The 72,089-nt window shown below is 33.0% G+C and overlaps 1 protein-coding gene across 1 annotated transcript; it reads left to right on the top strand.

Annotated features, from left to right (window-relative positions):
• Positions 1 to 22,279: 22,279 nt before the first annotated feature.
• On the top strand, positions 22,280 to 32,814 carry LOC149564367 (transcription factor WER-like). The gene is made up of 4 exons (XM_089824139.1): positions 22,280 to 22,288; positions 31,162 to 31,297; positions 31,768 to 31,897; positions 32,403 to 32,814. Exons 1-4 carry the CDS (start codon positions 22,280 to 22,282, stop codon positions 32,812 to 32,814), a joined length of 687 nt encoding a protein of 228 aa, XP_089680265.1.
• Positions 32,815 to 72,089: the final 39,275 nt, after the last annotated feature.

The raw sequence follows: 72,089 nt of genomic DNA on the forward strand, positions 1-72,089 counted from the left end.
GGATTTTTTAATCTAACTTTAATTAACTGTAAAATGATGTCTTAAGGGGATACTGGATTGAAACCATTCAAAGAATTCAATCATCAAAGAATGCATAAGAACAAATAGAAAAATATTATATCAAAGCATAAATAACATCTTGAAGCATAAATCTAACACCAAACCATCTAATTCTTACACAAAACATACAATCATAAATCATAGACCATGTATCAAATCACATAAGGTGTGTCTTAAGGGGAGGTCCTAAGAGAATGTCTTGAGGGAATTTTTTATAAGGAGGCCTTAAGGAGATCTCTTAAGGGGATATCTAACTTATATGTAGATTAAGAGGATGTCTTAAGAGGATTGTGTAAGGGGATTTCTTAAGGGTATGTCTTAAAGGGAGGTCCTAAGGGGATTTCTTAAGGGGATGTCTTAAGGGGATATCCTAAGTGGATGTCTTAAGGGGATGTCTTAGAGGGATATCATTTAAACCATTCAATCATTAAACAATACATAAGAACATACATACAAATATAGATCAAAGCATAAATAACATCTTGAAGCGTAAACTTAACATCAAACCATTGAATTGTCAAAATATAAATAATGACATACATAATTTAGCATATCCAAGATCCAAGATCCAAAATCTAATGTATACATTTATAAAACATATATCCAAAATCTAATGTACATTAAGTAAGTGTTAAAATTATGGAGTTCAAACATGAAAGTATGAGAACTACATGAGAACAAGTTTAGCTTAGAGCTCCACAAAAGATGTATTGTTAAGTTCCCCTTTATTTTTTATTCTCTAAAATATTTTCATGTTTGTCAATAGAAAATCTCCACTTTTGATTTTTACGTCGTCTTTTTGGTAGTCTCAAATTGCAACTTTGTCGCTATTAAATGGTTATTGTAATGTAATTTTTTTTGTCCATGCATGTATTCACTAAATTAAATATCATTTTTGTCTACCTTTATTTGTTAATAATATGTGTCTTCAACCATAACTAAACCAATTGGATATGATTGTCCATCAACATCTATAGTTTCTTCTAGCAACTTGTATTTTACTTTTGTGCATCTTAGTAGACAACATTCTACATTTATGTATTATTTGCTAAGACTTGGACAAAAAACAAATCTCCTACATATATAAAAATAGAATTAAATTTTAAATTAAAAAATTAAATATATAAATTGATTTGATCATCACTTGTCACATGTAAATTAAAATTAATCCTGAAAGAACATACATACACATATGCACAAACCTTTAATAACTAAATTAGAAAAGCCCTCATAATCAACTTAATATATAGGATTGCAAATATCAGTGTCAATGTCAACATCTTTGGAAGGACGCTTTCTCATTATCTCCTTCAAATCTCATTGCAAAACATATCAATTTGTAATAATTCCTCATTTAGTCATTGGAATGTCCTTAATGCAGTCATCAATAAAACATGATTTCTCTCTTACTTTGATTATTGGAGGTTTGTGGTGTCCTATAGTCATCACTTAATGTAAACTTTTAATACTGACAATCATTTGACAACTCTAAGGATTATATCGATCTATATATAACATTTCAATGTTAGAATTTACCTTCTTCACTTTTAATTATTATAGCTCATGTTTAATTCATTGCATTTTCCTTTTTTCATCTTCCACGTTAACATGCATACCTTTGAAATTTTATTTTCTTTGTTCTCTCTCTTATTTTTTAAATTTTGCATAACATTAATATTTCTATAATGGTAGATGTATAGGAGGTTTAATGAAAAAATTCTCAATACACACAAGCTTGGTCGGGATGAGTAAAATGGTTGGTAATACAAAGGATTAGAAAAGGTGAAATAATAAGATATATGAAGGATGGAGTGAGACATATGAAGTAGGAAATAATGGGTTTAAGATGGAATGAAAAAGGATAAAGGATAATGGGTGAAAATATATAATAAGCATGGTGTGCCTCCCCACAACTTAAATGGCCAACTATCCTTGAGAAACAAGGAAACGCTAGAGTGTTGCATAATAATCAAAATATATAATAAGCAATATTAATAAAGTTAAGAGATAAAAAAATGAAAAATAAAATTTGATTATTTTACCAACATGCATATCTAGAGAGGCCAGTGCTGGAATCCAAAAAATCTCAACAAATGTTAAGTGTGAACAAAGAAGGAACAAAAAATGTTACCTATAATTGTCATTGCATAAGAGATCACCATCTAAGGGAAGCAATATAGAGCACACTAAAGGAAGCTAGATCCATTTTCTATAGCATGACCTCGATTAAATTTCTAGCATGTATTGTGGGTGATCAAAGTCATGGTGATCATTAGAAACTGAAGCACAACCACACTATGAAGTAACATGACATGTAAGGAACACTAAGAGAGAAAGAGCCATAGAAGAAGACGAGTGTCTCTGAAAAATGGTTAGCTCAACCCAAATATTGCATTTTTTTTTTTTTTTTCTATTTTCATTTTTTCATTTCATTTTTTTTAAAATTATGACAAGTGACCATTGGCAAGCCAGTTTTCAATCACTTACTCCTTAATGGTACTTTAAAAATAGTTTTCACAACTAAGAACTTAATATGTAGTTAATATCCATGAGAAAATAGTTTTCAAATACTAACTAGCCAACAATGCTCGAAGTTTTCCATTATTGGATCTTTTATTTATTTTTATTTATTTTTCGAGTAACGACATAGAATGGGCAGAGAAAAATAAACCCTTAGATGGATGATGAAGAATGATACCATCCAAACCTTGATTTTCATCCATGTTCCCATAAAAGGCACTATTGAAACTAGACTCCATAATGAACTTGAAATGATGACCAAGAATAACCTAAGCATAATACCACTTGCCCAAACAAACAATCTTGACCCATGTATCTCATGTGACTAAATCTAGAAGTTTCTTATAGAAATTTGGAATACATACTACCATACTTGGCTAAAAGAATTACTCATCATGGCAAAAATCCTCACAAGATATATTGCACTATGATGATAAAACATGACCACCTAGCAAGAAGTTGTGCTATCCAATCCTTTTGAAGAATAAGATATATTTGTTACATGGAATAAATACATTCATTATCAAGGACAAGGTGGTGGAGTGAAATACCAACTATAGTCTACAATGTGTCCATAAAACTTCAGAGAGCAAGAGACACATATCAAGGATTGAGTGTGATAACTAGAAATATGCTTAAGATCCTTCTAGCACCAAAGGAGAGGACTCTTGTATGTGACTGGTGAACATCTGAATTTTTGTCAAGAAAGAAATCTCCATGTGTCTAGAATGGTGAAACACAATAGAAATTGATACGTGCCAGATAGCTAACAATCCCACACAATGTTAACAAAGCCAACATATTGTGTTATGCAAGAGGGAAGCACAATGTAAATGGAAATGATCCAAATAGCTAGGAAAGCCATTATGAAATATTCATGTAGAGAAGAAACACCAAATGGTAATGGTGCAACAAGAGACCTACAATGGTATTTTCAAGATTGAGCATATCAAGTACGTAGTAAAGAAATATCATCCATTAAATAACTCTACCATTAAGAGGCAATTAATTTTTACAAATGATAGGTAAAATTGTTAATATGAATAGATACTTGATGATAATAAAATGGATAAATACAAATAAATATTTGTGTACATATAATATCAAGGAAAATCAATAAAGAACACATACCTTGAATTGATTGAGATCTCAAATATTGAGGTTTATAGAAGGACCAATGAAATTTTTAATGAAGCTTTAATTGAAATCATCCAAGAATCACAAAACTGGAGGGATTTCCCCCAACTTAACTTCATGCTACAGGGTCACAGTCTAACATTAAGATAATCCAAAGAATGAAATAAAGAGAGTAACACACTCTTAGAATTTTGTGAGCCTTATTGAATGATGGATATATCAAATAATTCAATAATTCAATGGATGTACTCCCAAATTAACTTCACATGATAAAAGATTGGGGCATTTGAATCATCTATGGAATCATGAAATTGATTTAGCACTTGTTATCAACAAATGATCATCTTGAGATACGATAACCAAGAATGAGAATACCTTGAACCTTGTTAAATAAATAAATCAGTTTATTTTGTCTTTAGGAAAATGCAAAGAATCAACAATGAGGAATACTAATCATTCATTCACAACAAATTTTATTTGGTCATTAATGTATTCAAACCCTTCAAGTTCATTATAATTAAATGGACAATCAATCAATGTGTGAGGAATACATATTTTTGTCATATGTCTCCCAAGATCTAGATGTCTAAATATTAAAACATTTTTAAAGACTAGATCTTGTAAGATATCATGTGGTATCACATAAATACTTGAATGATTAAGGCATGCAATAGATCACCTCTTAGTGCATGATTAATTCCAATACAAATATATATCTTTTCAGTGATGAAATCACAATGGTTTGTTTCCTTAGGAGTGTGGAATATCTCAAAAAAATTTGATTTAAGAAGTAGATAAAAAGAACTAAATTGATGGTTGTTGAATTAATCAATATATTCCTCTACTTCTTTTAAACAAAAATCTGGTGCAGGAGCACATTAGGTTTAGCTTCTAGGTCTAGTTTTCATTTTTTTTCCATTTTGGTTTGGATTTCTGGGCTTGTATTGACTCTAGCCAAGTCAAGGGTGTGAACAAGTTGGGAGTTATTAGGTGAATGCTCTTGGTGTGTTTCTAAGTTTTGATGTTTTGATTTATGCTAAGAAACATAGGTCTAGGACCTTGAGAAGTGTGAAGAAGGTGTTTCTTTAATCTACCTTGTCATCTATGGGGTGATTTCAATCATTTGTGTGGCTAATGAATCCTAGCATGTCATGTACGAATTAAGAAGTGAATAGATGGAAAATATGTCAAGCTGTGCAACAATTGGCAAAAGTTGTCAAATAGGCAAAAATAGCCTAAAATATTGCATATAGATGTTCTAAAGGCATAAATATTTTTAGAAATAATTTTTGGCACAATCTAAATAAGTGAGGAGGTTCCAAAATAAAGGAGAACGAAGTTGCTCATAGAAACCAAAAAGTTGTCAAGTTTGTGCAACGCTTTGAAAAGTTGCAAAGCACAAGAATGAACTTGGTGGTTATTCCAACCACATGAAACCTCCTTTGAAACATATTTAATCATCATTGAACCACATCCCAAGGGTTGGGAATTGTAATAATAAAGTTTGATCAATTAGATGCATGTTTTTCTAGTTAAAACTTATGTAGTTTGTAGCATTTGATTCATCTGTACAGACAAATGGATTGAACAGTCCAATCTGGTGGTGAATTTGTGTTTCTTATGTTTTTAAAATAATTTTCTCTTCAAATTATTTTTTTGTAAGTTTCCATCTACTTAGGGTTTGAAAATCTTCTCAAATTAGACAGTGTGTTGTTTTAGTTTTGGGTTTTTGAGCAATAATGGTTCTCCCATGAACTCCTACCATGAATTCTTCATGGTTTCAAGGGACATAGTAGTAAAGCCTATTTAAATAATTTATACTATATTTGGGGCCTTGGAAAGCATGGAAATAAATTTTAAAGTGATGCCCTAGGCAAGTTTGTTGTACTTGGTTAGGCAAATCATAGACTGGAATGATAAGTTTGAGGGTTTGAATGTGTTTGATACTTCAAACCAAGTTATGTAGAATGAAGAGAGTTGAGTAAGGTAAAATTATAACAAGGGGAAAAAATCCATGACCATTTTTGTAGGAGGAAAGACCACACCCTAACCAGACCAGTCAACATTATTTTGAAGCCCTTAAAAGTAGGCTAAAAAGTTTATTTTGGGTGTACAGATGCTTTAGGGACTTGAGACCCACAAATTATTTAATATTTTCCAAAAGGGTATTCGAATATCTATTTTTTTTTCCACCTCCTTCTGAGCATTTTAGAATTAAAGTCCAAAAACCTAGTTTGGAGGGTTAATCCTATTAGCCTTGTTTTGAGCAATTTTGACTTAGGAGTAAAGAACATGGGTTTAAATTAAAAGATTGGTTTCTAGAAGTTCAAGGAGAGTCCAAGAATATGAATGATAGTCATCACTCTACATGGATGAAGGATTTGGTTAGAGAACCATAGGAACAATGTCAACAACAAGTTGTGAAGAAGTATTTGTGTTAGAAATGGAAAAAGAAATCTATAAATAAGCAATACCAGGAAAGAATCTAAGTGAGTAAATGCATGAAAAGATATTAACATAAAATAGGAGAGAGAAAGCTTCAAGCTCCAACACCATGAGACAAGATATTTGGAAAGGGGAAAGCAAAGAAAACCCCTTGTGACATTATGAATGAGGCATGAAAAGCCTAAGAAGAGAGAGAGAGAGAGAGAAAGAGAGCAATTGCTCATACAATAATTGAGAAGAGGAAGAAACCTCGTTGTTAAATGAGAGAGGAGGGTCATCTCTTAAATAGAGATGAGAGAGAGGAGTTGGAATGTAACTCCCATGTTTATGAATGCCACCATTCATAAGTGTGTGAGGCCAAGTGTGAGATTCCTCTTAAGGAGGAATAATCTAAAATTAGAAATTACAATATATATTTGTCCTCACATATTCCACTAGATGACAAAATAAGATGTAGTGGAAAAAGGACAAAAAAGAAATATATTAGGATACCTTGGCTTATATCCTAATATATTACAACAATAAAGAAAGGAGTTCTAACCTTGGTTTATAAATACACCAAGGAAAGATTACAACTTCTAACAATTTGTGTAAGGAAAGAACCCTAACTTTTGGTGTAACTAGGTTGGAGAGGGATCAAAGGATATGATGAAGGTCCTCTAGGGATTAGGGCATCAAGGAACCCTAATAGTCTAGTATTAAGCCTGAGTGAATCCTCAAAAATTAAAGAATTTGGAAGTAACTCGACCTAATGTTACATCAAAATCACATTCTTTATCCATATCAACAATTTCATGCATATTAAGGGAACTTAAAAGGATTAGTGAAATCTCATCATTATATGTAGTTTGATCTACCTTATTCTATAATGTTTCATGAGGAATTTTAATTCCCATTGGTGGATATGTTGGAGTGGATGGTAGGTAAAATGAATGGAATAAATATAATGGAAAAGGTTGTATTAGACATAGAGTAGGTGAGTAGGATAGGAATAGTGGAGATGGTAGAATATAAGATGGATATACAGGTTGTTGTGATCACGCATGATTACATTCATTGTGCAAACTAGTTGGAAAATTATGTTTTGAAGAAATATGTTATCTTTGCAATACAAAAGAGTGATGATCTTACCTTGAACTTTTTTATTTGTTCTTTGAATTTTTTTAATTTTTTTTTATCGGTAAGAATTTGTTCTTGGAAATTGTTCACTAACTTTATAAACAATATGTTTTTATTTACATCCTTAGCATGGTGAGGTTCACAAAGATCTTGTACTTAATTGTTTATGTATATGCATTTATCACCTTGCCTGTAACACATAGAACACCAAATTGTTAAATTTTTATTTAGAAAATTACATTGTTCTAAAATTTCATCAATTATATGCTCTTGTTCATACATAAATAGTATTTGGACACACCTATTTAAGTTGCATTTATTAGGTAGAGAGTGTATAAAAAATCACCTTTGGTCAACATGATTTCTCCACCAATTTCTTCCTTTGTTTTTTATTTGAAAGCAAGGGTCTGGAGGTTGTAGCCATTTTGATTCTTATGTTCCCTACAAATTTTACATTTTTGAAACATTTTTCACCCAAAATTGGTGTGTTTGAACTACCTTGAAAATACATCATTTTTAGCATTTTCTTCCTTAAAATTTCGCCATTTACTAGTTACTCACAAAAACTAGTGATAACATAAAAAGTTACTCCAACTTCTAAGACCTACTTGCAAACTCTAAAATAATGCATCTATATGATTTAAACAACACAAATTAGGATTAATTACTTAGGCAAGGCTAACAATTGTGAAAGCTTCCATCCAAATGCATTGTTACTAACTTGGCTTACTATGGATTCAGGCCTTTAATACCTTTCCCCATAAATGGTGCAAAAAATGTAGGAAAAAACGGTTGCTTCAATATTGATAATAACTGATAATATTTATGAGCCAATTCATCTTGCATCTAAATTTCAATCCGAGGTCATAGACTTGTGAAAGGCATAGCGGGTGTCTCTCCAGGAATGAAGATAACACACAGAGTGGCAATGAGTGCAAATAGAAAACATAGAAAGAAACCTACCATAAATCAAAACAGAATTGGTGATAGGAAATGTCACTTCTTGGTGACAAGAGCTAAACTCAAAACTCTTTAAGAGATAAATTATTATAGAAAGCATACAAATTTTAATCTAGAATTTAACATTGTAGCAAACAAACCAAACAAATCTGAAATCACACTTAAATGTGAAGCTAATTAATTATCTACAACTATATAAAATAAAAATATAAAAACCAATCTCATAATTCTATGTATGAAATTGAAATAACAACACACAAAAAATAAAAATACACATCTAAAATAAATCACCAATATAATCACATAAATTTAATTATATAAACTATACACTAATTTTATGTGTGTAATCAAATGAAAATAATAATACACAAAAAAAAATGCACAAAACAAGCTAAACTAAATCACCAATCATTCCAAGAAGTGGATCATGCTTTCTTAGTATGCCCGATGATGAGACATGAACAATTGCCTATTCTTTTGCGATCATACTATTGATATTTTACTGAATACATAAATAATATAGCATTCACATAGAGTTCTACTACATGAAGATCTATGTACAAAAGTCTCTTTTTCTAAAATAAAATCTGAAATAAATATGCTCTTTTTTGTTCACACACACACACACACACACACACACACACACACACACACACACACATCTTTTTTCTCTAGCTATGTAGCCACCTATAGACCAACTATTCTCCTCCATATTTTGACTGGTTGCTAATCAAAAATCTATAGAAATCTTATGATCTATACATGGCCTTAAATCATGACCATATAATAATAATAATATTTATGTTACAATAGTGGATGCAAATACCATATTTCAGCTTATGTTGCATGGTAACATATTATAATAGATCCAAACAAAATGATGATAATGATGTGGCAACCCAAAGGAGAATATTTCATGGTTATAGAAAAATCCCTTTCATTGCTTGTTTGTTTTGGAAAAACCAATTCATTATAAATACATGATATAGGTTGGGATCTTTTTTATTCCTTTTAGCAACATCGATAACTTGGAATATGTTGATAGAAAAAATCTTTGTTGGTCACAAATAATAGACAACAATTTTCGACTAGAAAGCAACAAGAACTTCCCATAAAATAGTGATAGGAAATCAACATGCTATAAGATAGTTTTGTGAAGATTTTAAATACCAACAATCAATAAATAATTTTCATAATTTAATCTCAGAACTAAATGAAATTTTACTTATTAATATTAATCACATGCAACGTGAAAGAGTAAAATAACATTAAATGGGGTAGAAACAGAATATGGAAGTGAATACATGACATGGTATAAAATGGGTCATAAATGACTCTCATCAATTGGAGGTCTAGTTGGAAAGAAATCGAAGAGGAAAGGAAATCAAGTGACAACATAATGATTGTGAAAAAATTTGAGTGTATTCAACATTCATATAAAGAGTTAAAGTCAATAGATCAAATATGTATTACCTAAATATCAAATTCAACAGAAATAATTTACCAAATTTCTAATCAAGCTGATAAATCTCTAACCATTTCAATGTACATGCATGCTCTGAAGATCTCTTATGTATCACATTAAGCCATGCATGTATGCATGTCATACATGTCAAGTAAATCATTTTAAGTAATGTCATGAGGAATGCATATGAAGAACATTCATGTTTTGTTATTGAGGAAAAAAAACACAGATAGGTTCAACAAAAATACTAAATATCCTTTCTTTGGCACAAAACTTACTCGTAAGTAAATTGAACGGTGTAGATCGTATAGGCCAATTTCTCAAGTAGATAAGAAAATTCGTTAAAGGAATTATTGTTATTGATAAAGTGTCAAATTAAATATTTTTTTAAGCATTCACTTTTTGAAGTGAAGACATTTGCAAAATATTAACCTTGACTACTAGAACAAAAAACAAAGATGTTTGTTTCATATACTTCTGAAAACCATGATTTATTGTTGAAGTGTAGTGCCTACCCCTAGTTTGCATTTTATTATTATTGCCGAACTCTTTTAGGCCAGTTTATGCTTGTTGACTAGCACTATCTTTCAGATTATCAGATATTGTTTCATTTCAGTTAATTTTATGATGATTATTAAAATGATTTCAGTTATTGATGATGATTAGTTAGATGGATTATCATATGTGTTTTCTTATGGACACTTACCCCATACTACATGTCTATGGTGTGCGTGTATATTTTCTTTATGTATGACATTTCTGATGTGGTTAAGGGAGTCATAGTCACCTGCTAGTCGGGATCTATACGATGCACCACTTCCCATCATTGCCAGTTTAGTTTAGCATATATGTGTTTGTACATGCATGAATTTTATGCAGATTACAGGTATTAGGTATCGACTTCCCTGAATTGCTAGGATGAGTGTACCCTATTGCATTATCTCAATGGTAAGAGAGGGGAGATAAATTCTTAAGTCCAAATCCTAACCTTTAAACCCATTTGTCCTAGAAAAATAGGACAAGTATCTGAGTTAATTTATCCATCTAAATTCATCAAGTGACGTGAATTCGTGATTTTAACCCTAGAGTTTGATTATGTTCTTTACCTTTACTTGAGTTGTCATTTTTGATTTTGTGACTATCTAGTAATTTTCTGTTATAATTAAATCAAATTAAAAGATAATTTAATAGAAATTTTATAAAGAAATTCAATACTTAATTATATTTAATTAATTAAGAAATTAATAAAATAAAATAATTAGATTTAAAAGATTATATTAAAGTTCTATTTTAACATATTTATATTTATTTAATTTAGTAATAATTATTTAGGAGTTTTATTTTAATAATAAAGTCTAAATAATATTATTAGTTGAATTAATAAATATTTTATTAAAACATCTCATAATTAACTCGAGAGAGAAAATATAAAATTTATAAAGTTTATTTTTATTAAATTGCATAAAGTGTATGCAAGAAATTTAAAGATAAAGTTATAATTATAATTGTAGCATAGTTATATTTATTTAATTTAATGATAATTATTTAAGATTTTTATTTTAATAATAAACTCTAAATAATGTTATTAATTAAGTTAATAAATATATTATTAAACAAACATCTCGTGAACTAATTGAATAAAAGAATTCAACTTAAAGATAAAGTTTTAGTTCTAATTTAGGCATAATTATATTTATTTAAATTAATAATAATTATTTAAGAGTTTTATTTTGAATAATAAACTCTAAATAATATTATTAGTTGAATTAATAAATATATTATTAAAACATCTTGTAATTAACTAGAGATAGAAAACATAAATTCAATAAAGTTATTTTCATTAAATTGCATAAGCGTATGCATGAAATTAAGATATAATAAATTGATAAGAGAGAGTAAGCAATTATTTAATAAAGTTATTTTAATTAAATTGCATAAAGCATATGCATGAAATTAAAATATAATAAATTAATAAGAGAGAGTAAGCAATTATTTAATAAAGTTTATTTTAATTAAATTGCATAAAACTTATGCATGAAATTAAAATATAATAAATTAATAAGAGAGAGTAAGCAATTATTAATAAAGCTTATTTTAATTAAATTGCATAAAGCTTATGCATGAAATTAAAATATAATAAATTAATTAAACGAGAAAGCAAATTAATTTAATAAAGATATTTAAATTTAAATTGCTTAAAGTTGTTGCATGAAAATTGTATATAGAAAATTCAATATTTAGCAAAAAGAGGAGTAAAAATTTATTAAGACAGAAAGGAATATAACAAGGAGAGCTCAACAAGGAGCTCGATCCTGAGCAACAAGATCATCAAATTCTTGCACCATCTCAAAGGACAATTGCCTCCTATCCCTAATATTCCAACCCGGATCATGACTAGAAGCCCATTTGGCTAAACAATCAGCAGTTCTATTCCATTCACGAGGAATATACGTGAACCTAATGAACTAAAAAGAGGAAGAGAAGAAAAGAATCTGCTTAACAACAGTGGCCAGCTGCCAACTAACATCCTCAAGCTCTTGCAAAGAAAGCATGTTCACCACCACCTGGGAATCAGACTCACAAATAATCTTACTCCATCCCCGCAAGCAACACTGTTCCACAGCATATAAAATAGCCTGAGCTTCCATGAGATTGTTAGTATAATCACCCTTATGAACTTAGAAGAAAAATTTAACATCCCCAGAACTACAATGAGCCACTCCGCCAATACCAGCCGGACCAGGATTCCCACGGGAAGAACCATCAGTGTTAGTTTTTTGAACTCCACAGGGAGGAGGAGTCCAGTGCCCATCCCGATTAACCCGACCCTTCCTCTGATGGTGAAGCTGCTTGGACATAGAAGGAAACCTATGAGCTGCAACCCCATCCTGAAGATGAAAATTGAGGCGATTACAGATAGCAAGATCAACCGGATCCATACCCCCATCAAGCTCACACTTCACAAGAATAGTTTCCTGAAGAGAATGTGATATTTTCCACCAAAGATGCAAAACACCAAGCCGAACATCTTGGAATATGCGACGATTCCTCTCCAACTAGATATGCCAAAGCATGAAAGATGGGCCAGCAATCCAAGCAGCATGGAGAGAAGAAGACTTGGAGGGAGCACTACCCAAGCGGGCCCAGAACTCAGGCAAAGAGGAAGCATGCCGACAAGAGCAACCCCAAGCGCTCCACCAAAGGTGCCATATCTGAGTAGAATAGGAGCAATGGAAGAATAGATGGGAGACAGACTCCTCTCCATTACCACACAAAACACAATAAGAGGGGCCCTGAAATCCACGTTTACAAAGATTATCCCAGGTAAGACAATGGTTGTGAGCCACTAGCCACATGAAAAAATTGTGCTTGGACCAAGAAACTTTATTCCAAACTTGCTTCCACCAAGGGACCTCAGCATCCCCAAATAATTGTCTAGTTATCTCCTGATACCCAACAGAGACATGATATTTACCAGACAAGGTACCACCCCAAGCCAAAACATCTGAACCAAGCAAAGAAGAACACTCTGTAGAGACCAAAATTTGAGAAAGCTCCTGACGATCCATGTCTGTACCTCCAGGAGGCCAATCAGAAGAATGCTTCCATCTGTAACCAACAACAGGTCCCAATTGATAAGGAGTCTTGTAATGAGCCACTTTATCCCATCTAGCGGCAAGAAAAGAGTCACAAAGAGGCTGAAGATGAGGGTATATGGATAAAATGGAAGGGAATCCATCCCAAGCATCAGACCAAAACAAAGCCTGAGAACCTCCTTTACATATCCAGAATAGACCCCTCTTCACCAACATTGCACCTATCTTCAAAGTATGCCAAACCATTGAGCCACGACTTTCAAGAGGAAGTGCAGAAACAGAGCAAGGATCAGCACCATGAAAATATTTATGAGTGATAATACGAGCCCAAAGTTGATGTTGTCCAGAGCACCATCGCCAATAAAGTTTAGCAGCCAAAGCTTGACTACTCAATAGAGCAGATCGAAGACCAAGACCACCCTCCTTTTTAGGCCTACAAACAGTTGCCCAATTAACCAAACTCCATTTAGTACTACACAAATTACCACTCCAAAGGAATTGTCAAGAAAGAGCATCAAACTCCTTGAGAAAGTAAATAGGTGCAGTGTGAACCATGCTTCTATAAGTAGGAAGAGCTTGGATAACAGTTTGAAGAAGAGTAACCCGGGCAGCAGTAGAAAGCCATCTATGAGTCCAATGGTTTACCTTATTGTGAAGCTTGGTAATCAAATTTTGCCAGAAGAGATGTGGCTGCCTGGAAACAGAAATAGGAATGCCAAGATAAGTCAAAGGAAGTGATCCTATATGAAATCGTAGGATACCAACAATCCTGTGCTGAATAGAATCAGGAGTGTTAAAAAAGTAAATGGAAGATTTGTGCTCATTAACTTTCTGGCCTGAAGCTGCCAAATAAACATCCAAAGCATGTCAAAAGGCTTCAGCTTCCTTGATCCTAGCAAGACCGACAAGAGCAGAATCATCAACAAATTGAAGATGGGAAAGAGAAGGTAAGCCATTACCCCACCGCCAGCCTTGAATAGAATTATGGGACACCTGATGCTTAATGAATCTGCCCAAGCCTTCAGCCATGATGATGAATAGATATGGGGAGAGAGGGTCATCCTGGCAGAGCCCTCTAGAAGCACCAAATAGTTGAGAAGGTTGACCATTAATAAGAACAGAAAAAGAGGCAGAAGTAACACAACTCATAATCCAACTCACCCAGTTAGAGCTAAATCCAAAAGAAAGAAGAATACTCCTTAGGAAGCTCCATTTAACTCTATCATAGGCCTTAGCCATATCCATCTTAACAAACATGGCTCTCTCCCTTGAATTAGCCATAGAGTGAATAGACTCAGTAGCAATAACCACCCCATCCAAAATTTGTCTGCCAGCAACAAAACCACCTTGTTCTTTTGAGATAATAATGGGAAGCCACCTTTTCAGTCTCTCAGCAATCAACTTAGTAATAACTTTGTAAACCACATTACATAAGGCAATTGGTCTAAAAAACTCTAATTGATTAGCACCCTCTCTCTTAGGAATAAGAGTCAAGAATTTAGAGTTCAAAGCTCGAAGCATCTGCTTGCTAGCATAGGATTCTTTAACCACCTCCAACAAATCATGATTAATGATGTCCCAAAATTCCTAAAAGAATTCAACTGGAAAGCCATAAGGACCAGGAGCCTTCCCCTTAGGCATGCCAAAGACCACCTCCTCCAGATCTTCCAAAGAGATAGGACGCATGAGATAATCATTCATTTCCTGAGTGATAAGGGAAGGAATACATGACAAAATAATATTTTCTTCATTATCAGCAGGAGGAGAGTCCTCAGAGAAGAGGGTAGAGAAGTACCAAATAGCCTCTTGGAACAAAGCTGGCAAGGAATTCAGTTGGATACCTTGAGAATTAACCAAAGAAGAGATAGTGCTCTGATTCTGACGAGATTGCACTGTTTTATGGAAAAAGGCAGTGTTTCGATCACCTTCTAGAGCCAGTCAACTCTAGCCTTTTGCTTTCAAAAAATTTCCTCTCGAAGTTCCCATTCTTCTAGAGCTCTAGAAGCAAGGGATTCAACCTTGCCAAGATCCTTTGAGAAACCTCGATCTCTAATCTCCCTTGTGATGACATCAAGATCTTCTTGAGCAAGCCTCTTCATAAAGTGAAGGTTCCCAAAGCATTCCCTATTCCATATCTTGAGCTACCTTTTAACATATTGAAGCCTTTTAGAAAATGAGAACATTGTAGTACCATATGCAGGAGCACCATCTTTCCACCAACAAAAAACAAAATCATGAAGAGAGGAGTCATGAAGCCACATCAACTGGAACTTAAAAGGAGGATTCTTTGGAACATAAGCCCCTATAGTGGAAAATTTGATTGGCCAATGATCTGAACCCCTCCAATCAAGGATTTCTAAAGAGATAATAAGGGTGCCACTAACCCAGAAGCAAGAAACAAGAAATCTATCCAGACATTCTGATATAGCAGCAACACCAGTCCTGCGATTATTCCAAGTATAGAGACCATTAGAAGGCTTAACATCAGAGAGATGCAAAAGAGATATGTGTTGCTGAAGAAGAGCAGAAGAAGGCCCCAATCTAGCCAAACCACCATGCTTCTCCTCCAGACTTAAAACTGAACTGAAGTCCCCTGCTAACACCCAAGGATGATAAGGATGACAATTTCTAACATATTGAATATGTTCCCAAAGTTCCTCCTTTCCCACAAGATCAACAGGTGCATACACATTAGTAACCATGATTACCTCTCCTGAGTCTAGAGCAGAAGCTACCATAGAGAGAGCTGAGCGAGAAGACATCTAGCCAAGAGGAGAAATTTTTTGAGGATCCCAAAATATAGCTAAACCCCCACCACTGCCTATTGCCCCAACACACTGGCATTGGCCACGAGACCAAATACTAGAGGCATGTTGGACCATAGACTCCACAGAGAGCTTAGTCTCTTGGATACAAAAAACATCAGGACTATGATCAACCACCAAGTTATGAATAGCCTTTTGTCTAGGGATGCTATTCAACCCCCTTACATTCCAAGAGAGAATAATCATCATTGGGTAGAATTGGGAAAATGAGAATCCAAAGGTCTCATTGAACCAGACTCAATCAATATATCTCCTATGAGTTTAATCTTCTCTTGGTTTGTTTTGCGCCCACTCCTTAGAGGGGGAGTAGAAGAAGCCCACTTAAAGGGTCGAGGCAACAACCCCAAGGGGAGAGGAGATCCCTTGCCCTTACCTGATGGTAGCACATCCTTAACCAAGTCAGCCAAAACAACATCATTATCCTCCAACACTGCAGGAGTCACCAGAGCCTCTATCACAGGAGCTACAGGGACCTCACAGTTCTGATATACTACAACTTGGGATGCCCCACAAGCATCATTAGGAATAGATCTCTCATCTGGGCAAACTGGATTAGAAGAGATAGGAGGAGGAATACCCTCCTCTAGAACCATACTATCTAGCACCTCAAAGCGGTTAAAACCTGAATCAGATAATCTTTCTTTTAAAGGCCTCTTTTGACCACGTCCCTTAGCTCGAGGGTGAATAGAGGTAAATCCATCCTTATCCTGCATTTGAGCCTTACCCTTACCTGTAGCATCTTGCGGATTCACCCCCTTGGTAGTATTAGCCATTTGAGATTGTCCTTTCCCTGTAGTATCTGCCAAACCACCAACATTGCCAGCTGTAGAACCATCCACTCCTTTGAAACTTGAGTTACGGGGGCACTGACGATTGAAATGACCATACTCATGAAAAATCTGGCAACGAAAAGGGAGGGATTCATAATCTAACTGCTGCACCCAAGAAGAATCCCCCAGACAAATTTCCAAAGAATCTGGTAATGAGTTACTCAAATTAATTTCAACACAAATTCTAGCATAAGAAATAACCTTTTTATCGAGGGATTGATGTGCGATCGCAGTCGGCTTCCCCAACAAAGCAACAATTTGTCGAAGGATGTCTTCACACCAAAATTCCAAGGGAAGACAAGGCAAGCGAACCCAAACTGGCACTGTTGAAGGGAGATCCTCAATAGAATTAAAACCTGAATGCCAAGGTTTGACAAATAACCCCACATGGTTGTAGAAATAAGGGCCTCCTTCAAAAACACGATCACGATCAGACATGCAAGAGAATACAACAAAAAAATAACTATTCCCTGCCAACATAATCTCCATATCGCCTTCCACTTGCCATGAGCGGCGGATCCATGCCTCAAGAGTGGATAGGGAAATCTAGATTCCAAGAAATTTGCATATCAAAGCATGCTTGGTCCAATAATCAATGTCCTCCATTACAGCCGTTGGAGGAATAACCAGAACAGGGCGATCATGGCTACGTGAAAAACAACCATTAACTTTTTTCAGCTTGGAGCTCTCCCCTGAATAAAATGATTCAGATCGCATTGCATGCATAGTTGGAGAAGAACCATCTGTTCTCACCAATGGAGAAGAAATCCCAGGCCCTACCATGCAAACAATAAAACCCCAATCCAAAATTGACTGCAGAAGATTTCCAAAAACACTGACGCAAATTATGTCCAATAGCTAGCAATCCCAACATAACAGAAAAAATAGTAAAGATCAAACACCAAAAATAGGCTAGGGGAAAAACCCTAGCCCAGTCGGCAGCCAACGCTTGTTAAAATTGGATGCCCAATTTGTAAAAACATAAAACCTGTGTTTTTGGGCATTTTTTTGTCATTATTGCTGTTGATAGTGACTCAATTCAATATATAATTAATTAAAAAATAATTAAATAAAAAAATTAAATTAAAGTTCTAATTTTAGAATATTTATATTTATTTAATTTAATAATAACTAGCTTTTATATATATATATATATATATATATATATATATATATATATATATATATATATATATATATATATATATATAATAAGCCGAGAGATATCCTTCTCAAGGCGCCTATTGCACTGAGTGAGATTATGAAAATAGGTGCCTCGAGAAGGATATCTCTCGGCTTATTATATATATATATATATATATATATATATATATAAGCTAGTAACACTCACGATGCAAAATGAAAGACATTATTTTTTAAATTATAATTCATTATAGTTAAATATGTTATTAAATTTTTGTATTAATAGATATTTAATATTATTATGATTTTAGTATATTTTTTATATATTAATTTTAAAAATTTGCATAGAGAAAAAATAATAATAGTAATTTAAAAAGATATTTTAAAATCATATAGATATTTATTTAATGTTATAAAAAGCGAAGAAATGTTATACATTGTATTGCTAAACAATTGAAGGACATTGAAGCAATATAGAAATTTTTGTACAAATATGTGTAATAAAAAAATACTTAATAATCATTGAAAGAAATGATGACATAGTCCATCAAAAAACTTAATAATTAAATAGTTGAAGCATATTGAACCAATATAGAAATTTTTCTACAAACATGTGTAATAAAAAAATACTTAATAATCATTGAAAGAGATGATGACATAGTCCATCAGAAAACTTAATAATGTAATATTTAATAGCTATTATAAAATTGGGTATAATAAAAAATAGTATTGTTCAAAATGTTGACAATAAGTTGAGAAATAATATGTAGAATATTTTTACTTTCTCAACCATGGATGGACTGGCAATAACTCTACATTTCCATGAAGAATTTTTTGTACTCTAATTGATAGAGTAGACTTTACGTGAAATAATGTAGGTATGCCATAATTTGCATGCAACAACCTGAAAGATGGAATGACTTGATGTATTGTGAACGTGATTGTGTAACCAAAATTAAGAGTAGCTATCAACCATTCTTCGAGTGGACCCTTGTGATAGCTAATTTTAGATTCTCCTTTAAGAAATTTGATAAACTTTATACTGAGCTCATCAGAGAGAGTGTGCTTCTTGAATTTTACTATTGGGGCAATGATAATTTGATAAATACATCCTGCAAGATAAAGATCACGGATCTCACAATACAAAGCTTCTGGCCATCTGCAAAAGTCTACAACCTCGATCTGTAGGTGATGAAATTTGACATCTAAGTTCATCTTCACTTTTGTGGCATAGTGGAAGTTGAAGTACAGAGCATAGTTATAAAATTTTAATTGATTGTTCCTTGGTCCATTGTTTATAATTCGACTGGTCATTCTATCCCTTATCCAATACCGAACACTCAACTCCTCTATATGAAGAATGACATTTTGTGAAAGTCTATGATGAAAGTCTCGTAACCACCAGTAAGCCCATTCCAAACGTAAGTTGTCTGACATCTTCGTAAGCTGCATGGAAATTATGAAAAAAAATTATATCATTAAAACATGATAAAGAATATGGTTTTTTTTTTCAAAAAGGAAAGAAATGTTGAATCAAGGATAGTAACCATAAAATTTAAACTAAGGTATTTTACATGAAATAAACATAAAATATATTTGATCAAATTCATATTTTGACACACATTTTTTAAATGTTAGTATTTTTTGTCTTGAAAAAAATTATTTGACATAGTGTGATACAAACTTATAAAGGCATAAGAAAATAAGTGATCAATTTCTTTAATGTAAGGATACTAAAAAAAAATTACAAGGGTATATTAAAAGTGTATTTATATATTTATGGATGTGAAAACATGTATTTGAAACATTTGAAATGTGATTTGTAGTAGTATAAAAGTAAATGAAAACTTTATTTAAATACTACAATCATACAATAGTATAGTAAATATAATAAAAATTACAAAATATTAAAGTGGCAAATCAAAATTGTAATTGCATTGGACAAAGTATTAAAAATAAAAATATTACATCAATTCTCTTCCAACAACTTAAGTCTATTTTCTTCATCCATGCACTTGGCAACTTGTCTACCTTTTTTCATTTTCTCATAGCGATCATACGTGAATGGAGGCATTATTCTTAGACACTGTAAAGATTTAACACGAGAAATTGCCACAAATGTCAATCCTATTCTTTCTCTTGGTCCTATATCAATTGTCATTTTTGGAAGAGTTAAACCCTGAGATTTATGTATAGTCAATGCCCATGCCAATCTTAAAGGCAATTGAAGTGTTGTACCCTTCTGTATTGGTGTGATTGGAATTGTTTTTGGATGATGGTCTTCAAATGGTAGTCCAGAATAGTTGTCAAACTCAACCATCACATATGTTGGAGGTTCAGGTGGAGTGCTTCCTTGTTTGTAGACTATATTTCAAACATACCCCAAAGATCCATTTACAAGACCTGCTTGTACCCATAGATTAGAAGTTAGCATGACCCTTGCATCCTTACAAAGTAGCAATTCCAGATCAAGGTCATCATTTGAATAATCTTCCAATGCATTACCATGTCGTGCTTTTGTCACAACACTACGTGCAACAAGATACTTCAATGAATGCAACATTTTTTTATTATGACTATGAACATTTTCATTTGTTGAGAATAGATGGACATAATTTTCAAACTGTAAATTTGTTGGAAGATCTATGTTGATAGGGGTTCTTGTCATTGGCAACCTCCAATCATCAATCTGTGGGTTTGCATCTCTTACATTCATCAAAAGTTGGTAAAATCTTTGTTGATCCTCATTCTCCCCATCTTGTTTGAATATCTTGTCCAAAGTAACAACAATCTTGAATTCTTGCCATAGCAACTTTTCCCTTCTGTTACTGTCATATGCTGGTTTGTCACCAAACGGAAGAAGCTGGCCCAAATCTCCCACCAAAATAATAGATAGACCTGAAATATAAGAATGAAAATATTTATCTCAGAATGATTAATTTGAAATTATATTTTAGTAACATAATAGTCTATATTTTATACATGCTGCACTTGTTAATGAGGAAAAGTGAAGCCTTTTACCTCCAAAGCTTATATTTATCCAACTTGAGTTGTATGATGGGGTGTTTCAGGAACACATTCAGTTGTCCTTGAAACTTCATTTTGAAGATCCAATTGCATATTTGTAGTCAAGCGTTGATTATACCTCTCATTGAACTCTAAATCCACTTAATGTCTTCCTTGTATCTCAGAATGTGATACTCCATAAAATGTTCTTTGACGACAACTTCTATTACTATTTTGTTGATCTCTATTTTTAGATTCCAATTCTTGCACTGATAATTGTGCCCTTCGCCTAGCATAATTTTTTCTTTTGAGTTCATTACTCCTCCTTCTTTCATCTTGTGTTTGATCTTCTGTCATTTGTTCTCTTCGACGTCTTCGATATTCCCTTCGATATTCTCTCTGATATGCTCTTTGTTGCTCTATTTGATATTGTCTCCTTTCCTCATCAGATTGGAAATTTGGTGTTGATAGACTCATAGCTATAAAGTGAATAGAATCTTCAATTAATGAGAAATATTTTGCAATTTGTGTTTAGAACAAACATCATAGATAAGAAATATGGTGATATTTATTTTATTACCAAATGTCTAGGAATTGTAAAAGTAATATAAGAAAGATATTTTCTCCATAGGAGAAATGGATACATAAATATATAAAATACTAAACTCCTATTTATATAGAAACATTCATTTAATTTATCTAAGAATCCATACCCTTTAAAGACGAAGTATATAGAAACAAACTTTTCTTAAACATTATAATTCCAAAATATTAGATTGGTTCACTATTTCAAAAGAGCAAGAATTTATTAAAAATATTTAATTGACAAAATTTCCAATTTTTTTTGGGTTATAGTCTTGGTAGTGGTGATTTCATTAAGAAATGTTCAACTATATCAACAACTTAAACAAATCTTTGAAATAAATTTTATTTATTTATTTATTATAAAGAATGAATTGAAATTTATTATTAATGATTTTAAATATTATTTAATTATTTAATATATGATTTTTTCCTTAAATAGAATTGATTTCAAACGTACTTGATTTTAAGTATTATTTAATTATTTAATATATGATTTTCTTCTTTACTAGAGATATTTATTTGTGGTGTAATTATAATTTGATAAAAAAGAAATTATATTCTATTATAATTTTTATTTAACAATTGAAAATGAACTTAGTTAAAATTTTAAAAAGTTAATTTTAACATTGACATTTACAACTTTTAATAATAAATTAACTAATTTTTTTAAAAATATATCATGAAACAAATTAGAAACTATATCTTTTAAGATTCTAATATTTAATTGAGAGAGAAAAATATTTTTTGGTAGGCTAAAATACAAAATTATGAACACTATAGTGATAACAATAAAAATAAATAAAATAATTCTTTATGACATTTCTTTGGGAGTTTCTAATTTCCAAAAGCTGGAAGTTTCTAAATTTCTTTGGGAGTTTCTAATTTCCAAAAGCTAGAAGTTTCTAAATTCGAAAGCAATTTGTAGAAGTTTGTTATTTTTGAAAGCAATTTGTGAAATGTTTTGGAAGTTTCTTATTTTTGAAAGCAATTTGTGGAAAGTTTCTAAAACCTACTCATCTATGAAAATGGATTATAAAAGATTTTTCTAGATATCTTTTGACATTAGGTGTTGAGTGCACATTCATTCTGCCTTGATCTTCCAAGCCTTTCGTTTCAAAGAAAACTATCTCAAAATTCAGGTATACAATTATTTACTTCATCTGTAGAAGCTCTATACCCATTTATTTTATAGTGAGATTTCCACTAACATTATTTTATCATAGGCAAATGAATTAATGGGAGATGCAACCTCTATTGATATCTCCACTAAGAAAAACCTTGAAGATCTTGAAGACATCGGCAAAGAGCTTCTGAAAAAGTATTTTTCTAGAGTGGATATATAGACGGAGTTGTATGTTAATTCCATTATGTATTATTCGATGATTAATTTGAATATTAATGATGGTTAGTTGACTTATGAACAGGTTTGTTAAGCGACTCTCAAAGGAAAGAAAGTTGCGATAAATCACGCAATCTTGGGCCAATAATCTCATGCAAACAATCTAATCATCCGTGGAGAGTCTAATGTTATAGCCACATGATCCATGACACTGTCAATTCATTTTTTAAATCTTCGTGTTTGTTTTTTATTTGAGATTCAAGAATGTGTGAAGGCCTATTCCTATTCCTTTTCTTCCATATATTGTTTAATCCTGCTGCACAATTAAAATAAGAACTATTTTATAAAAAATCATGCATTCTAAAAAATCTATAACTAACCTTCACAAAAGTTTGTCTTGTTGTGTACGATGATCACAACTAGCTCTCTACAAATAATATCATAGAACAATGTATAAATCAAGATAGCTTAAAATTTGTATTAAAAAAACTATAATAGAAGGGATGTGTGAGATCAGAAGGCATATGATTACTTGCAGAAAAATACGAGATCATTTGTTACCGCTTCAAGTAAGATAAATTGCAGTGCATATTGAGTAATATATATAAGATTTTTCTTCCCACTCTTGTAATCGATCATTAAAAACTGTTCGCTTCCATCCATAATGCAATCAACCAATTCAAAACTTTGCTTCCATTTTCATAAGAAAGCTTTTCTTGAGCATTTTTTAAAACGTGCAAACTGCCACATATTGAATACACCCGTGATTAAAAAAAACTTATATAACCAAAGGTCGTTGATATGAAAAAGTCTCAACTCTGATCATGCTGAAATATAACGCTTCATTAAGATTTAAAATACCAATGTAATGGTTTGAATGTGTAACATTGCCATTTAAGTTCTTTCTTATTTTTGGTCTTCCACTTTCGGTAGTTTCTTAAATGTTTACATTAATTTCGTGCCTTAAATATTCGTTATGTCATTGATTTCTAGTGATTTCTTACCATTATTAATATGCTATCGTCATACTCGCAACTTCCTGTCAAATTTTTTTAAAATTGCTCATTGTTTACATTGAAATTTGCTCCCACTGTAGAAAGCCTCTCGACTTAATTATTTAAGAGTTTTATTTTAATAATAAACTCTATGTAATATTATTAGTTGAGTAATAAGTATTATTTGATTAAAAATAAAATATTAAACTATGTGAATATTTGATTAATTAAAAACTAATTAAATTTATGCTTTAAATAAAAAGTCTAAATTAGAGGTCTTAATTTAGAAAATTGGTTAAAGAAATATTAGAATATTACATTATTTAATTAATTAGAAATTAATTAAATATGTACTTCAGTTTAAAATATTTATTTTAAAAGTATAATTTAAGAAGTTAGATAAAAATAGAATTAAAAAATTAAAAGATTACAGATTTAATATTATTATATTATAATTATTTAATTAATAATTATTCAATTAGAGTTGCATTTAAATAATGAGCTTTAATTATTCTTATTAATTTAAATAATTATAATGTGCATGAAAGATTTAAATTTGAAAGATTTGATTAAAGTTATAATTTAGGTCTATTTATATTAATTTAATTTAATAATAATTTATTTAGGAGTTTTATTTTTAATAAACTCTAAATAATATTATTAGTTAAATTAATAAATATTATATTAAACACGTCGCATGATTTAATAAGGGAGAGAAAGCTTTAATTTAATAAAGTTTATTTTAATTAAATTGCATAAAGTGTGTGTATGAAAATTAGAATATAGTAATTAAAGACAAAGGGTTTAAAGAGTTTTCACATGATTGCATGATTAAAGCCTTGATTTGGGGAAAAAACTCTTTATTAAGGAAATTAGAGCTCATTTCTAGATACACAGGTTTGGAGGAGCCAGTTTTAGAAAAGAGGGTTTTTGAAGGAAAAGGAAGATTCTTGCGTGTTTGTGCATTCATTGTTTTAGCATCAAATCTAGGTAGGATCTTGTGGGTTTGTTTAGTAGTTGCTCGTTCTTTGAATTCCTATCTTCTTCATGTCTATTGTGTTTCTATTTTCAAAAAGTTCTCTGGGTTGAAACTCTTGTTTGAGAAAATTGATTTTCATTATAGAATTGTCTGTGATTTAAACTAAAATTTTTAGCAAATATTGAACTTTAGGGTTTCCAAAACTTAATGAATTATGAAATTCACTTTTGTATGTGCTTTATGTGACGTGTGATTTATTGGTGTTAAGTTTTTTCGGGTTTGACTTAGCTTTGGCCAGTCAAGATGTTTACCAGAGGCTTGTGAGTTCTATTTTGTGATGTCATGATGATATTTTGATCTCGATTTTGTATGCTCAACCACGGTAATGTTTCTGGTATGCTCTATGAGATGTTTTGATGCATTTATTTTTATTGCTTTCCCAATTTCTTGTGTGAAACTGAGGTGAATGGTGTGACCTATCTGATATAACCTTTGAGTCTTTGATCATTTGTATTTGGATTACAAGTTCCAGTTGCTTTTATAGGACTGAGGTGTTTGTATTATTTGTTCTTGTTGATGTCATATTATGACATGTTTGACTTAACCATTTTGAGTCTTCGGTCAATATTTTTGGGATGCTTTCCAGTTGCTCATAGAGAACTGATGTGTTATTGTAAATTATCATTTGATGCTTTCTAGTCACTTGTATAGGATTGAGGTGATATACTATGATTCTTTGATTTATACTTTTATGAGCCTAGGGTAGGTAATCTGTATGTTAAGTTGGGAAGTGGCTTGCAATGGAGGCTGGGGCCCAAAGTGGTTGCTAGGGTAACCCATTGTAAGTAGTTTAATAAGTGATAACATTTCATTAAATGAGTTTAAAATGAATTAATAAGACATTGGTACCATAGAAAGTCACTAAGGGGTTAGAAGATTAAAAGATTAGTTGGGTAACCTTAGAGTTGACTCGTTAGTATGCTTTGTCAGTATGAAAGGATACTAGTGTCGTATATAGTCACTAGGGAGCTGGAGGATTAAAAGACTAGTCGGGTAACCCTAGAGTTGGTTTGTGTGATGACACTTGCCCACTAGTAGTATAGATTTTCTATGTGTCTTTGTGTGCCTTTGGGTCTAGATGTCGATTTATCTTGGAACCTTTGAGTTAGATTACTTTTAGGGTTTCCTAGACTTAGAGATTACTTTTGATTTTGGGAATCATATCCTGTTTGAGACTTGAGACCATCTCCTTAACATAGTGGGAGTGGACCTTTTTGGGTTACCACATGGTTGGGTGGTAGTTCTTTTTACTCTTACCATTAAGATCCATCTGTTGATGTTGTGGTTGGAGTTCCTTATCTGCATTTCCTTTCATTCTATCTTTGTGCATTATAATGATGGTTATGTCTTTATGATGGATAGTTTCACTTATTGTATTGTACTTTGTTCCATGGATCCGAAAGGGATGATGTAACCTACTTTTATAAATGTATATTCTTTTAGCCTTTCATACCCTATGACATATACAGTGGATGATTGAGAATTTTGAATTTTATTGCCAAGTGGCATTCAGAACAAATGTATATTATTTAAATAGACTTTGGACTTTTAATTATTCTTTCATGTGGATGTGGTAATTGTTAGACTTAGTATTAATTAAATTTAAATATGACTCAACATCTTGGGATCCTTAAGGAATGTAATTCTGTTATGTTTTCTTTTGTATGATTATATGTTATTGCTTCCACTACTTTATGTTTTATGTGCATGTTATTCTTTCTTTAAAAATAAAATAAAATATTTGGCAAACTTAGTAAAACTTTAGGTTAATTCTTTTGGATCCCTTGGTAGGGCATTACATGAAGTTGATGAAAGATCAATTCCACAACTCCCAATAATCACTTGTCACAGAAAGAGAAAATAAAAGCTATGGAGGTTGAAATTGTCAGATCCATAGATGAGACATTCTTGATGAGCAAAAAAAAGAGATTGTTGTATTCAAAAATTAACTGTCTCAATGAGTGTTTACAATGAGAGATTGTCCTTATAAAGGAGATCGAAACCCCAAAAAAGGTCAAACCTAGGTTACATAATAATAATTAATAAAAGAATTAATTACTAGATGCCTAAAGCTTATCTTAAGTAGACTGGAGTTAATTAGAAAATATCTAATTACTTTAACATTTATAAGAACCTAAGAGTGCTCATGCTTTTCAAACTTAATGAACAAAAATAAAAAAATTAACACCAAAGCATACATCACATAGGTGACAAGGAATAAGGACATTGAAAAATAAAAAATAAAAACATTGAAATGGTATACAATCAAGTATTTTAAAATTTAACTTTTGCGAATATTGTGTACATGGAAAATAAATTTGTCTTTACTTTTAAATTATAGTTCTTATTAATTTTGGATTGTTGAGTTTAATATATTTTGATTTTAATTTTATCTTGTTGATGTTTCTTTAATTTTGAATACATATAGAGTTACATAAATAATGAGTAGGATGTTGGTGCTTAGCTAAAGTTTGAGAAGAAGCAAGCACCACAAATTGTTACTTGGTTAAAAGATCTCTATATTAGCTCATGTTGAAAATATATATATTGAGTTATGGTAAAGAAAAAATAACTTTAACTATACCATTTTGAGTCTTTGGTTGTGAAGCATATGCACATGTGCCTAGGTAGAATTAGTCAAAGTTATAAAATATAACCTCAATTAGCTATGGTGTTAGTGTGAAAAGATGCAAACTTTTAGATCATATGGTTGATAAAGTTATTGTTAAAATTGATGAAAGATCAACCCCACAACTTTCAAGAATCATCTGCATGCAAACACCTGTCACAACAAGAGAGAAGCAAAATTATAGAGGTTGGAATTTCCAAATCCATAGATGAGACATTCTTGATGAGAAAAAAGAGAAATTGCTATAATCTAAAGTGAATGAATGTTTAATTACAAAGAGAGAGATCGTCCTTATAAAAGAGGTAAAAACCCTAAAAGGTAAAACTTAGGTTACACGATAATAATTAATAAAAGAATTAACTATTATATGCCCAAAGTTTAGCTTAAGTAAACTAGAGATAAAAAGTGACTTAATAATTAAATCAATATATGATTTAATTTGTAAGAAATGATAAGATAGAGCAAGGAACGAGAAACAATCCAAGTAAGCTAAGTGTGAAACAATATTACCATGAGATAAACAAAATCCAAGAGCATGCACCAAGATGGTTCAACAATGGAGACAAGGATTTATAAGGGGAAAGCAAAGAAAACCCCTTGTGAGTATTATGAATGAAGGCAAATGCCTAGAGAAGAGAGAGAGAGAGTGTGTTGGAGCAAAATAGCTCAATACAATAACATCAAAATGATGTGTGTGTAAAGAAGAAAGAAAGAGGAGCATCTCTTTTAAAGAGATGAGAAAGGAGTTGCATGTGTTCGCATGTGTAACTTCCATTTCTATGAATGCCACATTCATAATAGGTGTGTGCAAAGTGTCACAATCCTCTTAAGGAGGATAAACTAAATTCTTTAATAAAAGAATTATAAAAATGAGTTGTCCTCACATGTGGAATAAAGGACAAATAATGACATGTCCTCCACATGTGTACAATAGGACAAACTACATTTAGGGATCCTTGGAATATCCCAATTAAATACATCCAAGGGAAGATTAATGTTTCTAACATAATTAATTAGAAAATACTTTATTACTTTAACACCACCCCTTAAGATAAACTTGGGGGGAGCTAAAAACTTAGAAACTACTACTAAAAGTAAATTTGGGTCCTGACAAAAAAGTCTAACAAGGTACTCAAACACAACCAAATCTCTGAAAAAAGGAGAAATAGATAAAACAATATGAGAAAATCCCTACTCCAAAAAGAAATGGAAAAAATGTTTTAAAAAACTAGAGAAAGATTGAAGAAGCCTCCAAACTAGGGAATGTCCTAGAAGATAGGAACAAAAGATGATCATAAACAACACCACTAAAGAATCTAGAAGCTGCAAAGCTCTATCAAAAGTAACTGTTGATATGAAGAATCTCCACTAAAATAGAACTTGATCAGGTAGAGAAGACTATAATCTGCATGAGTGCTCTCATAAGATGTTACTCGAATTAGGAGGCACACAAAGAAAACAACTGAACTCAATGATATAGATGACATAAAACACCAAAGCTTGAAGAGTTGATCAATCGAATATGGAAGACTACAACCAAAATAGGAAGGAAAAGAAGAGTGTCAGCACATAAATTGAGATTTTTTGATGTAGAAATTGATATTTTTTTGTCAAGGAAATTGAGATTTTTTGGCTCAAAAATCAAGATTTTTGCCATAGAAATTGAGGCAGATTGTGCATGTTGGCATAAAAATTGAGGCATGTTTGCACAACTTCTGAGGCACTTTGACACATAATCCAATGCAGTTTGGCACAAAAATTGAGGTATTTTGGTACAAAAATTTAGGCAAGTTGACACGAAAATTGAGGCATCTCTCTCTCTTACTTGTCAAAACCATTAAATAAAAACCTTGTTAAAATATTTGACTGGCTCTATTTTACTACAATCTATCTCAATAAATAAATATATCTAGCTCTATTTTGACTTTGGGTACTTGTCAATCATCAAGCATTTTTGCAAGAGTATCTTATTCATGATTTTTTTGACAAAGTATATTTCCCTTGTATATATATATGTGGATGTCTATGCCCACGTGCACATGAACACACATCTATCTACAGATATATGCATTATATGTTTGTACATCTGTGTGTGTGTGTGTGTAAACACGTACACATATGTGTGTGAGCATGTTTAGATTGGAACTTGTATAACTCTCTTCTTTGAAAGTTGTAGAATACTTTTCTTCGTACCTTACTTTCTTTTTAAAAAAAATGCTAAAATAAGCTTCAACTCAATCATTCATAATAATATAAAGAAAATAACAATAAGAAAAAAAAAAACTACCCAAATTAATAAAACTTTATGAATTTTTTTAGAAGAAAAATCAATTAATATGTTAAATAACTTTATTTTTTTAATAGTATTTTGTTGCTCTATATTATTAAAATTCTAAAGCAATTTTATTGTTGGTTTACCTAATAATCAAGTACTATTTTACAAATGTCAATAAGTCCTTGGTCTATCAACAAAGTTGAAGGGTCATGAATGAGCCCACTAGAATTCAAATCTTGTTGACTACAAATTTTTTAACAACATAAGAGTTGTGACCTAGATTGTACGCTTAACCCCACTATGAAAACCATTAATTAAAAACCTTGTTAAAATATTTGACTGTCTTAATAAATAAACAAATATATATACATATATACACATACACACAAACAAAAACCTGTTAAAATATTTGACTGGCTCTATTTTACTACAATCTGTTTCAATATATATATATAAACTTGGAGATTTGCATTAATCATCGTTATGCCATCTCGTGACGTGAACACTGTGTACAAGATTAATCATTGAATCATTCCAAACATTGATTGCATGGTTTCTCACTTTGTAATACACATTTCCAGGATTTCATCTGAAGCAAATCTCCCATCTAACGAGATCCAAATGACAGGCTGCAGAAGCGCCACGATGGCTAAATTTCCAAGCCAACTGGGTACTAGAAAAATGTGTTCTTGATTTACTTCAGATTGGATTTATAGTCAACATGAGCAATTCAGTGCCCTTGGCAGATGCTGCTATTGACTAAATTCTTTAATTCATAAACAACACCTCCGAGAGAATATGATAATATTAAATCTCATTAATGTCTAAACGTATCGAATAAAATGTGTCTTGGGAAGTAAGCCCAAGCCTCATCGAAATTACAAAGCCTTGTCTTATGTGTGTTCATAGTTTATTTATTGAAAGCAAATTTGAATGGCATCCATGTGCCTTGTATGCTAGAGGAATGCAGAAACAGACAAGCTATTCACAGCTATGTTTTTAGCAGTAGATTGGCCTGTGCACCATGATTTAAAGGGGGAACTGGGTAAAGCTTTTCCTCAAGCAAATCTGTAAAACCTCAAAGAAAAGCTTGGATGATGGATTATGTTGCTCTAAACTAAGCTCTTTTGTACACTTTGAAGTGATTTCATTGTGAATTTTTGTAGATTGGAATTGTCATTGTGTGTTGAAAGAAGATGGTTGGTTCTTCTAGTGGTGGTGAGGTGAAGAGAGGAGCTTGGACTTCCCATGAAGATGATTTGCTGCTAAAATACATGGGAAGCCATGGAATGGATGCAGGTGGCTGGACAACTGTACCCATTAAAGCAGGTGAAGAATATGATAAAATGAGATAATATGATATTATCATTGTATGTAGTGTTTGTCATAATAGTTTAAACATTACATACCAAAGTTTGATAGAGTTAAAGTTGACTTTTTTTTTTCAAAGTTTAATTTTCACAATGTCATTACATCTAGAGTTTGCCAATGAAGATCTCTGCTCATCAAACATATTTTGACTTATGCTCATTATTTTGTCTCTGGGTATTGTTGACCATCAAGCATATGTGCAATTGTGGTCAATATGATTACAAGAAGATTGTATCTATGGTAATAATTGATCATCAAACATGTGTATAGTTATGTCTATTGTGATTACCAGCGGGTGCCACCAACTACTTGAAAGAAAATATATTGCATCCTTGAAATCCTTGAGGCTCCGAGACTAATTAGTGTGATTCAAGTTTTATGTATGAATTAGTATTGAGAGCTTAAAGATGCACTTATCCTTTATGCAGGTTTGAGGAGGAGTGGAAAAAGCTGCAGGTTCAGGTGGATGAATCACCTGAAACCAAACATAAACCATAGCAACATTTCTCCGGATGAAGAAGAGCTCATAATCAGACTACACCGCCTCCTTGGAAACAGGTCATAATTCAACTGAACCTTATAATGCTTTTTCCAAAATCTCATTTCTCAAAAGTAGGAGAAGAAGACTATGACTCCTATTGTGCATTTGTGCTCATATTATTGGAGGCTAACAAAAAAAAGTTATGTTTCATCCTCTGCTCAGTTTCATATATGGGATTGCTCTACAGTGAGATTTTTCTATCAACGTTTTCGATCTATCATTCGAATGATAATATAAAGTTATCTAAATAACGTAATCCAGAAACATTTGCAATAAATACTCATATCCCTCATGTTTAGGCAAACTATTGTTTGTAATTTACAATTATTTTACTTTATTGCCACAACATAGAAGTGTGTTTCTTTACGTTCAGATATACTGTTATTTAGAACTCATATTGCGCTCAGTGATCTAAAAGATGTAAGTTTTGAAATATATTTCCAAACCTTGTTTAATTACTATTTTAGCAACTTATTCTCCATTTAGATTTTAAAACTGTTCATTTGTTGGGTGTTTGAGCAGGTGGTCGTTGATAGCAGGGAGATTACCTGGTCGAACAGATAATCAGATAAAGAATTACTGGAACACTCATTTGAGCACAAAAAATTCATCCAAACAGATGGATCAGAAAAGCTGTGAATATCGGAAGTGCAAGAAACAAGCCAAACATTATTATGAAGTCCCTTCAGGAACACAACAGTCCATGGCCGAAAACTCTAACCAGTATCAAATTCCATACAATTTGCCCAAAGAATATTCATTTTCAACTTCTCCTGCTGCTATTTCTCCATTCCCTGAACTCGATCTGAGTTTTTCAGAGCTTGATTGGTTCTGCAACTCGAATTTAGATAGTCACATTATCGACTTACCTGATCCCAATTGTTCTCCTACATTTTCTAATGAGTTGGGCTGCTTATTGCTTGAGGACAATTAGCTACATGAGAACTTTGTGCTGATTATGTGTTAATAAAGTACAGTGTACCATAGTATTAGGTTTTGCTTGAACTTGTAAGAAGCACATGGTCTGCAACAATATATTAGATTCTAATGGATGCATTAGTAGATCACCATGAGAGATCGAGAGAGGATATATTCATGTCATTTGCTTGGATAAAATAATAGATGTTGAATTTATCATCTCAAAGCTGGATGGGGCATGTTATAGTTATAGATTCAATAAAGGTGTTTGTCTCATTTGAGACAACTTTTTAAAAAAAATGCAAGTAGTGAAAGTAATGTTGACATCTGGGGCTCATTTTGCATTTATATATTTATTTGCTGGCAGGAACATTGCCCATTCTTTATATCCATCTCTGGTTTGTGATTTCACTTTATGGCCTCTGAAAGGGGCACAAAGAATGTAGGAAGGGAAAGAATGGTATATGGGAAATAATGATATTAAATTTAATTCTGGTTTAATTTGAAAATCTCACTTCGGTGGGCCTAGAAGATAATTATTAAGCAGTTATGAAAGACAGACGGGGTTTCTAATTCTTCTTTTTATAGGGATTATGTATCTCTTATTTGCAGTACAGTTATTTTCTGTAGTCTTATATTATGTAACAAAATATAAATAAAAAATAGATGGTTGGTTTTAAGGATTAAAATAACATTTTTTTTATCTTTCTTTTTTCAGAGTGTCTTTAGAAAATTGAGAATATCAATTTGGACTTTAGATTAATTTTAGAGTGTAAGTTGGAAAGATCATCTAATTTCTTGATATAAACAATATTATATATGTAGGTCTTTTTTTTACTTTTTCAAAAATTCTTCTTCCATTACATAAGGATATTAGTGATGATAATATAAGTATTTTAAAATCTTAAAGAGTACTTTAAAATTAAAAGTTTTATGTCTTTTATTTTTCATAAATTTATGTTTCTAATGATCATATTAAAATTTTTAAAGAATTGAATTTACTCTTAAAATCAAACCGATTATCAAACTCCTTTTAAAAGCTCATCTCTTGAAAATTAAAAATAGTGATAAAATCATACATGTTTATGCATGTGTACAAATACATATGTGTATGTATGTATGTATATGAGATGAATAACTATTGTTAATATTTTCACTAGAAACTCTTTTCTTATTGATCACTTAGGGTAGTCATCTAACCAAGTGTTGACTAAACTACACTCTATTAACTCCAAGAGAACCAAAACTAATAAAGGTTTGAATGCACCTTTTTGTTATATCATACCTATTTCTGATTCTAAGTACCAACTTTGGACATGGTGTTGCCTCATAAACCTTGTGGCTTGAATTAGACCACTTTTGGATACTTTATCTGCTATAGACCTAGGCTTTAGATTTTTAAATCTAGCTACTAAAATTTCTATATTTTCATGTATTAGTGTTGTATCCCTTAATTTTGGAAGGAAATTGATTAAATGGGTGGCTATTTTTTGCGAACATAGGTCAAGATGAAGACATGTGTAACACTCGATAGAGGATTACTTGAATTTCTTGACAGATAGAAAGGGAAAAGTTTTATATATATATATATATATATAAGATTCTATTTGATGCATTAGAAGGTTACCATAATAGATAGAGAGAGTATATATTCATGTCATTTGCTTGGTTATATGTTGAGTTTAGCATCTCAAAGCTCGATGTGGCATGTTATAGTTGTAGATTCAATCAAGGTGTTTGTCTGATTTGAGACAACTTGTTTTAAAAATATGCAAGTGGTGGAAGTAATCTTTACATCTGGGGTTCATTTTGCATTTATATATTTATTTTCTGGCAAGAATATGTCCATTCTTTGGATCTATCTTTGGTTTGTGATTTCACTTTATGGCCTCTGTAAGGGGCACAAAGAATTTGGGAAGGGAAAGAATGGTATATGTGAAATAATGATATTAGATTTAATTCTAGTTTAATTTGAAAGTCTCACTTTAGTGGACGTAGAAGATCATTAAGCAATTATGAAAGAGAGATGAGGTTTTCTAATTCTTCTTTTTATAGGGATTAAGGTATGCATCTCTTATTTGTAGTACAATTACTTTCTATAGTCTTATATTATGTAACAAAATATTTTAATTTTTTTTTAAAATTTCCTTTCTCTTTTGAGAGCATCCTTAGAAAATTGATAATATCTATATGGGTTTTAGATTAATTTTAGAGTGTGATTTCCAAAGACCATCTAATTTCTTGATATAAACAATATTAATTATGTAGGTCTTCTCTTTGTTTTTTCAAATATTCTTCTTTCATAACATAAGGATATTAGTGATGATAATTGTTGGTAAACAAATTTGTCTTTTCAAAAAAATAAACAATTAAAACTCTTTATGCCCAATCTCTCAAGACAAACACAACTTTCCAACAGTTGAAGAATTATTACTTCTTTAATTCTTCTCTGAATTTTACTAAGGTTCAACTCCCTTGTCAAATTTTCAACAAAAGCACTCTTAAATCTAAATTACTTTTAACCATAAAGTAATAAGGCATTCCATTTATTCTTAGATAGGGGGAAAATCAAATAAATATGAATGAAATACTATGAACAAAACATCTAACAATGGAAATACACAGTTTTTCCATCAACACATATATTCAAGAACAATAAAGAAATAATTAGGTATTTGGATTCTGCACTATATTTGTATCTAGTAATAGAGAAAAGCTCCACAATTCAAAACTGATTAAAAAATGAACCAACCACGAATAACTCAAAGAAAAAAGTCTTCAAATAGTTTATGAAACCTTCATTCATTCAAAATTTATTCCATTTTTGTATGCTACTAATGATTCAAAATACTTGCAGGCAATTCAAAAGTAAAATACTAAACTAAAATCTTTAGTTTTGATATCAATCAAAAATTTCCAACCCTTACTACTGAGTTTCATGCATAAATGGAGCTATGTTTGAGAATCTCCATTAAAGCTCAATTCTCAAACAATTTAAGATAGTAGTTGAATAACCAATCCATGGGTACGCAAACCCAAAAACTAACTACTAAAACTTTATCTCAAAAATATAAAGCAATAAACTTTTAAAGCTAATTATCCTCTTTTTGTTTGAGTGACTTCTTTTGAACCTCATCATCCTTTGCATTGATTGGTCCTCATGTCAGTTTCCATCCCCTGAATGTGCTCATGAACTTAGACATTTCATTAGTATTTATAATCTTTATGCTCTGGAACCAGTTCTTCCATGTGTCTTTATATTATTCCATCTTAGTGACAATGTCAAGGTATTCATGAATTTGTCAATTACACATGTCTATCATTGCTACAACTTTGGTGACCTTGGTAAGAACAGAGGTGGTAAGCTCTGCACTATTCTTAAGCAGGTTCAGGTGTCATTCCTACTACTTAATCAATATCTCAACATTAGGGCCTCTCTCCTTTAATAGGACAAAATGAGTCGAACTAATTTCTTGAAATTCTTTATTCACATTCTCTAGGGAAGCTTTGGACTCTTTATCAAAATATTGCATGCCAGAGATGGTTGAGCCATAATTTGACACTCTCTAAGCTATGTTTTTTTGTAGCACATGACTCAACCTGACATCAACATGTTGCAATGGATTCTCTTCTAGGATCTTGTTTGAACTGTAATCTTCCACCTCTATCAATTGAGTGATCATGGCCAATAATTCTTCAACCTCTCCTTTCTAGATTGTCACTTGAAGGTGAGATTCATTAAGCACAACCTTAGCTAGAGTGAAGATTTTATGTAAACCTCTCATGAGCTTAGCAACTAGGCTTATCACTTGATCAATCCAGTTATAGAAAATGGTGGTCATAACTTTTACCTTTTTCAAATCACCCATTAATTATTAATTCTTAGGCGTGCTTGGATCAAATGTGAGTCATGACTAATTATTGGATTTTGAACTATGTCCCTTCAGTGAACTTATATACTTAGCCATCCACCTATATCTGCCTTCATCTTTTTCTTCTTAATTTCATCCTTTTGAGATTGCAAAACAATCTATTTAGTTGATGCTTCACCCCAATGCTCTTTAGTTTCATGATTGATCACTCCTAGATCTATACGGGTAACTTTAAAGTTACTTAGATCAAGTTCATCAATCCCTTCCTTATGGTTATATGTAGCTACTTTAGCTATAGTTTTATCTTTCATGCTGTCAAACACTATCTTGGTTGTGCTCTTAGTCCTCTTAGGTTTTGGAGTCTTGGTAGTGTACTTGCTCATGATATCATCCACTAGGAAACAAATAGGTACTAGACTTCACTTTTTATTCACTAAAGTGACTAACCAATTAGGGGTGGAAGCAACCATTCTTTGAGGTTCATTGCTCTTAGTTAGGGCATTCATAACTTCAATCCTCTGAGGAGATGTGCCCACTGCCACTTGAACTCGTTAGCGATTATCAATGAGCTCACCAACTTGTTCTTTGTCAAGTTCACTGTCGACCTAAATAGCTTCATTAGATCCTGCTGGTGTTGACATTTTGACTTTGCTCTTCGAATGGGTTTTGCATACAGAGGAAGTATCAATACACTTCAAATTGCTAGCTCTTGAAGATATCCTTCTACTTGCAAATTTAAGGGTAGCATTAGAACATTTAGGAACATGCTTTCTCTTTCTCATTTTTAGCTAAGAATTTTTCCTTTTGAAGACAACTTTTGTCCTTTCAAGGATATTATCTTCCTCTTTGGAATTCTAGTGTATGACAATGTGTTTGGAAACTAGGGACTTGGCTGCTTCGGTTTCAATGAGATTCGACTTGTCTTCTTCAACACCTAAGATGTCCTTGTCCATATTAAGTTGATAAAGCTTAATCTAGGAAAAGGTAAATCTAGAGGACTCTCTTTCTTAAGCTTCTAGTTCATTTTTACAATCTTTTCAAAAATCCTCAACATTATATGTAGGCACAAACTTTACATGGGTTCCAAACAAGCTATGAAATATCCCCTTACTATCAAAATCACATCTAGCATGGTAAAAGCCAAAACAAAAGTTAACTAAGTCTGAACTTGTACATATTGCATCTTCCATACTTCTACAGGTTAACTTGCCTGATTTGAGTAGGAAGATAATGTCTGAGGCTTCTTTAGTGGAAAACTTGTTTATAACAACAAGAAGTTGTTGAGACACTTCTACTAAGATTAAAAAATCAAAAGAATGTCTAGGGAGTCCCATGAGTTCATCATAGAAGCCACCTATCCTTAAATAAGTAAACTTAGGATATTGAATGTATATGTTGTAACACCCCACCATGTGACCCAAAAGAAGTTAACCTAAAGTTTTACTAAGTTTTACAAACATTTTTTTTTAAAGATAGCATACACAACAGTAATAGAATAGTGGAAGCAATTAACATACACTCATACATCAACAACACATAAATGAATCACATTTAATTGTAATTAACACTAAATTCAATATATAATAAATCTACATCAAATCATATTATACCAGTATGAATCCATTTTAAATAATATATAGTCATCTCGAATGCCACTTAGCAATAATTATAATGCACCGTCATCCACTGTACAAGTCACAAGGTATGAAGGGCTAAAAGAATATACAACATAGAAAAATAGATTACAACAACATCTCATAAGATTCATGAAATCAAATACAATAAAAAAGGTATAACCATTCATCACGTAGAAATATAGGAATATATAAAAAAGAACATTTGCACAAACACATCTAGCAATGGCATTCGACAGGAGGATCTCAATGGTATAAGAAAAAACATTACCACCATACCTCGTGGAACCCAAAAAGGTCCACTCCCACCATGCTAAGGAGATACTCTCAAGTCCCAAATAGGATGACAAACTCAAAAGTCAAAACTAACAACTAGGTTCAAGGAATTACCTAAAAGAAAACTATCTCAAAGGGTACGAAGACACAATTATCAACTAATCCCTGAGGCAACATAGACACATAGGGAATCTATTATTCATGTGGGCAAGTGTCATTGCACAAACAAACTCTAAGGTTACCTAGCTAGTCTTTTAATCCTCTAACTCTCTAGTGACTCTATGTGGCACTAGTATCCTCTTGTATTGACAAGGCATACTAACGAAGCATGGTTACAACCAAGTGTCCTCTCTACTCCCATCCTAGCTTGTACTAGCACTCGAGGCATGGGCAAGGAAAAAAATGACTCTTATTAATTCATTTTAAACCAATTTAATGAAATGTTATTAAATAACCTATAATGGGTTACCCGTCAACCTCTTTAGGGCCTCAGCCTCTATTGCAAGACACTTCCCAACATGACATATAGATAACCTACCCTAAGCTTAGTAAATTCAACAAGATCTCAAAAGACCACATACCATACATCAGTTCTTAAACAAGCAACTAACAAGCATTGAAATATCACTAGTCAAAATACAAGCATCACTAAAACGATCATCCTAACAAGACTGATCCAAGAAAGTACACAGACCAATCCATGTCATAAAATGAAATCACCAACAACAAATCATACCAAAATTGCAGTCCTATACAAGTGACTGGAAAGTAATCTAATTACAATTGATCGAAGACTCAAAGGCTATATCAGATAGGTCACGCCATTCACCTTAGATTCACATAAGAACACTGAAAAGTAATAGCAATCAATGTATCAAACACCTCATAGAGCATACAAGACACATTATCATGGTTGAGTATAAAAGATCATGATCAAAACATCATCATGACATCACAAAACATAACTCCCGAGCCTCTAGTAAACATCCTAATTAGGTCAAAGTACTAAGTCAACCCCACACCCAATAGTAAAATCACATATCATAAAAAGAGCAGATACAAAAGTTATTTTCTCAATTCATTACATTTTGAAAACACATTGGTTTAATTTTCATTAGAGGTTTCAAGTTTTCATTTTCGATTTTCAAATATTACAATCCATAAAGTTTGAGATCTCAAATAGGGTTTTAGTTTCCATTTCTCTAGTTACTAGATTTACTAAGGTTTTTGAGTTCACTAGAAATCCAAATGATTAAACAAGTCATATAAAGTTGTTTAAAAATTGTTTCATAGTTCAATTTGTTATGAAAACATAAGAGTTCAGTGAACATACACATCATAGTTTTCATCTTTTTAAAGAATGTTAATTACTAAGGGTTTCTAATAGGAAAATTTTCCTACCAATATAAATCATTTTCATATAAAATCAAATCATCAAGCACAACCCAAGTTTACTAAAGATAACCATTAATTCTCCCAATTAATTTCTTTGATTTTCAATTTACTTTAGAATTATATTTAAATAATAACGTAATCAATAAAAATTTCAAATAACTAAATTAAATTTTTTAACAATACTTATTAAAATTAATAATAATAATGATCAATTATTACTATAATAATTTTAAATTAATTAAACTTTGGAAAAACTTTCCCAAAAAGGAAACCTACTACAAATAGAGACTTTTTAAAAATGGAAACTTGTTAAAAATAGAAATTTTTCTGAAATAGAAATATGCTAAAATAGAGACATTCCCAAAATGAAAACCTGTTAAAAATAGAAACTTTCTCAAAATTGAAACCTGCTAAAAACATAAACTTTCTCAAAATAGAAACTTGCTAAAAATAGAAACATGTTAAAAATATAGATTTTCCCAAAATAGAAACTTACTAAAAACACAAACTTTTCAAATAATGGAAACTTACTAAAAATGAAAACTTTCCAAAAATAGGAACTTATTAAAAATGGAAACTTACTAAAAATGGGAACTTTCCAAAAATAAAAACTTACTAAAAACATAAACTAACTAAAAATGGAAACTTACTAAAAATGGGAACTTCCAAAAATGAAAACTTACTAAAAATGGAAACTTTTCAAAAATGGAAACTTACTAAAAATGGGAACTTTCAAAAAATGGAAACTTACTAAAAATGGAAACTCTCCAAACTAGATATGATAGAGCAATGAAAATTTAACAATTAAATTTAGTAATTTAAAACTAGTTTTCTTTTCAAAACACCTATCTCGAATTTAATCAAATCCATTATGAATCACCCAATTTAAATCAAATAATGGTTTCCAATCTCAGTTTAACAAACAAAGGTTTCTATTTAATTAATTCATTCATAGGCAAAATCAAGGATAGAGAATAGTAAATTTAACACAAGGGTTTCAACGAAATCTAAAATTTTGAAAGTAGATTTATCTAGGCACGAAGAAGATAGGAATTCGAAGAATGGAAATCCACTATACAATTAAACTAGGAGATCCTACTTGGATCTGATGCTAAAATGATGAACACACAGAACACACAACAATATCTTTTTTCTAAACACCATCCTCTCTAAAATTGCTTCTCTAAAACCTGTGTAATTGCGTAATGAGCTCCAGATCTCTAATTAAGAGTTCTCCCCTAAATTTGGGGCTATGATTGTGCAATCACAAGAGAGAACTTGTTGATCAATTACTGTTTATTACTTGTTATCTTTCATACATCTTTTCATGCACAACTCTTTTAGATATTTAATTACAAAATTTCTTTATTTAAAAATTAGCTTTCACTCTTTAATTAATTTACTATATTTTAATTTCATGCATACACTTTATGCAATTTAATTAAAATAAGCTTTATTAGATAATTGCTTGCTTTCTTTTATTAAATCATGAGACACTTTAATAATATATTTATTAATTCAACTAATAATAATATTTAGAGTTTATTATTAAAAATAAAACTCTTAAATAATAATAATAAAATAAAATAAATATAAATACACCTAAATAGAACTTTAATAAAATCTTTAAATTTAATTCTTCTATTTAATTAATTCATGAGACGTTTTTAATAATATATTTATTAACTTAATTAATAACATTTTTTAGAATTTATTATTAAAATAAAACTCTTAAATAATTATCATTAAATTAAATAAATATAAATATGTCAAAAATAGAACTTTAATAAAATCTTTTAAAAATAAATATTTTATTTAATTAATTTTTGAACTAATTAAATATAATTAAATACTAAATTTTCTTTATTAAATTTCTATTAAATAAAATCATTAAATTATCTTTTAATTTGATTTAATTAAAACAAAAAATCACAACAGACCCATAAAACCAAATACAACAACTCAACTAAAAGATAAAGAACATAATCAAGCTCCAAGGTTAAAATCACAAATTCACGTCACTTGATGAATTCAGAAAGGTGAAACTAACTCAAATAGTTGTCCTATCTTCTAGGACAATTGGCTTAGGATTTAGGATTTGGACTCAAGAGTTATCTCCCCACTTATACCATTGAAATACTATGATAGGGTATGCTCATCCTAGCAATTTAGGGAAGTTGATACCTATTACTTGCAATCTACATAAAATCCATGCATGTACAAACACAATATTCTAAACTAAATAGGCAATTTTAGGAAGTGGTGCATCGTGTAGATCATGACTAGTAGGTGACTACGATTCCCTTCCTCAACCACATCAGAAATGTCAAACATAAAGAAAACATACCCAACATGAACTTTCTAGGCCTGGTATTCCTGTCAAAAAATTTCTTCACTCTAATTTGATGTTCTGTTATTCTATCTACTATTTTGTTCCTTTCCTCTTCAAGTTTTGTCAAGTACATAATCTTTTTTTCTAAAGATGTTTGAAAAAAAGAATCTTCTATTGTTGTTTGTAATTTCAAATTTGCAAGGTTCAAGGGTAAAGAAACTTGTGCATCAATCTTGTAAACTAGCTCAAATGGAGACATACCTATTGCTCTCTTAGGAGAAATCCTATCTACCCAAATAGCCTCATACAATTTCTTATGCCAATCCTTTCCATTATCACTTACCAGCTTTTTATAATTGACACTAAATTTTTATTACTTGACTCAGCCTGGTCATTGCCTTGAGGGAAATAGTCTAAAGTATGTGCCAAAGTGATCCCATGTTCATAGAAAAAAATAAGTTATTTCTCCAGAAGAGAAATATGTGGCATTATTAGCAACAATTTTATAGGTGTGCCAAATCTCACTAGGATATGAATGGTAAGGAACTCACAAGTAAATTGAGTATTTTCTTTTTTGGTTAGAATGGCTTTAACCCATTTGGTGAAATAATCAATTTCTATCAAAATATACACGTGTCCTACACTTGACATCAAATTTATAGGTTCAATAAAATCAATTCCCCATTGTTTAAAAGGTTCATCAACAATCACTAGTCTAAGTGACAATGTAGCAATTTATGAGTATTTTATAAGTAGTTACAGAGGAAGCTAACTAAACTCCACATACCTCATCATGAAAAGTCTTAAGCAACTTCTTCTATTGAATTGTATCTACACATCTTAAGTATGTTCCATCTAAACCTCTCTTATACAAAATAACTTGAGCTAGTACATACTTTGCAGCCTTCAGTTTCAATTGTCTTTTCTCCTTGGCATCATACCTTTGGGAGATCTCCATAAGTCAAATAATAAGCCACCTAGGAAAACCATGAATCAGTGAGGCTTACGAAGAATACTTGTGGTTGTTCTTCCTCTTCTGGTGAGATGGTGGTGCTTTCAGAAATAAACTTACATAAATCCTTCCTCCCTTACTAACTTTGTTGGCTTTATATCAATATCATATTCTTGCAACTTGGCCACCCATGTAGTCCTTTTATTCAACCCCACATCTTGCTGAGTCAAAATAATCTTCACAACAGTTTCAAGAACATAAACATTAGAGTGTGAATGTAAGATACCATATCCAAATTGTTTCACTACTTTCACCATGGAAAAAGCTTTCTTTTCAATGAGTGGATATTTTAGTTCATTATTTTTTAAGGGCACACTCATAAATGCAATAGGTGACTTTGTACCTTGATCATTCTTCTATGTAAGGATATTTGACATGGTGCACTTAGAAGCATAGTAATAAATAATGAAGCTTTTCTTGAAATTCGAAGTCACTAATGTAGGAGTGAGAGCAATGGGTCTCTAAATTTCCACAAATTCTTTCTTCCCATCTCCATTCCATTTGAAGACTTCCCTCTCACTCATCATTTTTATTATGTCTTTGGTAAGTTTAGCAAAAGCTAGTATGAAGGCTCGAAGGAAATTAACTTGTCCAAAAAAAGGTTTCACAACACTACTATTCATTGAAAGACTCAACTATTGAATAACCTTTATTCATTTAGGATCTATCTGGATCCCTCTTTTTGACACAATATGTCCTAGCAATTCTCCCTCTTCAACAAAGAAAACTAGATTTTTAGGGTTTAAGGAAATACCATGTTCTCTGCCTTTGAAGCACAATACATAAATCCTTCAAGTTATCTTTCCTCTTTTTAGAAAACACAATCAAATCATCAAGGTAAATTACAATGATTTTGTCCCTCAGATCTTTGAAAGAAGAATTTGTGGCTTGTTGAAAGCTTGTACCAGCATTAATGAGACCAAAAGGCATTCTATTATAGGCAAAAGTGCCCCAGGGGGTTAAGAAAGCAGTTTTGTGGTGATCTTGCTTAGCTACACTAATCTAATTATGACCTAAAAAACCATCTAGCATCGAGATCATCTCAGTGCCAGCCACTACTTGAAGAAAATGTTCCATCATGGGGAGGGTGTAATTATATTTAAGACTAGCCTGATTTATATTGTAGAAATCTACACAGATCCCAATTTCTCCATTCTTCTTTCGCATTGGTACTATGTTAGCTACTCAAGTACAGTGGTGAACAGGGTAAATTTTATCCTTCAACATCTTCTCAACTTCTCTCAGGATGGCTTCGAACACTTTAGGATTGTAGTTTCTCAATTTATGTCTATAAGGAGAAGCATTCTACTTCAATAGAATATAGTACCAGTATTCCCCATTATTGAAATTTTTTAAATCATTATAACTCCATGTGAAAACATCCTTAAATTCTATTGATAATGATTTTAGTTTATCTCTTTCCTCTAGGGAAAATGTGCTTCCAATAAAGATCAATTTTAGGTCATCATCACTTCCAACATTAATCTTATAATATTCCTTATTTATTCTATGATCAAGGTCTTTCTTTGATATAAGGCCTTCATTCTTCCACAAGAACATATTCTCAAGGGAAATCAAACCACAAGGGATTTTATTTCCATTTATCTAAACTATCTCCTAATCTTCATTGGGTTCCAAATGATCTTCATTCAATATCTGTGAAGAGCCTTCAAAATAAGAATTAGCAAAGCATCCTATGGAGGCCATGAACTGTTCAATTTTTTGTCATTATCAAAGACCTGCCAATGATTTACATTGTCGGGTACATTAGGACAATAAACCATCTCAATTCGGTACTATTTCTGATCAAATTCTAGGTGCAGAAGATGTAGTGAGGCCGATACAACTAAAGAGTCCACTCAAGAATTCTCACTTATTGGGATTGCTTTGATATTAAATGCTTGAAGAAACTCAATGTTGTCCCATACCAAATTTTGGAATTTTTTTAGCCTATCATTGCATCTCCTCTTACCACGAGCAACTTTATTCCCTTTAATTTTGCTTCATGTATTCCCAAAAGAAAAGCTTCATATTCAAAAGTATTATTAATATTAGGAAATTCTAATCTAAATGAATATGTAGACATGTCCCCTTTTGGAGAAATTAGTACGACTCTAACTCCTAAACTAGAACTAGAACAACTGCCATCAAACTCCATATTATTACAAGGTTCACCTTTAATGAATTTGACCAATCTATCTAATTCCTTGGGATTGGATTTTAAATAATCAGTAGTAGATATAGTAACAAAAGAAGATTTACAAACTGTAGAATATCAAATGAAGAAGAAGAATTTGAATTTACAATATTCTTTTAGGGAAAAGTATTTTCAATACCTTTAGGTGTCTTTATTCAATTGAGAAGAGTTTTTCATATTCGTGCCTTGTGAACTTGAATTTTCTCCAGGAGTGAACTTCATAGTTCTTTGACTTCTTTTTAATACAAAACATGAGGAATCATTTGTGGCCAATAAGATATCCCTTCATTCGTTAGAATCAAACTCATATTCCACAACGAAATTTGTTGATGTACTTGCATCAGATGGACCAGATTCTTCTTCAATAATGATCCTATGTTGACCTTCAGCTTCTATCATTTGTAGATATCTCAACCAATCAGTACATGTTTCACCATCATGATTTGTGGAAAGGGATCAAAGCAAAAGGAAAGCTTGTGGAAAGATAACTTTATGTTTCCTCCCCTATACATGATAAGTTGTGGTATGAAACCTTGCTCTAGATTCTGGAGTAAAGAGGGGAGTTTCTATTAAGCCAAATTCAACTAATTTGGTAAGTGGCTAATCTCACTACTAAATGAGATTTAAGTGAATGACATGATCATCGGATTTATGAATCATTATGTGGGTGGAAGTGAAATTTTTTAAATAGTTGTTAACCATCAAATTTATTACAAATCCTACCATCATGAACATTAGTTGTAATTTATTTTATTCATGTAGTGCCAACATTCAGATTCAATCTATATGATCAGATTTTTCCTAAACATAGTTCTTCATTTTTTTAATGACTATTTTATGAAACAATTTATCCCTTTTATGGAAGTATAAGCTAATGGAAATCAGAGTATTAGGGTATGATCATTTGATTGGTTTGGAAAGTGAATTGAAGAAATTTTTAGCTACCTCATTCAAATTTATGATTTAGGTGATATGTATAGAAGGCTCAAGTATTAGCCTATTCACCCAATAACCTAGAAATTGATGGAAAGTGGATTAGGTGAAGCTGCCAAGTTCCCCATGGATGTGCAAGTACTAAAGATGGTAAAGGAATGTATCAAAAGATATAAACGAAAGACAGAGAAAATATTGCTACCTAATCAGTCTATCCTACTTTCTGTAAACAAAGCATTGATGTAATATGCATTTGGCATCCTAGTGAAAGAAGAATACCATGACAATGACTTATCATCCTCTAAATCAATGTTCAATGAAAAGAAGACTCTATAAGAGAGGACATGTAGAGAATTTGGTTCTAGATATCTCATTCCGAAAAGAGTAAAATGCCACAAACTCTTTTTGGAACCAATTTAAAAAGAGAGATTGTCAACTTCTCAAAATTATTGCTAAGATTGAAAGAAAATGAGGAGATTTCAGATTTCATTGAACATCACTTATATTTGGTACATATGTGCTAAGGGTCTAGAGATTGATTGGGCTCAGATCATATGTGGAGAGCTTACTTTTTGGCTAAATTTAGCTAAGGCATTCATGCAATTCTATATGTCTTCATATTTGATATATGCCTTAGCCACACATCACCTCTGGCCAAGTGTTCCCAATATTGAAGACTATGATGAGAACATGAGGGTGTATGAGTTCTATCCCCACCTACAAATGTAGAGGAGCTTTGAAGAATACATAAAATTTAATGATGCCTTTGCAATGATGTTGTGTTGGGAATCACAAAGTTTTCCTGAGAAAAGGTTTTCACCTGAGGCTATATTAGCTATAGGCCAATTCAGATGTTGTTTCATCTAATTTGTATCTTTCTCCTACCTGAGGATTGGTGCATTTGATGGTTTCCCCAAAAGGCTTCCCAGGTATCCCAAGGACAAAAAATTTCTTGTTAAACTATGTAGAAAAATATTGGAGGTGAACACCTTGTGTTCTAATGTGAAGAAAATATTTAGGATTTTCTTCCCAATAGTAGTAGGACCTTACTCTTGTGCTTCTAGGTCTAATGGCCAGAATGTAGTCAAACACTTTGAGAGCAAGATTAAATTGATTGATTATGAGGTAATAAGGCCTCAATATGACCCATTGAAGTTTGTTAAAGATTATTTGAAGCTTGGATACTCTCATGGACATGTCCCATATATTGAAGACTGTTATGTTGGATGTTAAGATGAATACCAGAACAAGGAGAGGTATTGGTCTAGGCTAAAAAAAAATTAAATTAAATTGTATAATGATATTGTTGATGTTTTTGATCTTGCAGATTGTAAACCTGGATGGTGACAATAATCCCTTAGATGGTCAAGAGCAAGAGGCATCTCAACAAAGTGACACTCTAGCCCTCTCAATCACCAAGTTAACTTCTTTTCCTACTACCACCCAAAGAAAGGTAACACATCTAGTAGTGAGGAAGCTTTTTGACCCCACAACCTTGCAGTTAGCAATCAATGTCCTTTTAACTAAGTCATGGTTGGAAGAGACTATTGATTGGAAGAAAAGAAGATGTGAGGAAGCTTCCCCATCCAAGGATTTCATTGTGAAAGAAACATCAACTCAACCAACATTAAAGAAGGAAAAGAAGCAGAAGGTTGTAGTGACATTGTCTATTGATTCCTCTACTAGTCATACACTAGTAGAGATTGCATAACCTTAGAAGGAGGGAAGGTTTCATGAGATGACTATGAGTGATTTCCAAATAAGAACTATTGACATAGGCATTCAATGCATGATTCTATGGCCAACATCTAGAAATCAATAAATGAGAAGATCAAGGATAGAGTGGAAGAATTAAGGGTAGAGAAAGAGGTACTCAAGACCTCAAATAAAGAATTGATGGTGTACATCAAGGCCACACTTGGAAACTCCTCTACAAGCACATTCGACCCAAGTGTAGGGGAGAATAAGAATCTTCTACTAAAGCTACAATAGGAGAGGCAATTTGGCCAAATTGGTTGTTCATGGATTAATCAAATGAAGGCCCAAGTGTCCCCTCTCCCTCATTGAGAACCTTGGAAACCTACTGCTAGATACCAAAAAATTGAGAGAAGTAGTGTCCAATCATCTGACCTTAATGTACAATGCATTAGAGAGTTTGATAAAGAAATTGGCCTTGTTGTAGAAGGTAATTGATATGAAAACTAATGTTTCTATGACTCATGGGATTCTTAAAATGGACCAAGAACCATTGCTTCATTAGAAGAAATCATTGGAATACAAATTTTAGAGCTCAATAAGGTTTGAAAATGAGTTAAAGGATGTACATGATTTAGTATAGAAATTCATGGATAAAATATTTGAACCTCTAAAGGTGTTGCATATTGAATCATATTTCACCAATAATGGTCAATTGGTGGACATTAAATGAATGAAAGCTAAATTTTTGGCATTTATAAAATAAGCTACCACCTCATCAAGCTTCCGAAAGTCAAAGATCATAGATCTTTTAATAGTGGATTCCATTCTAAGGAGAGTATCAGAGAAGCTTGAATCAAAGATCTCCAAAGTTTTTGAATTGATGTAAATGCATGATTAATGGATGATTAGAGCTGATAACATTCTCATCCTAGGTGTCAATGAACTGAAGAATGTAATTGATGAAATGAAAGCATATAGAGCTAAGGCTATGACCCCAAAGAAAACTAATACTTTGACACTCTCTTTGACAAGTGTCACCTCTTTTCTTTCTCAAGTTCTAACATTTTAGCTATATTCGACATTCTTCTTGAAGGCTACAGTTTTGTAACTGATGACCCTCTAGTCAATCCTATTATTAGAATGATTCGAAGATACTCTATGGAGTAATCATTTATGTAACTAGTCATTCCTATGAAGGCCTTTAGATGAAACCTTTTGATGAGAAAATAAGATCAACAAATTATTATGTGGACAAACTGCTATAGCTAGAACTATTGTGTGAGACTCTATGTCTGCATTTTAATATTGTTGTTCATTTAAGTCTTTTATTGTGCTTGGAATGAAACATGATGTTAATGAAAACTGTAAGATTGCAAATAAGCTAAGTTCTATTTCTTTCTTTTCAATGATTGTAAGCTTTACTTTCCTCATTTACATTATTCTTTCAATTCCTCTGTTTTAAGCAAGTTAGTTCATATGCATTTCATTTTTGTGTGAGAAGTTTAGGATTTTGTTAATGAAAGGGACTAAATAGAAAAAAATTAAGCATTGTCAGATCTCAGCAACTGGGGCAATCTGGGTATTGTCTAGTTGACCATACTTTCTCTTCTTGTGGAGTGTGCATTGGTAGATTTTTATTTTATTTTTTTGCATCTTGCCTTAGAAGATAGAATATATTTCATTTTAGGTGTTAGATGAGTGTAACAATGACTTACATACATTCATATCTATGAAAGTTGTGAGTTATAATCTGAAATTGGCCTAGATTGTGTGTAGTGTTAGGGAATCTGGTTAAACCTCTTCTACTCTTTGGTTAAGAGAATACCCCCAAAATTAGTTGATCTACTAAAAAATTAATTCTTTTCAAATCTTTGTACCACAAGGGAGTTGTATCTTTCAATTTAGGGGTCTTTGATAAATTACTACATTGACCCATTCTGCATTTCGACATTAACTATTTTGTTTTCCATCACACTGGGCATATTAAGAGTCAAGGTATAAATCGAATCCAAGGAAGAAAAATTGTTAACCAAAAAAATATTAATAAAATAAAATTTTAGAGAGAGAGAAGGGGTAGGGGGAAGGAATATAAGTCAACATCACTTACTATATATGTATGTGTATGATTTTTAATCAATGATCTTGCAATCCAAGAGAATCAAAACCAATAAATGTCTAAATGTACCTTTTTGTTATATCATAACTATTTATTCATCAAAGTACAAAATTTGGACATGGTGTTTCCTCATAAGACCGTGTGGCTTGAATTAGATCACTTTTGGACACATTATCTGCCATAGACCCAGGCTTTAATTTTTTTAATCTAGCTACTACCATTTCTATATTCTTGTGTATTAGTGTTGTATCCCCTGATTTTGGAAGGAAATTTATTAAAGGAGTGAAATTTATTTATTTTGGGGGGTGCGAGAGGGAACTTAGGTCTAGACTCTAGCTAGAGATATTACTAGCACTTAATAGAGGATTAAGTTTGAAATTCTTGACCAATAGAAAGGGAAAATTAGAAAACTTGTAATTATAGAGAAAATAATTTGAAACCATAAAATACAGGAAGAAATTCTTCGAACTCACCTATAAATTTAACTCCACTTTCCTAGGAAGAAGTAGTTACCTCACCTTCTCTTTATCGCTTTCCAATTTTAGCAAAATGAGTATACAACACAAGTGTGTTAGATAACTAAGAGGGAGGGTGAATTAATTATCCTACAAGCCTTAAAAACACTTAAGTACCAATTTAAGCTTCTTTATCTTTCATATCAATAACTTGATAACCACATCAAACATTATTATTCAAACTAATTTCATCATTGCATCAAACTTGTTAACTCATTGTTCCTTAATGTCAAGTATTAAAGTAATCATCTGGCTTATATCGAGTTGCAACAATAAATAGTTAACATGAAATAAACTTGCAATACAATAAGCATTCACACATTTGACACAAGTACTTAACATGGAAACCATGTAAAGGGAAAAGCTACTAGGGATTAGACAACCCAAATATTTTCACTCTTTTGAAGTGATCTCTTTTAGCAACCAACCTTGTTAAAGGTTATATGCAAATTTTTTAGTGTGACCTTGTTAGAGGGTTTTTAGCAAAGATCATCTAGACCTTATAACTCCTTGACATTTCTAAAGAGTGGCAAGTTCTTTAAAGGACTTACAAAAATTACTATTAAATGTTATCATATAGGATTTCAAATACCTATTAGGTCCACTTGGTTAAGAAATTTTTCTACTATAATGGTAAGAAAATAATAGTGAAAGTATATGTTAGGTTTTAGCACTATCTTTCTTATTAAAATCTCTGCTTCACTTACTTCCCTATGATCTCTTTTTGGCTGATTCACACACTCAAACTTTAACTTAGCCCTTCCTTTGCTTGATCTTCACAATACTATTCTTCTTAGTTCACCTTCTATATTCTATCTTCTTCAACTTCAACAAGGATCACCATGTTGAAAATAACAATGAGAAAGTAAGTTTTTTTTTTTTTTGGGGGGGTTGGGGGGGGGGGGGTGGGTGGTGGAAGGGGTGGGTGAATCAACACTTAAAACTTTTGCCTCTTAAAATATATCACTAACATGAATCTCATAACTTAACATGTAAACTAAAATAACATAACATGTATCAAATCCATAACATAAAGTAAACAACACATAACAAAATAAATTTTGTTACCCAGAAACCCTCCAATGAGAAGGTAAAATAGGGGTGGGGATGAAACCCACAAACCTTCACTATTGCAGTTGTAAAGTGTGGCCTATTACGGTTACAATATGTTTGATCATAATCTATGATCTAACTTGTGAGAGGTCTGCCATGTTAAAGGATTACAGAGATTGTTAGGTCTCACCTTGTTAGAGGATTTAAACTTACAATAAATTAAACACTCGGTTAAGAGATTCACAACACCCTGTTAAGACTACTTGGTTAAGAGACTTTTTATGTATCACCTATTAGAATGATTCAACACTATGATCCTTTAGTTAGCACCTTTCTTCTTGATGTCAGATCTTCTCCTTGTTGCTTAAACCTTGATCCTCATGATCATACATGTCTCCTCTGTCCTTTCACTTCTTTACTTTTCTCTTCTCAAACTAATTTTGCAATGCATAGCTCTATCATAGCCATCTCAACCACCATGAATTCCCTCTAAAATCTTAGCATTCATCTTCTCACACACATACATAGTAAACTTCTTAGGGTTTAACCTTATTTTATAAATATTGGTGGGGATGGATTAGGTAAGAATCAATGGTTGTGGTTGATCCTTATTGTCACCTAATTCTTCCCACATTTTGATTGGTTGCATTTAATGTATAGGGTTTCATACTATGAATCCATACTTATGTTTCATAGTAATAAAATATGATTATGTTGGCCCAAAAATAGTTTACATAGAATTTTGTGCCATTACAAACATCTATGCCATAAACTATTTACTTGACACCCAAAGGCTCTAATGCTCGACCTTCATTGTGCTCTTAATGTTATAACTCGGCTTATGAATAGCTTGGCACACTCTATCTTCTCGACACCAAAATCACTTGGCACATACTTGATGAAGGACTACTCTGATACCACTTGATGAAGGTACTGCTTTGATACCAATAATGAAGGGCCATACCACCCTTACCAACTCACAACCAAGAATTCAACACTCTAGTCCAAATCCAAATCCACACTCTAGTAGAAACCTCTATGATCTCAACTTGTGCTCGTAAGCCACCAAGCAACCTCCTTATTTCTAAACCATAGCCACTAGCTCTTCTCCAACCTTATCCAAGATCCAAGTGTAAACTACCTTACATTCGGTGCTCTGTCTACACTCACAACTCCACCATAATCCTGCTATAAACTGCCTCACATTCGGCGCTCTGTCCACAGACTCAGGAAAACTCACTCTTCACTTCCTCCTCCTCTTTCACACCTTCCAAATTTCTCACCTTCCAACTTTCACATATTCAAGCTTTTCCTTCCAAAGCTTCCACTTCTCAAGCTTCTCCTTGAGCTTCCACTCCTCAAGCTTCTCCTTGAGCTTCTACTCCTCAAGCTTCCCCTTGAGCTTGATTAGAAATGCTCATATGCCTTGCTTAAATAGGCATTTACCACCCAATGCATGACTTATCCACAAGCTTCTAGAATTCCTCCACAACCTTCTACAACTTCTACAACCTTCTACAATATCCACAACTTTCTACAATATTCATAACTTTCTAGAATTCTACCCACACACCTCGATAAATGGAATGACAACCATTTTTTTTTTTTTTTTTTCTATTATGCCACTTATGCACCTTGAAAATAGAAATCCTCTTTTCCTTTCTTTTCTCCTTTTTCCCTTTTTTTATTTTTTAAAATTATTTCTCCTCTAATTTTCGTCACTTTCTCTCTCCTCTAGATTTTTTTTTTTTTTTTTTTCCATTTTTTTTTTTCAAATTTAAAAAAAAAAAAAAAAAATTTCTCATGTAAGATGCTCCTGCATCAGACTCCCCCGGTAGATAGAAAAGTGTGTCCCACACTTTGATGCCAAAAGAAAGGTCTACAACCATCTTCATCTTCACCAAAGGTTTCCACCTCAACAGGGACAAAAAAACCACCATGCAAATCTTCCACACCAACATCTCAACCATCCAATCAACAAGCTCATGCCCAAGAACAAACTGAATGTAATGCTTCATTAGCAAACTCCCATTCACATCAACAACTAGTGCATCCATACCAGTAATAACAAACTCCACATCAGCATCCACATGTACATTTCCATCAACACATGCCAAACTCTCAACACTAGCAACCTCATTGCTCACAACAAGATGCTCTGCAATACATAACTTACCTCCAACAACAACTAGATCATCCATGACCAAGTGCTCTGCAACATACAAGTCACCACCAACATCAACTAGATCATCCACGACCAAATGCTCTGTAGTCTCCATGTCAGACTCAACCAACTGATCATGAAAACCAACCTCTATCCCAACATCAACAAGGTTATGAATATCTTCAGCAACAACCTCTAGTTGCTCTGCAGGTTCTGCATCAGACTCCACAAACTAATCAGCAAAACCATCCTCTTCCACCTTGACCTTCTTAGCTTGATTAGCCAATCTAGCATCCAACCGAGAAAACATCTTAGAAAAATTTATCTCCACTATATCATGGATTTTTGCAATCATCTTAGGGTCCAATCCTCTTGGAGCCATCTCCCAAGATCTTCGTAAACCCTCTGCAACAAATCCTTCCTATGCTCCTTGTGACAACCAAATTGTTTGCAAGTCAGATCGCAACCTGCCACCTCACACAAAAAATTAGGAACCACATCACTAGTCTAGGACAACGGATCTGCAATCCACTAGCTCACCACAATCATGCCTCAACAAGTCCAATCTTCCATCTCTGCATCCATCGATCAATCTGCATGTCCTTCCTAGGTCCTGGTACAAACTACCTCACACTTCAGCAATCTGCTTGTACACTCAGGAACTCCGGCTCTGATAAACTTCACCCAACCAAGGTCCTGGTACAAGTTGCCTCACACTTCGGTGATCTACTTGTACACTCAGGAACTCCTGCTCTGATAAACTTCACCCAACCAAGGTCCTGGTACAAACTGCCTCACACTTCGATGATCTACTTGTACACTCAGGAACTCTTGCTCTGATACCACTGATGAAGGACTGCTCTAATACCACTTGATGAAGGTAATGCTTTGATACCACTAATGAAGGGCCATACCACCCTTATCAACTCACAACCAAGAATGCAACACTCTAGTCTAGATCCAAATCCACACTCTAGTAGAAACCTCTGTGATCTCAACTTGTGCTCGCAAGCCACCAAGCAACCTCCTTGTTTCTAAACCGTAGCCACTAGCTCTTCTCCAACCTTATCCAAGATCCAATTGTAAACTGCCTTACATTCGGCACTCTGTCTACACTCACAAGTCCACCATAATCCTATTGTAAACTGCCTCGCATTCGGCGCTCTATCCATAGACTCAGGAAAACTCACTCTTCACTTCCTCCTTCTCTTTCACACCTTCCAAATTTCTCACCTTCCAACTTTCACACATTCAAGATTTTCCTTCCAAAGCTTCCACTTCTCAAGCTCCTCCTTGAGCTTCCACTCCTCAAGCTTCTCCTCGAGCTTCTACTCCTCAAGCTTCCCCTTCAGCTTGATTAGAAATGCTCATATGCCTTGATTAAATAGGAATTTACCACCCAATGCATGACTTATCCACAAGCTTCTAGAATTCCTCCACAACCTTCTACAACTTCTACAACCTTCTACAATATCCACAACTTTCTACAATATTCATAACTTTCTAGAATTCTACCCACACACCTTGATAAATGGAATGACAACCATTTATTTTTTTATTTTTTCTATTATGCCACCTATGCACCTTGAAAATAGAAATCCTATTTTCCTTTGTTTTCTCATTTTTTCCTTTTTTATTTTTTTATTATTTCTCCTCTAATTTTTGTCACTTTCTCTCTCCTCCAGATTTTTTTTTCCAATATTTTTTTTTTTCAATTTTTTTTTTCCAATAATTTTCTCATGTAAGATGCTCCTGCATCAATACTACTTACTTAGCTTCCCCTATTGGCTTGGCACCTAAATGTATCAGAACACATTGACTGCTTGGCACCTACTAGTGCTCGATACTAATTGTCATATTGCTAAGGATGTACTATCTGAACAATTATGCTCGACAATCTTTGATCTTTGTTGAATAATGACAAAGTATTTTGTCACTAATTTTTGAAAACCAATTTGAGATTAACACACCGATTATTAGCAACAAGAAACATCTTGTTCATCCCTTTAAATAGAAAACTTTTTTCATTATAGAATCTTTTAGATTTTGTCACTTAATTACAACCATAGATCTCCATTAGGTTAAGATCCAATGAATGTAAACACTTGGGAAATATAATTATGCCTTGAAATTTGTGCTCTATTTAAAATTGTTAGTTCTTCTTCATTAGATCTTCTTTGAAATTATCCAACCATTTATTTGTTAATTTTTATCAAATGTTGGCCTCAGATTAAATCTTTTCTAATCTTGTTTATCGTGTTCACGCTCCGTGAACACTACAACTTTCTTAATTAATACTTGATTTAATTAACACTAATATTTTTGGTTAAGACTATATGTTTTTTCACTTAGATTTCTCAAGTACTTAGGGAAAACTATAGTATCTCAGTTAATGTTATATCTCTTCATTCACCATGTAAATTTTCTTGTAGATACATCTTTTTTAAGATCATGTAAAGAAATCAAACCAACATTATATTATCAGAGCCTAACTCATTAAAGTGCCAATTGAATCTCATACATTTATCAACACTCTAACTCATACTTTCTTCAACTCCCCTTCATCAATCAAATGATGTGGAAGTTTACTGAGCTAGCATAATGTCTAACCAATTATGGCTTGACATCAATGGAAACATAATATCTGATATGACTCTTACACATGAAATAAACAACATTATCAGTTGGGGCTTACAATCTCCCCCTATGGCATTTATGTCAACACACAAGCATAAGATTTACATTACATAACATTGTGCATAATGTTATATCATAAGTTAATCAAATGTATGCATTGACAATAACACAACTCTTCATCTCTTTAACTTCATTCAGGTTCTCTTCGAAAAATTCTCCCCTTTTGAATGTACTTCTCTTTTTGCTCAACAAAATCTTTAAAAAAAAAGAACTTCCTTTAGGATATCATCTCTTCATAAGTCTCCACTACTTGCTCATCTCCCTTCTTAGAAATTCTCTCTCTTCATATCAAATTCTCTTTCCTTTGAAAATAATGCCAAAGGTAACTATAAGTTGTAATGTGAAACTTATAAAACCTTTTAGTAATACCTTGTACCTTTCATGTATTTTTTACATTGGTTTCATTATAGTTAGTTTCACAACTTCAAGAAATAGTCCCTAAAGACTAAACTCTTGCATCAACTCTAGAAAGATATATTTGATCATCAATGAATCAATACAACATGCATCCTTTCTTAATTAATCTTGGATAGGGGAAAGACCTCTAACTTACCTTTTAGATACTCAAGAGTATCTTTACAAAAGGACTTTTTGAATATGTCTTCAATTTGCTCCTTAGATTTCACACACTCTAGCGTCATTTGCTTATCTTGTACTTGTTCCCTCAAGTAGTTATACTTAATAGATATATACTTGGTTTTTGCCTGCATCACAAGATTTTTGGATCTATTTATTTCACTTGTGTTATCATAGTAGATATTGACAAGCTTGATAACTTCTTCTTGCATTCCTTCTAATATTTGCTTGATCCAAACAATATTTAAATATTTCATTGTAGCAACAACATACTCATGTTTAGCTGCACATTGTGATATGCAACTTTATTTCTTGTTCAACCACATAATTAGTCTTTCTCCTAAAAAGAAACCTCCACCACTTGTACTTTTCCTATCATCAATATTTCTAGTCCAATCAACATCAGTGTAGGCTCTAAGTTTAAAATCACCTTCTTGTTTGTACCACAACCCATAGTGTTCTATTTCTTTTAGGTATTTGAATATCCTTTTAACAATAGCCATGTGTTTTTCCTTAGGATTAGAGGAAAACCTTGTAATTATAACAATTGCATGTGTGATATCTAGTCTACTATGTACAACATATTATAATTTTCCAATCATTGATCTATATTGTTGATAGAAATGAAGAGAGTAATTGAGAGGAGAGGGGTGAATCAATTACTACAAAATGATTCCTTGTCCCTAGATGTCAAATAAAACTTTTCACTTATAATGCAATACTTTGTCCAGCTCAATTAAAACTAAGTATTTTTTGTGACTTGGTTAACAAATTAGTATTATGAATATTAATCTTTTTTAACCTTTAGTAACTTAGTTACAAAAACACAAAGCATAAAGAAAATAACATGAGCACAGATGACACCAAGATTTAATGTGGAAACCCAATTTTGTTTGACATCTCTTGCTCTCTTCATCCTGATGATGGATCACTTGGTGTGATTCGAAACGTTGATGGTAAAAAATCTTTACACAATCGAATCCAGAAATATATCAGTTTATTTGCTATGGATTGTGGAAATTTAATCTCTTTAACCATGCAACTAGTTACAATATTCTTCATTCTTTTGAAGTGAGCCCTATTAGGAGCCAACCCTATTAAAGGTTACAGTACATACTACTAATTATGACCTTGTTAGAGGATTTAGATCACCTATTAGGAGTGGCCTGTTGAAAATAGATTGATACAAGTACGAGAATGTGTTTCAATCATTCTTTTGTCACTAACATCAAACTTGCTACTTGCTAGTAAGACAATTGTTTAGTTGATTTGAGTACTATCATTTGTTTGATTGATAAGGAGGTTTTGACCAAATGAGATAACAAAAGCATGTAATGCCCTACCAAGGGATCCAAAATAATTAACCTAAATTTTTACTAAGTTTTCCAAACTTCTTTTTTAAAGAGAGAATAACATACACATCAAACATAAAGTAGCGAAAGCAATAACATACAATCATACAGAAGCAAAAAATCATAGATTACATTCCTTAAGAATCCCAAGACTTTGAATCACATTTAAATTTTATTAATACTAAGTCTAACATATACCACATCCACATCAAAGAATAATTTAAAGTCCAAAGTCCATTTAAATAACATTGGATTCACAATGGTTGGTACTCTAAACATTTTTGAATTGGCTAGTGCTCTATTAGGCAGGAAATTGGAAGGGGGAAATCTTGCCAAAGGTATTGATCCTAGTGGGATAGAAGATTGAAATGTGAAAATTTTGGAAAACTCCATAGGATTTACAGGTGTCGGTACTACTAGATGTGGGGTCTAGAAACTCCCTTTGGATCCTTTTCCTATAAGTCACGTGCCCAGACAGGAACTTGAGAATGAAAATATTCCTTTGGAGAATGTGGAGGAGACCAAAGAAAGGAAAGTAGAGAGCCCACAGAAAGGGTTAGGAGATCAAAGGGCATGGTCTTCCCTATTTGGTAGAAAACCTAGAGGAAAATCATCTTTCCCTCTGGTTACATCAAAATCTTGCTAGGAGAAAGGTGAGTTTCAAATCTTTATTCTAGACCCAATTGTTGATTTCTCTGTCTCTTCTATGAAATTTACTCTTGTTGGTGAATTTATGGGGGCTAGACTAGATATAGATATGTTGAAAAATATGATAAAATATAAATGGGTTATCCACGGTCAAGTTGATATAGCTCCTATGTTTTGATTATGTAAAAATAGGTTTTAAAGGACCCGAAACCTTACATCAGCAAAGTATTAAGAAAGTATCATGAAAAGAGAACAAAAAAACAACATGAAATAGACCTCAAAAAACAAAAAGAGGTCATAGACAACATTGTTGGAAAAGACAACAAAAGACCAGCAAAGGAACAACAACCGACCAGATAAGGAGTATTAATCAGATGCACAGCCTGGTCCACTAGAGAATGCATAGTCTCAGCAGTAGCATTCACCTCGTCCTTCTTAGTAGTTTCCTCCATCTTCTTTGAATTGGCCCGAGTACACTTGCTAGGACCTTGAGAGTCTACCCTCAGGGGAGAAACCTGACCTTTATTTGCCTCATTCTTTTTCAGGAAGCTGGTCATGTTATCCCCCAATTGTCTAAGTTTTTTATCCATTTTACCCAACTTGGTTTGAAATTTAGACACCTTCCCCTAGATACTATTAATGTCCTTGTCCATCACCTTCTACTTGGCTTCCAACATAGGGATCTTATGGATCAGATTTTTCACTTCTTTCGCATTACCTATGACCTTCGAGAGCTTGTCGATATGCTGACCTAATGTTCTTTCCCCTCTAGCCGTCTTGCTAAGATGCTCCATTTCTTTGTTCAACAACACCATTTTATGTTTAAGAATGTCAACGTCCTTCTTTATAGAACTAGGGTTACCAAATAAGCCTTTAGAGGGCCCGATTCCACCACCAACATAATCACCTCTATCAGATTTGGACCCCTATTCACCATCATCGGTAAAGTTGGAAGCCTCAATCCTTGTTTTCACATTTTTGTTTTCCTGTCGCCGTAAAGACTTTCTTTTTCTTTCCAAATGTTTAGCAAGCGGCTCATCATCCAATAGAGGAGAAGCCCTCTCATCAATACAACCTTTGCCCTACCCTTTGCTACATCCCCTATTTTTTGCATGTTCTCTAATAATTTCATCAAGAAAATCACTTTCCCTCTCTGGATTAGAATCATCCTTCTCAACACTCTATTTTTTCTTTTTAGTGCTACCACCCAAACCTCTTTTAGGACTAACCAGAGCCCCTTCCGCCTCATATTGTGTCTCAAAGTCATAGCCCTTTTCCTGAATACTTCCTTCAGTATCTTGATCTTCCCCTTTAAAATTTCTAGGTTTTGGGATTTTTTAAGATTTTAGCACATTCATAATCAAAACCATTAATCTTTCATGACAAACATGTTCACCAGTCGGGTCACGCTGAATAGATAGGGTAGAATTGGAGAAAGATTGCAATAGGTATGAAGGAAAATTTACCCTAATGTCATGAAGAAAATGATTTGCCAACACAAAATGGTAACCATACAGTTTTGTATATCTTCCATCCAAAGTCAGATATTCCATAATAACATAGAACACAAACCGCCACGGATGAGACACAGAAGTTGGGTTAAAATAAGAAGTACCTATTTTAACAAATCGATTTCTTTCTTGTTTGGTCTAGGCAAAGTCATCAATCACCTTATCTAAGATTTTCCTTTCCCTATAGAAATTCATCCCATCCAACTCCAAACCCTTAGCCTCTGCAATGATTTCTTCTATAACCTCCAGCCTCTAGTTCCCGACCATAATAGAACTATCCTTCCAAGATTTCACAAAATGGTGTGTAATAGCTAGGTTTTTACCTTTGAGTCTCTCCATGTAACTAGTAAAATTGCCATGCCTAAGGATATCCCACACCTCGATTTTCTTCTTCCAATCCATGCAGCTAGGCGATTCGACTCATTTCCTCTTACCTCCCATGATCTCTACAACAAAAGCAATGGTTTGTACGCACTGAAAGCCCCCAAAAACTCTGCAAATACCACTACCTAAGCACAGATAGAAAGAGGCAACCCATAAACCGTGCGTTTTGCCCACATTTCTAAAAATAATTGCCCACTTCACTCCAAAGGAGTTAAAATCATAATTCTCTGAAAACATCATAATTAAAGGATTTTTGTTGGGATTTCCATTTTTCTTGCTTAACATGCTCGTGGCCATCAACAGGTAAAGTGTCATATGAATCCCATATGATTTTTTGATCATTACAACATGCCACATTCGAAGCCCAATCAGCTAAACCATTAGCTTCCCTATAATTATGGGATATAATGAAATTTTGAAAGGAGTTAATTATATAACCAGCCTTAGACATGATATTACTAATGGTCCATGAAGGTGGATAATTTTTTTTAAAGCAATTTATAATATTGAGGGAATCACCTTTAATCCAAATGTTCTTCAAGTTTAGATCTTTAGCATAAATAAGACCATAAAGTGCAGCAGAGGCTTCAGCAACATGATTGGTTTGATGAACCAAAGGTATTGCCATACCACCAACAGAGTCCCCATTAGAATTTCTAATCATCACTCCACAACCAGCAATGCCCAGGTTCCCTTTTGAGTCCCCATCAAAGTTAATTTTGAACCAATTAGTCAGAGGGCAGTCCCATCTAGCATTTTCCCTAGGGTTGGGATCTTTAGTATTCAAAATCATATTCCTGATATTACATTTATTCATCACCCCAGCATCCCATTCATTAAAAGGTTTCTGTCCCTTACCACAATTTTTGATATTTTCATGCAAAAGGACCTTGGTTTTATGGAAAACTTGAGTAAGATTGGATTCCACCCCTCTAAAGATTCTGTCATTATGTTCCTTCTATATACCCCAACAAAGATAAGGAAGAATAAGTTCCCACAATTTGATCAATAAAGTATTCTTGGAAGGAGCTCTCCAAGAAGAAAAGAACAATTGGATGGTAGCATGGGATACCTAGTCCATGTTCATCAAACTCCAAATAAAATCCCACACTTGCTTAGTAAAGGAGCAATGGAGCATAATATGGTCCACCAACTCCCCATCATTTTTGTAGAGGACACATCGATTGACAATGAAAAACCCCCTCTTCTTAAGATTGTAAAGAGTTAAAAAAAAATTTTGCAAAAGAACCCAAAAAAATATATTAACTTTAGGAGTCATACCTTTCACCCAAGCTGTAGCCCAGCAAGGTACATCATGATCCTCAAAAGAATTTATGTAGGCAAACAAAATGGAGTATTCTCCACTAGGATCATCTTTCCAAATTAGAACATCATGTTCATGATTCAAACAACAAGCATTCAGGCATTTAGCAAGCTCCACCAGATTCAGGTCCACCCTAAGAAGATTGACCCACATATTATTATTCCAGTAATCACTAACAAAGTACCATACTAATTCTTGCACTACACCATAAACCCATTCCATCTAGGGTCATCACAAAGTGGGTGATCCAAAATCCAAATGTCTTCCCAAATTTTTTTAGCATTCTTCCATATTTGAGATCCCCCTTGATCAGCATTAGAGAAAAGGAAATGTTGAAAATCAAAGTTATCTGAATTGTATTTATCCGCCCAAATATTCCTCCATTCCTCCTCTTCCTTATGCCATCTCCAAAGAAGTTTAGCCAATAAAAGTTCATTCATAGTAGAAATCCTTTGTAGCCCAAGCCCACCTTTCCCCTTAAGAATAGAAACATTCTCCCAAGCAATAAGAGGGAGTCTCTTTTTAGACTCCATACCAGTCCACAAAAAGGTCTTTTGAATTTTCTCAATAGCAAGAGCAAACTTTCTTAGAATCTTAAAGACACTCAAGGCATAAAGTGGAGCACTTTGAAGAATAGAATTCAAAACAATCACCTTCTAGCCTAACTGAGGAGAGAACCCTTCTAGCTAGCAAGTTTGACATGAATCTTATCAATTAAAGAATTCCAAAAGCTGTTAGGAGGGGATAAACCCATAGGTAACCCCAGATAAGTGCCTGGAAAAGAACCACTCTCACACCCAATAGCTCCTATGTTGAATGGATTCCTTTCATTTGTTTTCAACTGCAAGGAAGATATGAATATGGTCCTTTGTGGAGGACCATGGTCGTTTGGCAAAAGTACTCTCACTATGAAAAAATGGGAGCCAAACATGGACTTATTTGATGCCTTCTTCTTAACTACCCTGATCTGGGTTAGACTTCCTGGCCTTCCTTTGGAATTCTAGAATGAGGATATCTTTAAGGGAATAGTCAATTCCTTTGGGGAACTAATTGTAGTGCATCATGCTATGGCTTCAAAGTCTAAACTTCAAAGTGCAAGATTATATGTGAAAGTGGAAAACTTGAATCACCTCCCTAAAAAGGTGGAACTAATTTCAAAACTTGGAAAAAAGAATACAAGAAATTATATATGAAGATCTTCCAAATACCTATTTTACTTGTAAAAAATAGGGTCATTGGGCAAAAAATTGTCCTAACAAAAGAAAGAACTATCCTAAGAATGATAAGGAGGATAAAAAGAAAGAAGGAAACACCCATAAGAAAGTTTGGAAACCTAAAGTTACTCTTGAAAAGGGTTTGAAGGATAATCTGAATCTGAAAATCAAGAAACTGGTATGATGTCAAATTCTTCCTTGAAGGATAACTTGAGCAGTGAAAATTAGGAGATTGGAGTGTTGTTAGATTCTGTCTTACCTAAGAAAAATAAAGAGAATATGGTTGACATGATGAAACAATTAGTCATCTACCAAAAGAATGATACAAACTAAGAAGATCTAGTAGAAATGGAGGAAATAAAGGAGGGTATAATTTTGGTGGATAGAAGTAGATCTACGATGTTGGAGGAATCCCAAAATTTCCGATCTATTGAAATCCAAAATGTTGCTTCTCAACCTCTTGAGACACCTTTGTGCAAAGAAATTATTCCCTTTTGAAATGATTTTGAAGTTGAGTAGAGGAACTCAAAAGGGAAGGATCTGTAACAGAAACATAGTCAAAGGCAAAAGATGGAAAAGAAAAGTAATACAACTCCTAAAGGAGTAGAGACTCAAAGTAGTAAATTAGAGCAACAATCTAAAGTGAAACTGATTGTTGGAACTTTGGAGAAACCTGGAAGGAAATCCTCTAGGAAAACCAGAGAGATAGAAATTTTATAGAATATTGCTAATGGAAGATAGACAACTATTCTAGATTTTACCCCTAAAAATAAATATGAAAATTATCACTTGGAATATTAGGGGATTGAACATCAGTCATAAACTTGATGTTGTTAGAAATTTTGTTAGGGAGCATAAGCTGGATATTCTTTTTCTGCAAGAAATGAAAGTGGAGAAGGAGAGAGTTGAAAAAATTAAGTCTTTTAATGATTACTATTTAAAGGCAAGTAGTTTAGAAGGAGCTTCTAGAGGTACTTTGATGTTATGGAAGAAATCCTACTTCTCAGGAACTGTTTTGGATGCTAGTAAACATTTCATGGTGGCTTAAATTACTAGCATTGACTAGAATAATGAATGGTATATTGTCAACATGTATGTACCTAATATTAAGAATTCTAAAAAAAAGGTATGGGAAACTCTATCTAATATAAAGAGTAATGACTACGATGGTAGATGGATCTTCATGGGGAATTTTAATGTTCCTCTTTATGACCATGAAAAAAAGGGGGGTAATGTGAGTTAGCTAGATGGTAGACTGGATCTTAGGGATTTCATTAATAAATAGGGTGTAATGGATCTAGATCTTCATGGTGTAGAGTTTACCTAGAGTAATAAGAAGCCAAGTGATGATTGTGTTCCGGCTCGATTAGATAGAGCTCTTATTTCTCCTAATTGAACTAAAGATTTTGTATGCAAGTTAGAGGCATTACAAAAAATTGGGTTAGATCATTTTCCTCTAATTTTTACTACTAATAAGGTTAATATCAAAAAAATTTCCTTTTAGGTTTGAAAAAATGTGGATGCAGCACCCATAGTTTGAGCATAAATTGGTTGAATGGTGGAATATAGATATTGATGGAACTGCTCTTTTTAGAGTGGCTTCAAAACTAGGAACTATCAAAAAGGAGGTTAAAATCTGGAATGAAAGATGTTTTGGTAATATTTTTTAGAGTAAATCAAATATCAAGGAAGAATTTCAATATATCCAACATAAGATACAAAAGGAAGGATAGACTCTTGACCTTGTTAGAGAAGAAAATGAAAAATTGGAGTATCGTGACATTGTTACTAAAGAGGAAATTTATTGGAGGAAAAGATCTAGATCAGTCTGGCTGAATGAAGGAGATAAAATTACTAGGTTTATTTACCTTTCTACTTTGAAGCATAGAGCTAAAACTCGTATCTCAAATCTTAAGAAAGGTAATATGAAGATTATAGAGGAAAAGGACATCTTGGAAGAGTTGGTCTCCTTTTTCTCCACTCTGATGACATCTGCATCTAATAAGCAAAACTTTTAAAGGTTATTCCATCTCTAATTGCTAAAAAGAAAAAGAAAATGTTAGGTGCTATTCCTAAGGAAGAGGAATTTTTTAAGGTAGTTTGTTCCTTAGGAGGGGATAATTCTCCAAGACTGGATGGTTTTCCTATGTTCTTTTTCCAAAAGGAATGGAAACTAGTTGGAAAAGATTTATGTGATGCTATTAAAGAATTTTTTGGGGCAAAATGTATGCTTAAGGAGATCAATTCCACTTTCCTCTGAGTTATTCCTTAAAGCTTGTCTCCAAAGTATCCCTACTTATGCTTTGAGTATCTTTAGAATTCTAGCAAAATTTGTAGACACTATTGACAAAATCCAAATGAATTTTCTCTGGTCTAGCATTGAGGAAAGGAAGAGAATGGCTCTGATAGCTTGGGATCAAATTTGTAAGCCTATCAGGGAAGGTGGTTTGGGAATCAGGTTAGTATGAAGTATGAATAGAACTCTTCTTTCCAAATAGGGATGGAGAGTGTATCACGATGATAAGGAATTGAGCACTATATGGAAACATAAATACCTTTTTAATGCTCCTTCTTTGTGTGATTTTCTATCATCTCCTAATGTTCTATCACCTTCTACTATTTGGGGGTTGTGCAGGGAGCTGAGAACATCTTAAGTAAAGGATGCTCATGGAATGTTGGAAATGGGCAGAAGGTCAAATTTTGGAAAGATGTTTGGATCTTGGATCATCCTCTGATTGAGGAATTTGAGGATAGGAACCAAATTGATAAATGTAAGCAACTATATGGAACTTTTGTTGGACTCAAACTGTGAACAAATTTTGCAACCCTTTTTACCTTTTCTGGCAGTCGTAGAGTTCTTCTAGTGACAAAAAACTCATCTTTGGCAAGCTATTATTCATTTTTTGACCATTGGATTTACCCCACTAGCCATCGAAAAACAAAAGCTCTGGCACGCGAACTATTGTATAGTAAAGGCCATGCAATTAAGTCCTCTGCATGACATGTGGAAGCTCTCCCACCACATCCTCAGCCCATTTTTGTGACATGACACCTATTGATAGAGACTACCATACGGATACACCTCAGTAGCCTTGACATGTCAGCAAAAAGCCATGTTAGCAGTTGACTCAGCTTTTCTGTATAGTCCAAGCAAGATTTTGTATGCCACATCATCTATATAGTCATACAACCCTACCACATTAGCCTAGGGGACTATTTTTTGCTGATGTCATCTAGGTATGAGGTTAAATTTGACGATTGTCTAACCATCAAACCAAGCCATTTATAGCTACTATGATGGTTGTTTCACCATAAAATTTAAGCATGCAATTTTTCTACCAGACCCCTCTCCAGATTGATTTTTGATTTGGCAACCATACTTTGTAAGCCCATAACTTGGACATCCAAACTCTGATTCAGGTGCAATGTTTTAAAAAATTGAATAGAATTTCCTAAAATTTCTAGTGGTGGTATTGTTTTCTGGTTTTGGTGCAAGGTTTTTTTTTAAATTACATTTTTTGGAATTGTGCCTGCTTAATCCTACATTTTGCAACTTAAAATGCTCCGTACATGCTCATTTGTTCACCTTTTTAGGTTTCATTTCTTTTGAAAGTGTGTTATGTTTTGTCTACTTTCTAGATCTATAGTCAGATTCTATGGTTGTGTGGACAAAATTCTCACTTTTAGAGCTAGGGCTTTTTCTACATTGTAAAGCTTTGATTACTTTTTAGAATTGCTGTACATCTAAGCTATAGTCCTTAGTGATAGATTTGGGACTCAAAAGGTAGTTGTAAAAGAAAAATCAAAAAGTCCACTTTGTTCATTTTGACAAGTGCCCCATTGTACACACACTACTTATAAAGTGCCAAAGCATCTTTTTTGGGGGGGGGGGTCTTTTGATAGAGTGAAAGGGGGGTGTGTACTATGTTCTTGTGTCTCTCTTTTGTGCTCTTTTTATTTTCTACATCATGGGTTCATTTAAATGTCCACCTCTAACTTCACGCAATTATTCTACATGAAAAAATATTGCATGGAGTAGATTAATGGAAAAAGGTTATATTCTTTATGTTGATGGGATAATTACCAAACCTACTGATGCTAAAGAACTCATTGAATGGAAAAAAAAAGACCAACAAGCTTTAGGAATTATTAGGAGTTGTGTACATCGAGATCTCTTCTTTCACACTGCTAGTTGTACAGAATCCAAACCTGCATAGGATAAACTTGAATCATTGTATGGTAAGGTGGATGAAGAAAAGGGATTTTAGATTGAGGATGATCTACTTCTCTTGGATCTGAAGAACTTTGACACAATTCAAGATTACATCAACAAAGCCAATGAGTATTGGGAACTTCTTAAATATTTTGGAAATCCCATGAAGGATGACAAGTTAATTCATCACATCTTGAAGAGGCTACCTTTAGAGTATGCTTCCTTTGTTTTGAGTTTCAATACTCACAGGTTGACCATGAGAACTACTTACCAAAAGCATACATTTGATGCATTTGCAGAGATGTTGATTGTTGAACAATCTCACTTGATGGATTTAGGACTTCTCACAACATCAAAGACCAAAGCCTTGGTGGCTAGTGATGAGAACCAATCAAGTCAAGGAGGGAAAATTTCTAGCAACAACAAAAGGAAGTAGTGGAAGCATAAATCACAATCTCAGACACAATAGTCCAACTCATAGCAAGGCAATTCTTCTTCCAACAAGAAGGGAAGTAATGAAAAGAAGGACAAACTTTTTTGTGCATATTGCAAAAAGCCAAATTAGGAAGAGCATCATTGCAAGACTAAAAGAATCGATGAGTTGGAAAACCTATTCAAGAAGAACAAAATTCAAGTGCTAGGTACTTCCAAGGATTCAACTCCAACCTCTTCAAAGGGATAAGGGCAAGCACTTATGGCAAACTCAAGTTCTTCTTCGAAATGAATACTTGACTCAGGTGCCTCCTATCATATGGGTTCTTCAAAGGGAGACTTTTCTTCATTGAAGCAGTCAAAGGTACTGCACATTTTTGTGGGAGATGATACTAAAATGGAAATTGAAGGAAAAGGACACGTGGAAATGGAAAATGGGGAATTCAAAGATTTTCTCTATGTTCCAAACCCTAGCTCTAATCTCCTCTCAGTTTACCAAATCACTCACCTTGGAGATGGTAATAAAGTTGAGTTCCTTCCAGATTTATTGATGGTGTGAAGTCTTAGAGATGATTCATTGGTTGTAGTGGGGAAAGTTAATCATTACAAGATGCTTTATTCCTTCTCCTACTTTGTGCCTAAGTCTCCTTCTCAAGCCTTGTTAACTCACTCTACTCCACAAACCAATTTATGGCATGAGTGGTTTGGTCATCTTGCCTTCCACCATCTTCAACAACTTTGCTCAAAACATATGGTCAAAGTTCTACCTAACATCAAATTTTCTAAGGGTGAATTTTCATCATGTTTAGTGGATATGCATCTCAAGGAGAAGTATCATAAAGGAAAGTCTTCTAGAGCTCCAGTTGTTCTTTACCTAGTTCACATGGTTTTAGCAGGACCTTTTGCAGTGACATCAATTAGCCAAGGCCACTACATCCTTACTTTTGTTGATGACTTTTCAAGATTCACTTGGGTCTACTTCCTTCATCACAAGAATGAAGTGGTTCATAAGCTTCGAACCTTTTAGACTCATGTTGAACACAAATCAAGGAAAGCCATCAAGGTTCTACAAGTGGACAATGAGAATAGATATGTGGATAGAAGACTTAGAGACTTTTGTAGACTTAAGTGAATTGATCTTCAAAATCCACTAGCATTCAGTCTACACAAGACAGATGTTACATCACTGAGGATTAGGACACTTAAATCCATGACAAGTTGCATGATTAAAGCCAAGTCTCTTGATCTTACATTAGAAGTTGAAGCCATTAGCAGTGCTACTCATATACTTAATAGGTCTCCTCATAATGCCTTAGATCGGAAGACTCCTTTTAAGGCATGGTGTAGTAGAAAACCAATTGTGAGTCATTTTAGAGTCTTTGGTTGTCCAGCATGGGCAAACCTATCTTCCAAGGGATGCAAGGCACTGTCACCTCAGCCTTGTAGACAATGCTAAAGCTTATAGACTTATGGATCTAGAGACTCACAAGATCTTTATGGAGAAGGATGTTCACTTTGAGGAAAGTTCACCTAGCTTATCCTCTAATCCTCTTCACACTTCATATACTATGGAAACTAATAGTGACACCAACGATAGTGCTTCAATAGATTCAGACACATGGGGTTCTATCGACAGTTGCAGTGAGAGGTCACTTCATTAGTCTAGTCCACATGCTTACATTGCCACAATAAAAGGTCTAACATAGCATGGTACATGTTGTCTTCTAGCTCCAACTTTAGAGGATGACTACATGGTAGACATTGCAGGTTTGTTCATGGAGTCACACCACAAATTTGGGTGACAGCCTTAAGGACTTACCTCTTCTCATTGATGACGATGATCCTTCTATAGTTGTTGTGAGGGCTCACTCTGACCCTCATGTCCATTCTCTACATGATCAATATTCATAGGCTGGTGTGATTGTGGATCCTTATGAATAGAAGTTGTTAGAGGCCTCTTTGTCACTTGAGGAGATAGATGGTTCATTGGAATAGGTTCAATAGAAATCATTGTCAATTTTGCATTCATTCTTTTCAGCATAGTTGGAAGGGGCAAACATCAACATCAGCACAGAGATACTTGAGTAGATTTTTGAGCCACCATACATCTTCGAGATTGTACCTTTTCCATTGTTTCTTCCAAAGGGGAGGAAAATCATTTTGCATTCTTGGACCATCTTCTTCCTTGGAGCAATAGTCACTGATTGACATTCTTCATTTGGTTGGGGGGGGGACTTTTTCCTCTTATGAGGTCTAGTTCTTCTTATCCTTCACTTTTGTATATATTGGATATATGGCATAATGGGGGGGTCTTGATTACTCCATCCATCCATGCATCCCTATTCATCTCTCTTTTTGGGGGAGGGTTTTTACCATGAGGTTTTCCCTCTTTCTCCGCTTTATGAGAGATTGCATTTCATTATGTACATGGGTACCTAACATGGCTTAGTAGCCGAGATCCATCATGCATGTCATCCTAGTTTTCATAAGCTTAAGGACATTCCCCTAAGTTGCACTTAAGGGGAGGTGTTTGTGTAAATACGTATTTACTTTTTATACTTACTTAAGTTTACTTAGGTTAATGCATTATTTTATTATTTTATTTTGTGAGACACTTAGGAGTTTGTGCACCTTTTTGAGTTGTCATGTTGACAACATAGAAGTACACAACTCTATTTTAACACATGGTGTCTACAACACTGGAGTGTGCATCATTCACTGAGTTGTCATGTAGACAACATAGTTATTCGCACTCCCTTTTTAGCACATGTTGTCTACAACATTTATTTGTCTGTTACACCCTTGTAGGCTTATCCTCTCATCATCGCACTTACTTTTGTGCTTAATGAAGGACAACCCATATCTGGTGGACATGTGCCTAGTTGTATGACTTATCATGTAGCTGATTTTGAGGCATTCTAGATGTATCTCAGAGGCCTTTATATATAGGCACTCCTAGTGTACTTTCACAATGCATATTGAATGAATATATCATCATTCTGATCATACTCTCTCTTCTTGGTCTATAGTTGTGCTTATGTTTGAGTTCTTAGTTCCTGGGTGAATTTTTCCCTAATGAAAATGCTTACATAGACTAGCAGTTAAACATGACCAAAAATATAGATCCCTTTGGAGATAGTTTCCTTCAACATTTATTCCTATGTACTCTATGAGCTATGTATTTGGTATTTATTCCTATGTATTAGGCGAATGTTGTGGCTAGGTACGTATGCATTTTTGTGAGATGGATCATTTACCATATAGACACTCTTCTTTTCATTCCTACCTTCCATGTTCGATTAATCAACACTTCATGGTTTGGTGTTTCATGTCATTTGTATCTTCAAGTTCAATTATTTTCCTTTGTGTGCATCTTGATTTGAGTAGTGTCTCCTAAGAGAACTCATACAGATTACAATCTACCTAGTCAGGTTCTATTTCAGTGGAGGTTCTTTAGATTAGCAATTACTTTTTGATAGAGCTTTGTAGCTTCTACATGCTTTAGTAGTGTTCTACATGATCATCTCTTTTATTCCTATCTTTCATGACATTCTCTGGTTTGGAGGCTTCTTCAACCCTTCACTAGTCTTTCAACATTCTTTCCATCTGTTTTTGGAGTAGGGTTTTTCCCATGTGGTTTTCTCTATTTCTCCTCTTTACAAAGATTTTTTTTTCTTGGGTACCTCATCAAGCCTTATTGTTGGGACCCAAATCTACTTTTAGTAGTAGCTTCTAGTTTTTTG

Source organism: Cupressus sempervirens, chromosome 4, assembly GCF_028749045.1.
Source record: "Cupressus sempervirens isolate cs-2001-9-10 chromosome 4, ASM2874904v1, whole genome shotgun sequence".
Taxonomy (NCBI): Eukaryota; Viridiplantae; Streptophyta; class Pinopsida; order Cupressales; family Cupressaceae; genus Cupressus; species Cupressus sempervirens.

Coding starts and splice junctions, on each gene's coding strand:
- LOC149564367 (XM_089824139.1), top strand. Junction 31,298..31,767: donor AACTGTACCCATTAAAGCAG/GTGAAGAATATG, acceptor TCCTTTATGCAG/GTTTGAGGAGGAGTGGAAAA. Junction 31,898..32,402: donor CACCGCCTCCTTGGAAACAG/GTCATAATTCAA, acceptor GTGTTTGAGCAG/GTGGTCGTTGATAGCAGGGA.